Source organism: Pyxicephalus adspersus, chromosome 11 (genome assembly GCF_032062135.1).
Source record: "Pyxicephalus adspersus chromosome 11, UCB_Pads_2.0, whole genome shotgun sequence".
Classification (NCBI taxonomy): domain Eukaryota; kingdom Metazoa; phylum Chordata; class Amphibia; order Anura; family Pyxicephalidae; genus Pyxicephalus; species Pyxicephalus adspersus.
The window spans coordinates 43,900,586-43,972,674 of record NC_092868.1 but is presented as its reverse complement, the minus strand read 5'-3'; the positions used below and the strand labels follow the sequence as shown (position 1 = coordinate 43,972,674).

The following is a 72,089-nucleotide window of genomic DNA, read 5'->3' as shown; positions in this document are numbered from 1 at the left end:
AAACAAAGGGAATGTGAGTATAAGCTGATGGTGGGGGTGTTGTTCCTGCTGTTTTGCCCTCATTTTAAAAACACATAGGAATCTATACATGAAGCAGTGAATCTAATATTCACAAACCATTTCCGGGTGGAGAATCAGTCACTGCAATTTAACCCATAAACCTAGAAGATTGTACACCAGAGGATGTTTGGTGAATGTCAGATTCAGTGCCCTATAAAAAGACCCCATATTGTATAGTGCTTAATCATGGAAAAGTCAACTGAGCGCCCAACCTTTAGGAAGGTATACGCACCAATCTGGGCTGTTGTTGCCTACTGAGCAATCAGTCACAGGCCCATGCATCCAGGTTGAAGGGAAGGCCATGGAGTTTTCTGTCGAGGTAAGATCTGAAACCCTACCGACATCATAGATGTGGCAACAGAGCAGAGAACCGTAAGTATATCTTAGTGGAAGGGTGGAGACAGGAGACCCTGACACTTTGCACTGAGTTTGTAAAGTCACAGCGTTTAAAGTAATGCTGTAAAAAATAGGAAGACACCAAAGATATAGCACATAGATGCAGGTTCTATATCTCTTTGCTTTTACCATAGTGTCTGCACCTGTGTTTTTCAACGAGGGTTTTGTAGAACCTCCTCCAGTGGTTGTCAGAGGTTCCTTGCGCAGTTTTGACCTCTCAGGTCAGTTTAACATATTCCATTTATTTTTTTCACTATCTGTAGGGGTGTCAGCCTTACAGATACAGCCTTCTGTGCTTATACAGTAGTAGGGGATCCCTGAAGACTTGAAAGTTATTTCAAGGGGTTCACTCCATGTTAAAAAGGTGGAGAAACTCTGGTCCATATGGTTAGACCTAAACTTGAATGGGTGGACTTTGGCTTTTTGGGAGTGGCAATTGGAAATAGACCCTTTAGAAAAAGTTTTATCTTTTGACTTTCCTCCAAAGAATAGCAGTAAGTTTCCTGGTATGAACGTGTACTTAGGCTTTTCTGTGACTACAGGTGCTGTATATCTGCAATGAAGGCACAGCTGCCTCCAATTGATCATCCCAAGGGATTTGGAGAGGGTTTTGGTGAAGTTACTAAACTGCTACTGTTGTCCTTGCTGGAGGCTCTGCCATGAGGAAGCAAAACTCTGTCTCGATCAACACAGTAATATAGACAATACTGTGATATAATACAATACTATGATATAGACAATACTATGATATCGTACAATACTGTGATATCGTACAATACTATGATATAAACAATACTGTGATATCGTACAATACTATGATATAAACAATACTGTGATATAGAAAATACTGTGATATAGATAATACTGTGATATAGACAATACTATGATATAGACAATACTGTGATATAGACAATACTATGATATAGACAATACTGTGATATAAAAAATACTGTAATACAGACAATACTGTGATATCGTACAATACTATGATATAGACAATATTGTGAAGCACAGACTATACAGGCTTTTCTTTGACCCGTGTTCACATGGCTCATCACAAATGACTATACCAATTCAGGGACAAGACTAGTATAAATAAATTGTGTTCTCTGCGAAGCTCAACAGAATTTGTTGGCACTCTATAAATGAGTCAAATATAGAACAGTTATAATGATGTGCATGGTGCAGTATATCATGACAACCAATCAAGTTTCACCTTAGTATGGTCAGAACGCCATATGATTCATTCTGATTGGTGGCTTTGGATCACTTACAAAACGCGTTAGCTTAACTTCACTAAACATTAGCGCATACAGCAATTTCAAAACAGAGTTATTTGTTAATTCCTTGGATTAAAAACAGTATTTTTGAGTTCTCATGAAGTTGCTTTAGTAGCTGAGGTTTATTTACCGCGTGGGATACTCTTTCTCATTGTATTATCAGTTTTGGCACTACATATAAGGCACGGTCATTGCACAAAAATTGTTCATTTGTAATATCGCCAGCTTCTGACTGCCATTAGTATGTTCTATGAAGTGTTTATGAGAGGACAGGAAAATCAGGCCATTTGAAGTTGGCTATTAAGTAAAATATATCATAGGGCATATTTATATCATAGGGAAAAAAAAGTGCCAATGAGATCATAGCTTCATAGTTAGCTTTTTGTTTCAAATCAATAGATTTATGAAGGAGTGATTATTTTTACTGTAGAAAACAGTAATGGATCATCACATCATAAGTAACCTAAGCTGGCGATCAAAAGCTCCTTTCACGGATCACCACTTTTTTAAATTGCCAAGATTACCACTTATAAAATTGGTGCTCAAAGGACATACACATACATTGTGTTTTGGATACTTTTTTTGAACAATTTACCCCCACAAAATTTTAGGGTGTGACTCACACCTTGATAGGATTCTTGTGTATTGAATATTAATTGTAAAAGGCGATGTTTCTCAACCAGTGTTCCTCCAGGAGTTGCTAGAGGTTCCTTGAGCAATGAGCAATTTATTATTCTCCGGTCCAATTAACTTTTTGGCAATCTGTGACATTCTTCCCACTGGCCAGCAATGTAAGAGGGATTCTTCTTAGTGACCTCCACACTAATGTGAGCTATGGATATAGTAATTATAGCCGGGGTTCCCTGAAGACCTTTTTCAAAGAAACACGTATAGGGAGCATTGGCTAATTCCTCATTTCCTCCACCATCCACACTCACTATTTTTTGGTCATTTCCTAGAAAAATTGAGTTTGTATATAAATAATACCATTTTCTAGTAAACAGGACTTCTTTACCAATAGACCACATTGATTAGCAACTAAATTTTAGTTAAAGGTATGTCAATTCTAACAATGAACATTTCTTATTTGATTCCTTTATATCTGTTAAATACAATTGAAACTGTTTTGTTATATTGGTATAAAAATGCTGTTGATCCTTCCAGAAATATTACCAGTGGATGCATTCCTGTAGAGTCTGCATGTGCATCAGTTGCATTGTTTTAGGGTGCATCGGGCCTGTAGTCCTAATGCTCTTCTCCGTCTTCTTTGACAAAGCTGCTCCTCCACACATTCAGTATGACCTTCATCACCCTAGAATAGGATATGTGTTCTTGGCAAGGGAACATTTAGGGAAAAAGCCTGGAAGAAGGAAATTAATGAATCCACCACATCTAAGGGCCGGTAATCTGAAATTCATTACATTTTGGCTCTTAGGTTTAGATACCCAATAAACAGATATAACATGCAAAGCAAAGGTTTTTAGTAAAACAATAAGCATGGGTAAAAGAAAAGAATTGACATTCATTATTAAACAGTATTTATATAGTGCCAACATATTACGCAGCGCTGTACAAAGTCCATAGTCATGTCACTAGCTGTCCCTTAAAGGGGGCTCACAATCCAATATCCCTACTATAGTCATGTGTCATTAATACAGTCTAAGGTCAATGTGGGTGGAAACCAATTAATCTAACTGCATGTTTTTGGAATGTTAAAGGAGACCTGAGTACCCAGAAGAAAGCCACGCTAAACCAGGGAGAACCTGAAAACTCCATGCAGATAGTGTCCTGGCCAAGATTCGAACCTGGGACCCAGTGCTGCAAAGGCCAAAGTGCTAACCATCGAGCCACTATGCTGCCCATTTAGAAATAAAAAAATCCCAATTTGAGACCCTTCCATTAGGTCCTATCTTGTTGGACTAATTCAAATTTCAAAATAATAATTCAAAATTACAAAGGAGACAAATGTTGGAACTCCATCCCAGATCCTGAATAATCTCCTAGCAACATCGCACATAAGACATGACCAAAACTGAGAGACAGATTCCAATACCTTCTGTATAACTTTCACGTCATGACATTCACTCTGACATCCGACAAGATTTTACCAATTAACCTGAACTGTCTCCCAGATCTCCCGGCCCTGTGGGGTTAATTGGTTTTGCATAACCCATTGTGGCCGGCGGTGGCTGGCTAATATCCAGTCTCGGTGGGCTGGATGTGCTAGGAATGGATATTCCACACTGCTATGGGAACTGCTATTTTAGTCTTTTCATGTAATAAAATCCTAGAATATGTGCCATTTGTATAGTCTCAGCAATATTCTGAGCCGGCAGCTCAATTTGTATTCAAAGCAACCAACGTGTCTGTCACTGCTTGGTGCACTACGGGTCTGAAATCCTCAGGGAACTTTGCAGCTGTCAAATTGACTTCCATCACTTCTTCCTGAGCTGAGAGACAAATTATCCTGCCTGCCGTCTGACTAGACTCAAAAAGATCGAACCAGCAATTTCGCACTGATAGAACTCCCAGTTCCAATTCAAATGACGGCCTCAGTCTGTGTAGAAGTGAAGGCCTGGGAATATATTTACTTTCTCTTTAGAGGCATTTAGCAGGTAGGAGGACATGTTAAACAGACGCAGGCGACGGTTGAAATAATAAAGAGGAGGGCAGGGATGAGCAGTCATTTCTCTGCAGATGGATTAATTTAATGGAAAGAGACCTTGCGATGCAGAAAATAGAGGCATTGTGCATTATATACTTTGAATAAAAAAAAAAAGCCTGGCTGTAAATACTTTTTCTGCAAAGAAAAATGTACATCAAACATGCAATTTCTGTAGTTATAATCATTTGTCCATTTAGGCATTCCGATTCCCGGTTATCCAATATAAAGCTACTGATATACTTATCTTCCTAATGGCACTGCATTTGAGCTGGTGGCAGTGCAAGCCAAGGTGTTCAATTATCTAAATATTACCATCAGAATCCTCAGCAACATCAACCAACCATCCTAAGGTGTGAGTGAGAGGTTGCACTGCTCCGAATCTAGCTGGCCGAGGCCCTCCATTTGTACCTTGCTCTTTGTTGATTACCCCAGACCTTTAAGAAATGAAGAGGGGGCTCAGGAAGTTTTCTTAGCATGGGGCCTGGACATTTCCGAAAGCAGCCCTGCATGCTTTAACACATCGGTTGCCAACCAGTGGTCCGGTCCGTGAGAAATATCTGGTGGTCCGTGGCTCTGGACCTCCAAAGAGAAGGGGCCCACTGGGATTGCGCACCAACCAGAGCTGTGGACCATGTCCCCGGTATGAATCACAGGCTCAGGAGAGTGGACGGGTTCTGGCATCATGACGTCGCTAAAGGGGAAGTTTCTTTCCATTTGAGTGACACCTGGCTCCCCGTGCAAGTACAGTCCGAAGTTGGTAAATTTACTGCTTCGTCTGCCTGAAAAGGTTGGCGACCACTACTTTAACACATTGGACCTGATTTTTTAAACCTCTCTAAGACTGGAGAAGATAGACTATCATGGGAGAATCTGGGTGATTCAGCAAACTTGAATGGATTTCCTAAAACCATTAGCTATTAGTTGGCAAATGTTTTCAGTCTTGGACCGGATCCATTTAAGAATTGCTGGATCATCAAGCTTCACCCATGATAGACTATCTTCTCCATTCACAGAGAGCTTTAATAAATAAAGCTCAATACACCAAGACAGAGAGGTGTGAGTGGGCCCTAAATGCTAAATAATATACTTTGACCCTTCCCCATGATATTCCGTCATTTTTTTTAGTCTGGCTATTCCAAGTTCAGTTATAAACATTAATTATATTAATTATATATTAAAAAGTGGCAGAGGTTCTGCTCCCCAACCTCACTAACACCCCTCCCACTGTACAAAAATGAAAACACTTGACAGAAGTTGGGCTTTGACAGAAAAACAACACATTTAGCCATTAAACTGATTTTCAACTAATTTTCTATATATTATATTTTCCCTTTTCAAAGGCTACAGGCTTAGACAATTCAACCCATACACAATATGAAAACAATGTAATCTTATAAAAAACATTCTAAGGAATCAATTTCTTAACATTTTACAATTAAGCACAGTGAGTACTCCAGATGTTATCTCCTACTGTCAGGTTAATTCATACGGAAGAGATAAAAATACATTAATTATATAAGAAAATTCATTTAAATTACTAATAAACTTCAGATTGCTGGGCTAGTTTGTCCACAGTGAGCATTCTAATTAAGATTTGATTAATGTGTAATAGCAGTAACAAAGCCGGTAACTGATTATGAGCAACAATACCACTTCTGTGACATTCTTTTATAAAAATTAGTTTTCATCCAATGGTTATTGAGAATTATTAAGCTTTGGAAGGTGTTAAGGAATGTAAGGGTGATTCTTATGGCTGTCATATAAACACCTTGCTGTTTAATTACATCCTTGCCTCTTGTCATTTTTTTCCTCCATCAACAATTTTTCTGCTCATTTCTCCTCTGTAATGTAGTCCCTGACCCGGCCATGATTTGGACAAATAGAGCTATTGATTGCCTTTGATTGATCCTTGTTAAACACCGAGAAAATCAATGGAACGTTTATAACAGACACTCTGAGCAAAGAGCCAGGGGCAGGAATTCCTTTAAACACAGACAAATGAATCTATTAGAAGCAAATTATGAATTTAAGATTGTGGCTGATGGAATGAAGTGTAACCGAAGCTCCTGAAATTTAACTTAATAAATCAGTGGGGTTTTTTTTACTGGTAAAAATGTTAATTGTCTAGATTACCAAAACTGTTCAGTTTAGAAGCAAAATGATTTTTTTAATGTAGAAATAATTGTTTAAACAGAATGTTGTTATGGTATGGAAACACCACATCCCAAAAATTATTTGAACAATACAACTAACCTACGTGTAAAGTAAAGCAGGAAACTAGATTGTAATAGAATGAAGAAGTGATGGCAAATGTGCAGGGTATTAGACATCATCTACTTCAATTGCCCCTGGAAAAGGGAGTAAAGGGTAGAGATAGGGTCATAAACAATTGTGTTGCTGCAGATTTGGGAAGGAATGGGTGGGCCAGGCAATCCAACCTATTTCCAGGTCAGAAACTGAGGATGGCTCTGCAGCACCTGGCCATTTATTTCAAAAAAGGCACCTGTCTCTAATAAAGTGAGGGGGGGTTGCAGCAGGAGGACAGGTAGCTCAGGTAGACAAGCTGTGTGTTACCTGTAAATTGGGAGAGCCCAAAAGGTCTGCAGGACCGAAAACTTTACAGAGTGTCATAAAGAGAGCCAGGAGGCTAAATTTGTGATCATTTTCTGAAGGACTGTAATGTTGCTGATCCCCTGTGAGGGAAATTGTTGTATGTTTATGTTCTGTTTATATGAATAGAATAAATAAAAATGGGCAGAGCACCCTTAAATTTGAAATACCTCTATGCAGGCACAATTAGGTCAAATAAATCAAATCAATGTATATGCCGATAGTATATCACAGTAGCATGGAATTCCAGTAGTGTTGCTTGTGCCTGGATTGGCTTTCGACATGTTTCATGCAAAGTAAGGAGGTGAAAAACAAATAAACATTGAAAAAGGAGAAGCTCGGCATAAACCAAACTTAAGATTGTTTCCAAACACAGGTCAAACAACATGCACAGAGCACCAGGTGCTTACATTTCTGGTAAACAGCTGCTGCTAGAGACAGGTGTATCATCCTAAGTATGGATTACCATGAGTATCATAGAGCAAATGCCTCTGGCCTCCGGTGTCTGCAAACTGCAATGTATCAATGTAACATTCACCAGAAACTGCACCCCAATGTGTAATAACTGTATAATAGCCACAAATGCACAACACCCATACCATGATTTGTCATGCACTACAATGGAAAAAAGGGTGTGTCAGTTTTAATTTCTTGTCATGCATTGGTGGCACATTCATAAATAAGTAGGCTGCTTTAATACAACACACAATAAAGAATTTACACCCCTCTTATCCAAGTTGATTAAAGGTGACATTAGTATCTTACCTATAAGGAGATTCCTTGCAGAAATACCATAGCCCAACTTCAGTCCCATGCCACCATATTGTTTATGCCATTAGCAGCTGGCTATCTCTTCAATTTTTTTTTGCAGCCAGGCCTCTAATACCAAGGTGCCAGATATAGTACATTGTCATATTTTATAGTATGAATGAAACATTGAGATTTGTTATCCAAAGTTTGAGAAGACAAACCTTTTACACCTAGACAAAGAATAAAAAAGTAGTAGGGGGCTGTTGGTAAAAATAAAAAAATTCTGTAAGTAAGTTCTGTAAGTAGTTTTTGTCACAATAGGCCACTTTAAAGTACAATGTAACATGCAGAAAGTCATGTGCGGTATTGCACTCCAACAGAACACAATGTAAGTGTGAATCTGCTCATTAGGTAAATACTGACATAGTAAGCCCAAGAACTAGAATGCAGCCTGTGGACTGGAGAACGCCTTCTCACCACTTGTGTTTTGACAAGATCCCTTTAAAATGTTACGCCTCACCCTGTTTGAAATATTTTCAAACTATTCTTTGCAAACAATTCAAAGAGACTTAACAATTTACAATTGCAAAAGAAGATTTATGCAACACATTTGAATTCATTGTGAGAATATAAACCATCCCTCACAAGCAACTCTCTATTCATAGCAGGCAAAGGACCACACAGGATATCTAATTAACAAAATATCAGGAAGAACGCTAAAACCACAATCTTAACCTTCCAGAATGGGTTGTCTCTCCACCCACGTGTACAGATGTTAAAACAGTAGAGATGAGGGGTCAGCAGAATTCATGCTTATGGTATCTCTGGGGATAGCTTGTGAACCTCCAACCAATATGCACAGCAGCTTACTGAATTTACTTAAAGGAAACCTGACTTGGAGGAACATCTCAAAATGCTGGTTCCTTGGCTAACATAGGTACTTTCTGAATGATTGACATGAGCAGACATACTGTATTTGGATCAGACAAGTCCATAAAAAATCATTGCCAGGTCATATTTGTTCCAAATCAGGTAAATAAAAAGTTTTAAAACAACTGGGTCTGCATGATAGTTGTGGAACTAGCATCTTTAGAAGAGGAGGTTACCAAAGGCACATAACTCGGCTTGGTGGCCAGAAACCCTGAGCACGGCAGATTGGACACATCTCCCTTTTTGTCCCTTTCTGCAACAATGACCTGCCTGTTCCACTTTAATGTAGATCCACTTTTTTTTTTTAATTTTCAATCTTCTCAGTCATTGAAAGGTGTAACGTACAATTATACCTACATTTTCAAAGGGCCACATATAAGTAATATAAACTGTTTTGACAAAAATATGAATTCCAACTTAGAATTCCAACTCAGACTGGCATTTCTTTTCTGTACCAACCGGAATTGTCCCCACTCTCAGTACTGAGCACTTCGAGCGGATGAAAGACCAGCACATGCAAGGTCATAAAAGATGTACCCTGGGAAAAGTAGAATGCATCCAAGCCAAAAAAGAAGAGATACATGATTCATATAGCAACATTGTGGTGCACAGAGTTATGAGACACTTGATTCAATACTGGAGGCTTGCCCAGATGATGGGCATAGAAGGACATCTACTCTGCCCTCTCTTCCAAACAGTCAACAGAAAGATACCTATCAGAGAAGTTCCTCATGTTCCTACTCTTGAAAGTGAAGTTTACCATACAATAAAATGTGGGGATATTCAAAAATAACAGACTGGTGATCCAGGGAACATCTGATTGCCTCATGGAATCCGGAAGTATTGTTTTCCCCTGTTGGAGCAAATTGTACCAGGTTTTTTTTTTTTGCCTTCCTCCGGACTAACTATGTCCATAGGGTTTAATATCTGGGATATGTTTATTTCCCTAGTGGGTGAACATTATTGACTAATGTCTTTTTTTCAGCCTGACCTACTATGTTACTATGTAACAACTGTATTATTATAAAAGGAAGCTACAGTGCACAGATGTATCAGCTGAAGAAAAGTTCTAAAAAGTAAAGGAAAACATTTCAACCGTATCTGCACCTTGCAATGTTCTCTTTGACACCGGAATCCTAGAACAAATAAAAGGCTGGCTGAAGATCGGAATGCTAGTGTTAGGAGACGATTATCTGGCCGGTGATCATGTGCAGAAAGCCACTACAGTTCAGTGTGCCCAATTTTTTCCCTTTTACATTGTTGCTTGCAGAGGAGAATTGAATAATTAGCTGTCCATCTTCTGCTCTTCAGCTTTCAGCATCTCCAGTTTCCCTTTATTTGTCAGTGTTCTCCCAGCATCCCCTGCTATGAGACTGTGTGCAGCTGAAATGTATTTTAAAATATGTGCTACAGCCAATACGTGCTTTAGTTCCTAGCTTGAACTTGCCATTCCATTAGCTACTGGTTCCTTACAGCTTTCAGCTCCCAGGCACCACTTGCCTGTTGTATTGTTAAGCCTGGCCAACCTGCTGTGGGGGTTATTATCTGTTGGATTACCTGTTGCTAACTCTGCCTCTTTTCTAAACCTACTATTGTTTGCTACCTGGACTGACCTGTTGCCTATCTTAACCCTTGGATACCTTGTTTGGTGAACTGACAACCTGTGTTTGACCCATAGCACTGTTTCCCGGACTTGCCTCGGCTAGACTCTCCTGTTCTGTGTTGTCTGTTGATCACCTGTTAACTGACCCCGGACTGTCTGACTTCATATTGTGTCCCCTGTCCTGCTTTTGTGAACTCATGGTCAGTTCTTTCAATAGGTTATCCTTTGGGCACAGAAGTCCTGGGGGCAACTGTGTGCTGGGACAGCACACCTAGCCTTTTGAGGATCAGCGGGGGCTCGCTATAGATGAAGAGCGTGGCATTAGATTGAGGGCTTGGCACCTAGTGAACACTGGTGCGGGACCTGAGCCTTACAGCTAGTAGTATAAAATATTGACTCATGTAGTCAAACAATGCGCTCTTTGCTTAAAAGAAAAAAATGTAACAACATTGACATGTTGTCCAATTAAATCTCAGACTCCATAAAAAAGAACACATTTTCTCACATTCATTGATGACTACCTATATTTATGTTCCACCTGTTATGAGAAAAAATGATCCAGATTATCTGTAACAATCTCGGACCCAAGTAGGCAACAAATTTGGTAAAATGTCTAAAATATTTAGCAAAGATAATGAAACACAGCACACAATTAGTAAATCACAAGCCATAAAGAAGAAGCATGGAATGTTGTTCCTGACTTTTGTACCATACAATCCAAAACAATATGAGGTTGAAGAAAGAATGAACCACTTTTTTTTCTGCAAAAGTGGTGAAAGCATACTTTTTGATGCGGATATGTGCCAACACCATACTGGGGAAAGACAATTATAACAGCCTGTTATTTTCAAAACCGCTTACCTGGAAAAGCAACAAAGAAAACTTCATCTGAGCTATGTAATGGAAGGAAGCCTGGACTGAAACACAACAGAATCTTAAGAAGCAAAGCATAGGTTTCTAAAGAAAAGCTTCCTAAAGAGGAACACTGTGCTAAGGAAGGAATATTACAGTTATTGTCAAAATGAGTTCTGCATCCAGACACCAATAAGCTAACCATAAGCAGTGATGTAAATAGTAATTCAAACACCTTCTGTCCAATGTCTCATGAAATAACACAGCCAGTACTGAGTAAAACCCTGAACAAGAAAAGCCATCAGTACAGCAGGAAAAATAGAACATCACTGAATTGAATTTGGAATTAATGACTTCTACTCCCAAAATAGTAAATCAGAACCACCTACAAGCTCACTCAGAATATCTGCAAGGTAGGGCATTCCATTTGTCATTTAGAGTTTATACAGTACTATGCCACTGAGCCAGGTCAGGGCAAGAAGCTAACTATATGAGGAGAAAATGTGGATAATCATCTGAGGTTGTATTTTCCTAATTTTAATGCCTGCCAAGGGCCAGGTGATTTTTATTATTTATGATGTCCTGATATGCAAAACCTGGGAATTTAAAGTATGGATGCACTTTCTTTTTCTCATAGCTGTACAATTCTAGATCAGAGGACGTGAACCACTGGTGGTCATCAAGAAAATGTTGATGGTCCACGGGGTTCAGAAGAAGGATGCACCAGCCGGTGGGGCGCACAAGCCAGAAGAGCGGACCATGCCCCCCCGGATTGCAGGCTCAGGGTGATGGGCGCCCACTCTCCCATCGCAGGCTTGGACCTTCAGTGGTAAAGTGGACGGGTTCTGGAATCATGACGTCACTGTGGGGTATTTTCTTCCCCTTTGAGTGACACAAGGCTCCCCGCGCATGTGCGGTCCGGAGTCAGTAAATTTAGTGGTCTGTGAACTCCAAAAGGTTGGCAATGACTGTTCTAGATAATACTTGCAGTTATGTACATATAATCATCAGTCAGCAAAATAAAACAAGTTAGCCATATAGGGAAAAACAAGCCACAATAGTGATTAAATCTCAATCTTTAGCTATATTGCAGCAAACTTCTATTAGGATTGCTGTTATCTGAAATCAGAATATGTAATAAAAAAAATATCATGGGATCAGTTATTTCGTGTTGTATGTAAATATACAGAATCAGTTAAAAGAAGGAAATTGTGTACAATACTAGCTTAGGACATGCATAGAGAATGTTGAATTAAATAATTTTTTATCATTACCATCTAAATATTATTTAGCTTATGTTCAGCTTCAAGCATAGCGAGGTAGCAAAGCAAAAATCACTTGTGAATTCCTAAATGTAGTCATATGTCTATGAATTAGCTCATAGATAGGCTAATGGTCATTAAGGAAAGTTCCTACCACGATATGACCACCAGGCAATGAGAACGCTCACCCCACATTAATAAATGTGCTCATTGTTTGCAATCATTAGGAGTGGCAGTGATCCCTTTGTTAATGTACACAGTAGGTAGAGGCTGACCATTGCATACTAAAAACAAGCCAATAGGAGTAGAAAAAAATGGTGCTTTTAGAACAGAACAAACTTTTGGATGGAATCTGAATGGTAACATTTTCAGACTCACCTACCCATCTTCTTCTGTCTCCTAAAACACTCACTATTTACCATCACTCTATATCTCCCCTTCCTATTGTGTGTTACTTCCCCCACCTTCTAGATTGTAAGCTCTTCGGGGCAGGGTCCCTTCCTCCTCCTGTGTCATTGTCTGTATTAGTCTGTCATTTGCTACCCCTATTTTATGTACAGTGCTGCGTAATATGTTGGGGCTATATAAATCCTGTTTATTATTATTAATAAAAATAATAATAATAATAATAATGCAGAAAGTGTTAGGGTTTCACTCAATTTGAATATACGGAATAAAATCTGCTGCAGGTATGTGCAATACGTCTAGATAATTGTACAGTATACCTGTTAGAATGATTTTTTTTAACTTTAAGTGACAGAGACCCCTTAAGGCAAAAGCTTCCGAGCTATGGTCATTAGCGACTAGTCATTAGTGCAGCTTTCCATTTACATTGAGACAGATACTGTCTGATAGGTAGATTAGCATGTCACAGCCACTATCCAGCACTAATAAGCAGGAAGCAGAGCATGCATATGTAATGAGCAAATCGGCTGTGTATATATAAAATATATTAGGAATATACAGGATAGATAGATAGATAGATAGATAGATAGATAGATAGATAGATAGATAGATAGATAGATAGATTACCTAAAGGGGCTCTTCTCTTTGTCTTTGTATTTATGGACAAGAAGAAACCATGCACCAGGATTCATCAAAGCTTCCCAAAACTGGAGAAAATAGACTATCATGGGAGGATCTGGGTGATCCAAGAAACCTGAAATGGATTTGCTATTAGTTGGCAAATGTTTTCAATCCTGGGCTAGATTCATTCCAAGTTTTCCAGATCATACAGGTTTTCCTATGATAGTCTATGTTCTTCAGTCTATAAAGCTTTAATAAAGCAGGCCCAATATGCCTAAACCCCACTACAGTATACTTAAAAAAAAAACAGTTCCTAATATCTCCAAAATGGCACCAGACACTAATTTCCTACCCACCATCAACTTCTTTTGCACATGATTCTTCCTCTCTTAATTTTTATTACATGATCCACAGATACCAAAAGATAAGTCAATTTAATTACCACTCAATGGACAATTACTGTTTGCAATTCATATTTTTGCTGATGATAACTTTCGAAAAAAAACCTAAATGCTTAAAAAAACATTAGGTGTTCTATTTATAAATCAGAGAATCAGCCATTTCCCAACCATTCTGTAGTAAAGAATTATTCATTCCCATTGGAAACATATGAATTTAGATGATTCTCAATTAGAGAATGTTGATGAATGTCAGATTCACTGTTCTCATATTCCTTTGGAATTTTTTTTTTCTTTTTGTCAGCTGAATTTCCTCTTTAAATTTTAATTCACAAAAAATAGATGCACATTAATAATTCATTACTAAGAATCGCCCACTAGATTTATTACGCCCAGCATGGAGTATAGATATCGTCTCGCAGATATACTTTTAATTCAATTATAATTATTAGTCTTCAAGCAGCTTTAAGGACAGCCCGTAATGTGCTAGACCCATGCTCCGTGAACGCTATCAGACTCTTTTATAATTGAAGCTCATTCCTGGCAAGGATTTGTGTTAATGGGTCTCTGAGTCTGTCTGACTGGCTGGGAAATAGATAAATCAGGGCAAGCATAGGCCTGGAGTGCTGGCGAGGGAACCTATTCTCAGTCCATGGTAGAGACAGCTGGGACGCGATAGACATACTCAAGTACAATACCCATTAAAAAATAAAACAGAAGAGGGGGAAATAAAGGGGAGTCATAGAAAGATTATGGTGCTGAAGGAGATTCCAAGTGCACCTACTGAACATAGTAACTGCTAATTAGCGACAGAGGAGCCCTGTAGAGGAGTTTGTCCTTCATAACATATTCTGCCGCAGTGGAATGTCCGCATAGTGCTGCAGTCTGTTAACTCCTTGCATAGCAAATCTTTTTTTTTAAGAAAGAATCCACTGAGTGCTAAAATAGTTAACACACCTAGTGATATTTAAAATGTACTATTGTAAAGAGAACCTGTAACCAGACTAGGGATATTCAAGTAGTAATTTATAGCTAACAAGCAATGAATGGGCTTTACAATAACCCCACACTGACCACTATAGCTGCAGGCACTGTGGAGCAATTTATCCTTAAATGACACAGCCAAAACACTGATGTCCAATGAGCTCAGCTCAACAAGCTTCGCCTCTCTTTTATTTATGATATTGTAAGGTTAAATAATATAAAGTAAAGGTTTCCTTTATAAGCTAGGAATGCTCCATCTTCTTAGGTTTGAGACCCCAGTACCGTGCTATTGGAGCTACACCTAGAAAAAAAATATTTTCTTAAAAGAGATCGTTCTTGAGGAAAGCTTCCCAAGTTTTTCTGGACCATTTAAAACCTATTGCATACACAACAAACATTAAAAGCAAAACTCCTGGCTTAGTGATTATTTTATTGAATGAATGTGTAACCTTTGCACTTCTACTAAGGCACAAATTATTTTTGGTTTGTACTTTAAAATCAATACAGTGTTATTATTATGTGATAGTACAGCTCAAGTTGTACTTCCAGCCAGCTCCAGATATGAGTGCTATAGTTCTTATTCATTCCCTGCTAGTGTGGTTTTCACACCTCCTTTCTCCTTGGTCATTTATAGAATACAATAGAATATTTTCCTGCACTATAAGGCTCCTAGAATATAGCCTGGAAAGATTGTTCAAGATTTTTAGTACAGTCTGAAAAAAACATTACATCTTACGACCTGAAAGTTTAATTTAATCCCCAATCAGAGCTATTTTGACCTCAGATCAGAACTGGTTCTGATATCCCACATGCAGGAATAAAATGCCTGTAGTCATAATCATCTGCACTGGCATGACCGTCTTCCACAACAGGGTGCAGAAAACATCTGAAATGGCGTCAAGATATCCCTCTAAGGACAGAGCTTGGAGCTTAACTATATTTTCAGAAAGTTCTTGGGAACAATGTGATTGTTAATCAAGTGAAATCACAACAATCACATCCAGTTATCCAATTATTGCTAAAAAATGTGCCTGTTTATCTCACATTGTGACTTTTAACCAAGTGAAATCACAGCCATATTTTTAGTTGCACACAAGTAATTCGCCTGTTTTATTTCCACTATTGGAGGTACATAGATTAAACTTGTACGGAATGGATTTAGACAGCCCCATGTTGTCACTCTATCACTCTAGATACCATTTCTAGCAAAACCTTTTTCAAAAAAATCCAAAAATTTAACTTAAGAATGTATTAATACAGTTGGATTTCTTGACCTATCCAACTGATTTAATATGATACAGATTTTTTTCCATTACTCCTATACGGCGCAACTTTTATCCCGGGCAAATACAGGAATCTGAGAAGACACGAGACATCTAAGTCACACACACAAGGGAAAAAATGTTAATTTTTAAACTATGCAAGAATGTACCTTTTTCTTTGGAAAGTCCACATTTCCACAGTAATCATAGAGCACAGATGGTTAATGATATATCCTGACCTATAAGTGTGTATAATTCCCCCTAGAATCCGGCTGTCTACGTAAGTTGTAAGAGGTAAACAAAACAAGCTCTGTAAAGCATTGTAGGTCACAGCAGCATTCAAGGTTGACTCCTAGTTTGTTTACTACAAGCAGTGCTTACAGACTCCAGTGAGTCATCTCTTGTATTCATTTAGAAATAGGAGTGTATTTACCATTCTGCACTCACATCCACTTGTTCGGTCCTCTTCAGATAATCAGTACTTCAAACTGAAATATTTCTATTAAATGGAATTGACTCGACTCGACTCGATCTATTCTGTTATATCTTTACTAAAACAAAACAAGAAAAAATAGCAAATGAATTGACATGCCACAAATATTAATAAAACACAGGTATATGTATTTCTGCATTCAGTAATAATCTTCTTACTATTCATGAACATAAAGAGAGCATAGAAAATAGAAATGAACATATAAATTCACAAGCAACCATTCTGATTTTTTTTCTACCTGCACCTAAAGGGTTGCAAAATAAAATAAATGAAAAGAGCAGTTCTGGCTGCAATATTAACTTCATTCCAGGGCTGACACTCCCCCATCAGCACCACCATCACCATCTACACAATAACTCTTCATCATGACAAGTAGGGTTGAGCGAGAGAGATTTTAAAACTCGATCTTGGGGCAAATTCGGTCGTTCTCAACCGAAATTGTAAGCGAGAACGGACAGGGTAAATTTGCCAATCGAGATGAAATTTTCCTTAAAAAGAAAAAGTCCCGTGGGCAAGCGTCATTCAGGATTTTCCTTTCCATAGCCAATCAGAGAGCACTAGAGGTTTTGAATGGGGAGACTTGTCCCCATTTACCCTCTAGTGCTGGGGATCACACACAGGAGGATTCCCAGAGCTGCATGAATGAATGCAGCCCTGGGAATCCTCCTGTAATGATTTCCTGGAACTTCTGATGGGTCTGCAAAATTGGTTCGCCGAAATTTTGCAGACCCATCAGACGTCCGAATTTTTGCGAGAATGCCAGGAGCTCATCCCTAATGACAAGATGTACTAAAGCCAAAAGACAGAGAAAAGAATTAGACTGCAGGGCATCATGCTGTCATCATGTCAGCACCACTCTCTGCATCATCCAAGAATACCTACTGCGGGGATAAAATGAAGGACTCAGTGGGCATGACTTATTAAAGCTCCTCAAGTCATTTGGCAAATGTTTTCAGACTTAGACCAGATCCATTCCTGTTTTGCTGGATCACCCAGGTTCTTCTATGATAGTCTATCTTCTCCAGCCTTGGAGATCTTTATTAAATCAGTTCCAGTGTGTAGCATGACCATCTAGAAGACTTCTAAAGTAGGTAACTTAAAAAACAGCACAACATACTGCTGGTCCAAAAGAGTAAAGGGACCTTTGGAGCAGGAGGTGCTTCTAACCTCTGCTTCCCAACAGTGCTGTAATGCCAGCCTTGCTTGCCGATATTGGATGAACTGTGCAGTGTAGACTTTGAAAAGCTTTTGTTTCAATGCACCATCATTTTACTTTAATTACCCAGCTGGGCTTCTTGCAGAAATGACTATGACAAAGAACTAGGGTGGCACTCTAAACCAGTATTTCTCAATCAGGGTTCCTCCAGAAGTTGCTAAGGTTTCTTGAGCAATGGACAATTTTTGCCTCTCAGGTGAGTTTAACTAACACCAATGATCTTTTTGGCTGTGGCATTCTTCCCAATGGCCAGCAAGGAGCATTCTGTCCACTGACCACCACTTTATAGACTATATACTGTTAGCTATGGATATTGTAATTATGAAAGGGGTCCCTAAAGACCTGAAAGTTGCTTGAAGGTGTCCCCCCCATGTAAAAAAGGTCAAGAAACACTGCTCTAGACATACACGGTCTGAGTTTTAGCACAGCATACGAAAGCATTAACTAGATTTTATTTATTATGGGAATAAGTTCACTCATCTGTGTGCAAGAATATGGCTGGTAAATTTTAGATATTTCATCTATTCTATAAAAAATATTATTAGATCATTGGATTTCCACGGTACTCTCTATTTTTTAACCAAAATGATAGCACTTATTTTTACTCTGCAAGCACAGGAGACATGATACCGATGATGAGCCAATGTGTACCAGCTGCCTATAACTTGCTTGTGTATTGGGAAGATGCTGTGTGACTGACACCTACACACGAGCAGTGAGCTCAGAGCAATTAATCCTCAGCTGAATATATCTGTGTTGTCACGTGGTGTTTTGGGGAAAAATTGTATTATTTAAAGCACTGACTGATCCCAGACTCTCGACTTAGAACACAAGATGCTGCTATTTCAAAAAGCCCGAGGGAATTTCTGAGGCTTGGGGTACTTTATAATAAGGCCTATTACTGGAGGGGAGGAGAATGGTGCTCGGAGGCAGCTAGTGGTGGGGTTAAATAATTGATTTCATTGAAGACCAACAGCCTTATGATCTGACTCCCTGGAGACAGCTGCGCAGCTAGCTGATAATTAGGGAAAGTGATTTCCTACTTGGATAGCCGTCAGTTGAGCTCCAGACTCCAATACTCTGTGGCTCTTTTCACGATGCAAAGCGAAGGGAAAAAATCTGACACAGTGAAAGCACGATTCACTGGATAAAGACATCGATTTCAGGAATCGGGACGTCCCATTATGCTGTGTAATGAGTGCAATCAACAGTAGTAACCTCTGACCTCTGAATTTCCCTACTAAATAAAATAATGATACATATTATTTTACTCCTAGACTCTGTTATAATGGTTGTACTATATTACCAGCATGGGCTGGGATCTTCCACTAGCTGGCTTTACACCTTGCTATCTGCTTGAAGCTTATTTAGATCCATGAATAATAAATATATTACAATAGCTTGAGTGGAATTTTTATTTAAAATATAATTTTGGAAGGGCTAAAAGAGACAGAACATTAATTACATATTTAGATGTATGGACGATTTTTAGCGCTCCAGTTTGGATAAAGCTTGATTATGATGGACAGCTTGATTCACCTATAATTATAGTTTGTTTTCTATACTATTGGTACACCACGGTAGCGCTTATGGAAAGCAAATTTAACAGGAATTGAACTCAAAACTCAAGATTTGCTAATATACTGAGAACATAAATGCGTCAATTGTCCCTAAGCAATACCATGAAAAAATAAGTCTTTGTCTTATACGCCTCCTGAAAAATAGCAAAGCACTGGTAAGCACCAAATGTGACCACCGTCCTACACTAGTATGTGACAATGCCGAATCTAACCACCGTCCTACACTGGTATGTGACAATGCCCAATGTAACCACTGTCCTACACTGGTATGTGACAATGCCCAATGTAACCACTGTCCTACACTGGTATGTATGTGACAATGCCCAATGTAACCACTGTCCTACACTGGTATGTGACAATGCCCAATGTAACCACTGTCCTACACTGGTATGTGACAATGCCCAATCTAACCACCATCCTACACAGGTACGCGACAATGCTCAATATAACCACTGCCCTACACTGGTAAGCGACAATGTCCAATCTAACCACCGCCCTACACTGGTATGTGACAATGCCCAATCTAACCACTGTCCAGCACTGGTACGTTACAATGCCCAATCTAACCACTGTCCAGCACTGGTACGTTACAATGACAATGCCCAATCTAACCACTGTCCAGCACTGGTACGTTACAATGCCCAATCTAACCACTGTCCAGCACTGGTACGTTACAATGGTACGTGATGGTGCCCAATGTGATCACTGTCCTGCAATAGCATGTGACAGTCCCCTAAGTGATGACTGTCCTGCACTGGTATGTAACTGTGCCCAATCTGACTGTGGTGCCATTCTCCTTGTTAGCCTACCTCCTTGAAACGGACTGTCTCCAAACAAAGACATAATACCTAACAAGGCATGGAAAGGCAGTAATGGGAAAAGATCAGTTACAGGGACCAGTGGCAATACAGGTGACTAGCTCTGTGCACAAGGTTTTGGATAAAATACAGTTTACTATTATCCATTTAAACACAGGCCAGTCTATTTTTAAGAGATTAAAAAAAAATGTATGCACAGAAGACCTAGAAGGCTAAAAAGGTTTCTTTCCCATTTGAAAGTTGTGGTCCAGGACAAGACAACAAACTTTGCTTTGTTAGGAAATGAATTGCGCTGATGAGCATAAATGTTTTGCATTGACAATTTGCCCAATCTGACCAGCCAGTTTACAAATCTCACAAACATTTTTTGACTGAACCAGAACCCCCCCCCCCCCCCCCCCCCCCCCCTTCCCCACTTACTCTCAATTCATCTACTTAATACTGAAGATAGAAGGGGCCCCAATTACAAACAGCAACCTAATGATAAAGGGTAGGGATAAGTAAGTAAGTTTGGCTTTGTTATTTCTTCTTTGTTATTGAAAAGACAACATTGTACCAACATCCTATGAGTTTTGATAAAGGTATAAAAAAAAAAAATACTCTTAATTTAGTTTATCTTTGTTCTAATCTCCTCTAGCTTTTTAGGCTATTCCTGTCTACTTGTATCTGTTCTAATGTCATCTCAAAGTTAATACTTTAGACCAGCTGATGCTGATAGTAACTAATGATGGGCGAACTTGCCCATGTTACATTTAGTGCTCCATTGGTTAAAAGCTGGTTCTCTACTAGGTATGGAAACTGAATGTCAAGGAAAGGAGGGGCAGTGATACCACATATACCAGGCTGATAGGTATCTGGTTGGCCATGAAAAAAGTTTTGGTGGCAGTTTATGTGCCCTACCTGGCACATACCAGACCTCAATGCTCCCCAATTGTGTGGTGACAATATACTTAAGGGACAGGACCTCGATCCAAATTTTGGTGAGCTGTCGGTGTAGGGTTTTATTGGAATTTGGAGGCCCCCTTTTAAAATCACCCTGAGGAATGCATCTATTATTTGTAAATTTCTCAAGTAATATATGCAGAATAGATGCCACATCCCCTATATCTCTTTGTATAAAAGAAAAACAATAAATGGAACTTTCAAGGAATCAATGGACCTGAATTATTCAAGCTCTCCCAGGCTGGAGAGGATACACTTTTATCAGTGAAGCTGGGTGATCCAGCAAACCTAAAATAGTTTTCTTCAAAGTCATTTCTTATTTGTTAACAAATGTTTTAAATCCTTGACCAGATTAATTCCAGGTTTGCTGGATCACTCAGCTTCACTGATGAAAGTGTATCCCTGAAAAGATTGAATAAATCAGGCCCAATGAATCAACTATTAGTTTAAAAAATACACCATAAAATAATTAATTTATAAATTAAAAACAATTAAGAATTGTTCAACATGATATCAACATTGTACTATCTTAATCATATTTGACGCGTTTCGTAGAAAACATTCGCTTCTTCAGGGTTTTGATGAGATCTTTAAATTTTCACATTAAGTAAAGATAAACCACTTCACCACAACTCATTTTTTACAGAGAACCTCATTATTTAAACTTAATTGTAGCAATAAAATTCATGTTTGTGTGAATAGATGATCCCCTCAAAACATAACATGGCAGCAACAGATAATCATTTTGGAGCGATGAAGTATTTAAACCACCCCCTCACGCTGGGGAATGAATACAGGGGTATGTAATGATACAGACTCCAAGAAAATGAAATAAAAATACACACATATTAAGTACTTTTTATTGAAAAATAACCTTATTCCTGTCCCTGTGAAGAAGAGCATAAAGCACATCAGCCATACTTGAAAAATCATGTCCATCACAACAATCACCCAAACTTGTTCACTCCCATTGCTAAAATGACATATTTAATGAATTAATGAGTCACCTAATTGCACTGTCTTGTAACTCATTCAAAAGAATGTCATTTGATAGATTCTAGTAATATCAACAAAGCGGTCAGAAATGTACTAAAATAGCACAGGCCAGTGTTCTGTTTACTCAGTTGTTCTTACTGTTTACTTAGTGAACATACCCCTTAGTTTGCAAACGCAGCAAAAGGCTAACATTCAAGTTCATGTGAACACAAGCAAATCTTCAATAGAAAAAATGGTTGACCATGCTTGTGCCATGTTAACATTAGTGCTTGCAGTCTCTACCCAAGGTGTTATGTCTGGTGGGCAAAGCAGGGGCATAATTAAGAGTTCTAACCTTATGATGGCCAATGTTTGAACAAAGACCTACATAGCATGATATTTAATATTTAATTATAAAAGTTGCACATTTAAAACTGAAACTTGTATGTGATTTCAACTTAAGGTTTAGATTTACTTTTCTGTTTTTCACACACCCGAACTCATAACAATTAACATAACTATGGATCATTCTCTGGCAGGTGAGTCGGGGACTTTTTCTCACGTGTTGAACCTAATCTGACCAGTCCAATATCTGGTCTTGGAACCAAATGCCCAGACTATCCAAAGTCCCATGGATGTTTTAATACAATTACCACATACATAAGCATGGTCATCATACAAATGGACCTTTCACCCTGTTCAAATGGCCTATGTTACCTTTAATTGGGTTAAACAACTCCACTATTATCAGATTCGGTCTAAAGCCGAAAAATCTTACCTATATCCATTATAAGCAGATTTAGTCCACAAGTTTCCATAAAGCAGATGTATATAACGGTTTCCTCCTATGGTGAGAAAATGCTAAAAATAATTGGCTGTTTTTTCCAGCCGCATCAGGGGTCCTTTTCTGAGTGAAGTTGTACTTTACTGATGACCCTTGAAAAAATAAACTAAGTTGATTTTTTCATTTTCATTCACATAGTTCAAGCAAACTGTCCCAAAGGATTAGTGAAAACACTAAGCAGATCAGATCTGGATGGGGAAAGAGATTTCAATGTTAATAGGCTAAAGTTGCCTAAGACATGTTTCTACTGGGATCGAAATGAACGTTTAACTCCAAGTTGGAGCCTGCCCAGGTGCACGATATTCATTTTTCCTGAAGCTATGAAAAATAATAAATAACATTTATGGATCCCTCTAGGGCTCTTCATAATCATCTCGCCTTCCTTACTTCCACTCATTTCATGAAAAGGAAAAAAATAGCTATGAAACTTTTTTTATGCATATCTAGCTATACTTTCAGTTCCCATGATGATGCAAGTTGAAACTCAAATTGATGGATGATTTATAAACAAGCTACAATGGATTATTTTCTAGTAGCATTCTAGATTTTAATTGAGAAAATACCTGCCTTCTGAGACATACCATTAAATTACTACATGGTATTTATAGTAAAGTAAAGATTTACTTGCTTCTGTTCCACTTTTCTCTGTACCCACCCCCAATTCACTGTGGAAGGCAAACCCAACACATACGCTTGTACTACTGAACAGCTGGTGGTTACATTCTTGTACTCTCAAGGTAATCACTGCCAAGACACGCTCCTAATTAAATATGATTTTCACGTTTATTTTCTATTTCATTTCACAAGGGGTAATATCTAACATACCAATACATGAAGTCAAGCTGTCACTAGGCCTACATGTGTCAAAGCGCTAAATAAGCCATGACTTTGAGGGAAAAGTATTAGAATATGCCAGCCTAGCCCTATTTTCCCTTATTTTTTGGGATTAGACCAATTGCCCAACTGCCCAATAAACTTTTTTATGAGCAGCAGGCCAGCAGGGTCAGGGAATACCACTTATGTCATAATTTACCCATTTTGGCCACAAATGGTTGGATTTTATGTCTCTTGGAAACTTAAGCCATGCCAACAAATATTGCTGGCTGGCTACTCTGACATGCAACATATACTGTAATATATGCCTATGAATGTATAAGAGCATTTCTTAGCATTCTTTAGCAATATGTATATATAAATTATATTCACATTAATTGTATTGGCATTTCAATTGATTACTTTTTGAATGTTAGCAGTAATATCCTAGCAGCCATATTTAGTGCTCTGGGTTTATACTTGAGGTAATGTAGTTTTCCTGTCTTTTTGTTCAGGTAAAAGTAGATATATTTATTTTTGGTTTATATTCAAGTATATACTGTATAACAGGCCACACTCTTTGGCTTGCAAGCTAATTTTAAAATGACCAAGTCAAAGTGATCTACTAACAATAAAAACTTGGACTTAATAACTCCTGTGGGTGGTAGAGTTTATTTTGAAAGGCAGGGCTCCGCGATCTACTCACGTTGGCTTTGCGATCTACCGGTAGATCGCGATCCACCTGTTGGGCACCCCTGCTGTATAATATATATTACTTCAATACCATTACTTGGTTAGTCTAATGAGTACCCAAAGCGTGTGCCCCAGCAAAACAACAAATTACTTAGTGAGATAGTCCTGTGTAAGCTTTAATTACAGCAATTCAAAGCTTACAAATATGGCAGACTCAATGGAGCATCTTGGTACTTTTCTGCTTGTTTCACAAATGAAAGAAGATGATATACATGTCACAATCTATAACTATCTGACCTATGTGGTTTGAAACACCCAGGATTCTCCTAAACGTAGGCTTAGTCTTCAAATGCTTCAGGCATGCTTCAAACAACAACTTTTGCACAGCTTCAAATATAGTTTGCTTGAATCAAAGGTTTCCATTGAGAACTGGGCAGTCTCCATGGATGCTCCAGCTTTGCTTTGCTTCGATTCCACTGCACATGCCACACAATATTTTAGGCAAAGCATGCAAGTTGTCCATCCAAAATGCTTTGGGCTTGTGTGAATTCATTGGTAATGAATTCCATCTCATTTTGCTTTTTCTGCACCCTGTTGCCAGAAACCTATAGAGACTACTCTGATACTCATTGTTCAGAAAATAATGCCCACAAAACCTGGCATTGTATAAATATTCCTTTAAAAATTCTAACGTTGCATAGTAAGCTCATTTTATTGTGCATGTAATGCTTTCATCTACATAAATAACAGAAAATGAACACATTTTTCTCCCCGATCTGAATAATTACATAACATAAATCATGTTACATAAATAGTTCACACCCAGTAAATTGTATTTAAAAAAAAAAGTCTAAGTTGGAATATAATCACTCAGCACTAACTCCTCAAGGCATCATTATTTGAACCACAGAGTTACCAGCAACCTTTTTTTAAAGTCTTTTTGAGACTGTGTGAAAAAGCAGGTTGAGGCAATAAAGGCGGCTTTACAAAGCAAAAACTAAAATACCCAAAGAATAGAATTTCTTAAGCAAAGAGCCACAGGAATGGTGTCGTGCCTTTCTAAAAACTTTTCATGGCAGACCACGGAGTGCGGGGCCAGCCTCTCAGGGGATCTATTGCACTGCGGTTTTCCTATATGCACATTTGTCGACTAGGAATCAAAGATAGAACAAAGCCTAATTTTAGATCCACCAGCTGTCAGCATATAGTGATTATTGCCAGCGTTCTATTTTTATGTGCATTTATTGTACATCAGTATAATTCCTATATTATAGATTTTCTATATATATACACAGCACAAATGGCTTAAAATCTGTGTTTTTGAATATGAATATTATAAGTGTGCTACCATAAATTGATAGTATCTAATGATCTGATATTGTGCATTCCATATTATATATATTGGAATCCATGCATAAACTGTCAAATAAGAAACGCGGAAGCTTCTATTAATACAAAACATTTATCTAAATGTAACAAGGTTAAATTAACTAGCTCATTAGGATTTATTAACAAAACCAGATTTTCTTACAATATTCACCATCAGTCCAGAGATTTGCCCCATTGAACTTTTTGATCTGCCACTAGATGTGCTTAGTCTGAAAGCAAGCATTAAAGCGTACATAAACTTAGAATTTTCATTTTACATAAAAGCGTAGACAACCCTTTAATGTAAAGTGAAAATTCTGTTGTTTTTTTTTTTTAAAAGGGTGTAGCACAGCCCCCTAATTTTCGATCGGCTCCTAATTCTGGATGAATGGGAGCGCAAATCCTCCTGGGATACCTACGTCACGCATTCCAGGAAGCTCTTGGCTGCTCCTTCTGTGCATGCCCGAGCATCTCGGGCATGCGCAGAAGGAGCCTTTTTCGTGAATAGGCTATAAAGTTGCGAAACTCATGCGCAATGAGATCGGCAAGTTTTTTCCAACCTGCATCACCCGATCTCGCGCCTGGGTCGGGTGACGTAGGAAGAAGAATGCGGAAAAAGAGGCGAAAATAGTGACGTCCGGAGCACCAGCCCGAAGACTCCAGATTAATCGGACTGCCCCGCAGAATTGAGCAAATCAGCAAAGGTATTTTGAGTTAAGTTCCTCTTTAATTAACTTCTTCTGACCCCAGGTTGCCAAAGACCCATCCTTGCCTGTACTGGACATTGAAAGTAGAACAGTCACAGTTATAAGTTTACCCCTCTCTGGTACTTTTCTTTCCTATCGGAGTGTGTCTTGTCAGCATATAAATTGGCTCGTTGTAGAGCTTTTAACTCCTAAGCTATGTACATGCACTCGTTGATTTTTTTAATCATTTGTCTCAAGCAAAAATCCAGTAGGCCCCCAACATTATTTAGTGATCCTGCACAAAGGATCACCAAAAAACCAAGTAGGGATGACCAATGTCATATCCTATGGAGGACACACCAGTGTGGTGAGCTGCTTTGTGTCTTGAACTACATTGCACTGCACCATGTGTAACCTAGCCTTTCCTTTTTTGGTTTTTCTTGTTCTATCTGGCTTATCAGAACATGCCAAGAAAGTAAGCCATACGTATATGACACAAAAAGAATACTTATTTCTGCAAATTTAAGCTTTCGGGTCCCAAAACAGATTATGTTCATGCATTTCAGCAGGTAATCACACAAACATATATTAAAGTGTGTTTTTGTATGGTAAAAAGAAATGGCATTAGGCAACCAATTAATTTTATATAAACTGTCCACACACTGTAGCTCATATTATACCAGACATGCACTTTTAATAATGCACCACAACATAGGTTTTTCAACACAGGTTGTGCATTATGGTTTGCTAAAACACATAAAGTGCATTATAGTGTGTTGTATAGGGGCATTGGGTTGGGTTCATTGAAATGAATTGAACAGCAACACAACTCAATGTACAGTATATGACCATGCCCTTCTGCACAGAATGTGGTGAATGGGCACAGAATTCTAAGCAGAAAGCACAACCAAACATGTCATGTAAAGTGAACATTTCTGCATATTCAAGGTTTTGCACACAACCTAGGATACTGAAGGTTTAGAAACCAACACAAACACTTTTAGATACCATAAGGTCCCTGTGTTTCAGCACTGTTGCTGCCTTAGAAACTGTTTTGGGCATGTCATTCATCACCTTGGTTTTCCTAACAGGACATTTTTCTTCTATTTACTATAGATTACAACATTGAAATACCTGCAAGTGAAATTCCTTTTCTGTGTGTTCTTTTTTTCTGTAAGAGGGTTAGGTTTACTTTCAATATTCTCCAAATCACTTAACCCGTGCTTGCACTTACAGCTTTTCTAGGATTTATGGAATTGAATGTGCAAGCCATTGCTTCCAAAATAAACACCACCACACCTGGGCTATTCACAAATGAGGTTATTCGGATATTAAAATCCCCCTGGTTTTTGTCTATTTTGGCAGCTGTGGGTGAATGGGTCTTCGCTTTCACATGTAAAATCCTGCCGTTCTATGAGCAAAGTGTGAGATACTTTCACCAAATGAGCTCACTTACAAGAGGAATGGGGATTAGTCATCTGCTCACACATGCCTGAAATTGCTCTAGACCATTTACAATAAATTGTTTCAATCTCTCCCACCTCTAAGAAAATGAGGAAAAATGGCCATAAGTAGACCGAGATAGCTTTGAAACATATCATATTGGTGTGTAATTGTAGAGCTGAGCTCAAGGGTGGCATTGAATCGCTAGCATTTTACAAGCTTTGTTAGTTAGCGACCCCACCAAACTCACATATGGCTATTGCAAATTGTAGTATTTTTCTCTAGGATTGCATGTTCTCAACCAGTACGTGCCCCTTTACCGGGGTTTTTACACTAGGCCAGCTTTTTTAACCTTTTTGTACTCTAGAGGAACAATTTAAATGATTTCCAGGTTTTGGGAAATTCTTGGTAAATACAATTCGTTGGTTGTCAGCGTGATCAATGGCCAATACTTTGCTTAGTGCTGAGCTCAAAACATATTCTTACATGAAGGTCTGAATGGCACCAAAAAGACATAAAGATAAAATAATCTTTGGTGTCATGCTGCTAGCTCTGAAAAGTGGTGTTGGTTTAAGAACTATGCAGGCACCAGCAAATGGGAGGTCAACCATTCACACCCCAAGGAACTCCCATCAACTTTTGTAGTAACCCCTGGGTTCTTTGGAGGAGAATGGCTGCTCTAGGCTTTCACCTTGGCTGCCCAAAGAGAAAGTATAGCAGATGTGTGCTCAACAGCGCTGCTGATGTAAAAATATGTCTCCTTAGACAACTATAACCCTTCTATGAAAATATTGGCCCCAGTTCTCTGAGTTTTGATTGTGCTCTTACCTTGTCAGTCTTCTAAATTCTGATATTTATCTGTCTGCCATCAAGAATGCTTGATTGGTTCTTTCTTCACTGGCCATGACCTAACCTGTGCCTCAATGACCCTCTTCCCCAACCAAGGTATCTTACTTTTCCTCTTTTCCATTCTTTCTTCAAGCAGTAGGACTATCCCAGTATTTGCTTTTAACAATAAATATTCCATTATTGCTAACTGCTAATATGACACTGACAACTCTGGTAAAATGTAGGACATTTAAAGTTGATGCTTGCTTTGGTAAAGATATCCCCTAGTAAGATCACCAATTCAATATGTATTTGTCAGGTGGTTGGCTGGCTAGACATCATTTGTGCAAAAAGGCTGAAAATGCAGTAATAATAATATATATTTATACTCACAATGTGCAATTTTTTTGCACAATTTAGTATATATTGGTATGAGGACACATGTGAGAAGTTTAGCCTGATTCATAGACATTCAAAACAAAGTAACATGTGTCTGTACAAATATATACTTAGTAACACCCCACAATGATATTAGTCACTCAAAATAGCCTCTTCGGACCCTCTATTCAACAAAAAGTTTATGTACCCCCTGGGTATAAGGGAGCCTGTGACTTGAGGCCTTTAGGATATTGGCAATGCCATGACATCCCCTAAGGCAGGGGTATCAAACTATGGCCCAGGGGCCAAATCTAGCCCCCAACATCCTTTTCTTTGGCCCCCAAAGGAATCCTAAATATGAACTGCAGCTGGCCCGCCGCTGCATTGAAATAGCGCCGATACTACAATTCCCGGCATCACTCACATCTATAGACCAGCGGGCTCTGTGTGGCCCCACATTGGACTGTTTTATAGACACAAACAATGCCAGGAATTTTAGTAGTGGTGCTATTTCAATGAAGAGGGAGTTTCAGTGGCGGGCCACTAATAAGATTTAGCTCTGCATTGGCCGCATCTGGCATTTCCAGCACTCCCCCTCAGTACTTTTCCTTGCTACTCCAATGCATAGGCTTGAATATTTGGATTTTCATAGAAGAATTTTGTTATTATTATTGTTAGCCTGTCCAAAAAAGTTACCATTGAAATTTAACTCAAAAGGCTACAAATAAAGAGGAATAAGATTTTTTATTAAATAAAATAAAAATACAATTTTTATACCTCTTTCTATATTATAGGCTTGTTCCAGAATGTGAAGCAAAACCTCTTTGTTTCCATATGAAAAGGTTTTATATCTAATGAGATGGAAAAATTTCCTGAATTTTTTCAATAAATTTCAAGGTTGGCCCGGGACTTTGTCTAGGTTTTTATTTTGGCCCTCTGTATATTTGAGTTTGACACCCCTTCCCTACGGTTTGGCAGCAATGGACAGTGAAGTTTATATTGGTCCACAGTGGGAAGGGTGTATGCCTAGGTAGATATACATACATGGGGGTAAGGGGGAATGGTCACCCAAAAGCAATATTTCTTTAGAATGATTACATTTATAATAAGAGAACAACTTTTTTTCTAAAAGGACTATCTTCTAATTGAAGTATATGATAAATAGAACTGTAGACACTCCTGTTACCCATCACACAGCATTTAATACATAACGTCTTTCCAATTTCCAATTTAATAGAAAATTATTGTCCAAGGGAGGAAGTAAAATGGATGAAGCATACAAAATTAAGTGCATCTTTCAATGGGGAGCAGGAAATCTGGAGCATAACTAAAATAATTTATGACTTCAGTTATCATCTTGATCCCTCCTTCCTCCACATTGTGCATAAACAGCAGCTACTTTCCTATACCTGTTACAAAAATGCAATTTCTTCCAGTAGAAAGGATGATGATGAGTTATCAGCAAGCGCTGCTGTCAAGCAATGACCTGACTCTGATGTGTTAAACGACAGGAGTCTGCAGTACCGAGCCAGAGCGCAGCAACGCACAATCCATCAACATGATAGATATTTGTCTAAGGACAGGCCCTTCTGCTTGTCAAACACTGCATGAAACATTGTAACTCTATGCTAGAACTGTCTGTTATCTTTATGGAGCTGATTATGAAGAACACAGCTAAACACTGTTACTCTTGGCTCCTGCGGTATGTACAGCATGTGACAATGCTAACTTTCAAAAATGTTGCATGATACTGATACTGCCAGAAAGGTGGAACAGGCCTCCATGTATTTACTTGCATGGCCTGAACCCAAAGATGAAATGACCCCAAAAAAATCTAGATTTGAAAAAAATTTTTAAAATAAAGTGTAATGGTGCCAATCCTTTAAAGCCAGTATTTCTGTTTTTATTATTATTATTATTATTATTATTATTATTATTATTATTATTAAGGTCTCAGGTTCAAATCTTAGCCAGGGCACTTTCTGCATGGTGATTGCCTGTTCTCCACCTCCGGGTACTCCGGTTACCTTCCACTTTCTAACACATGCCGTTAGGTTAACTGGCTTCCTCAAAATTGGCCTTAGACTGTATTAAAGACATATGACTATGGTGGGGACATTAGATTGTGAGCTTGAGAGACAGCTAGTCACATGACTATGAACTTTGTACAGCGCTGCCTAATATGTTAGTGCTAATAATTATAGTTAGTGCTAATAAATATTACTGGCTAATAATTATTGTGAAATATGATATACTGCAGTGGGGTTGATTAAAGGAGTTTAGGATGTTCTCTTACCAAGGTGATTTATCACCTTACTAGGGGAAACTCACTTAGCTTAGTAAATGCGGTACAATGTGGCAAAAAATATCCAGTTGTGTCCAGGAAAAGAGATTCACCTTATACATTAAACATGCAGAGTAATAATTCACTTTGCTAAGCGAACAATCTAAACTCCTTTAGTAAATCAACCCATTTGTACATTGTACCCTATATATATCCAATTGTACATTGTACCCCATATATATCCAATTGAACATTGTACCCCATATATATGCTCTCAGCCCTGGGAATCCAGAGATGATACATTTCTGCCAAAACCAAAAACAAATGAAAAGTCTCCAGTTGTGGGTATAGTAAGTGTGGAAAGGGTTTTTCTGAAGACCTGAAAACTATTTCAATGGTTCCCCCATGTTAAAAAAAAAGTTCAGACACTGATCTAGATTATGAAAATGGTAAATGTTTGCCAATATTTTCCAATTGTTTTCAAAATTTTTGACAAATATAAAAAAACTTTTTGCTTTCCACAGTTATGATAACTATTGTTGTTTTGTGTTCAGCAGTTTTCTAATTACTATTCTTTATGTTTTAGTATGTAAATTGTTCTAGTTTTTAGTGTTACTGATTGGACCCATATCCAATTGCTCTTTTTATTACAATTTCCCACTGTATTTATTTTAACATACCCTAGGTGTCATCATAATAGCCCCTTTATGTCATTATTCGTGTGCATCACTGCAGACAGTGTTGATGCTATATGACACAATAACAATTTATAAATAGATACATAAACTGATATAATTGTTGCAGTGCAAAACAACAGGCATGTTCTCTTCAAAGGCATTATTAAATTATCTGCATTGTAATTATAACCAAACCTAAAACCATAGCTCATAATCTCCATAGTAACTCCAAGTGGAAATCCGACATATTTAAAACGCACGGCATGTAGAATGTTTCTACAGACAAATTGCTGACAGTTTAGGGGTGAAAATAATATCGGAAAACGTTCTGTGAAAGGTTATGTGTACTTTTAATTGGGAACAGTTAAGTGATGTGAGGATCAGTGTACACAAAATCATTTGCTATGTTCTGTAAAGCTGCAACTAACAGTTTAATCCTTTTCTATGTGCCGGTATCATTTGCCAGGAGCCAGAATTAGCATTGGAAAGTATCGTTTCATTAAAGTAACCCTGTCACCAGCCTGGGCACCTTCAAACTAAACATAGGATGTAAAATTACACAAGCAGAAGGTTACCTGTAGTGAGAACCACATCAAGTGATCAGAAGACGTAGTGGAGGGATAAGCAAAATTGAGGAGTTTTATTTCCAAATACGGTTTATACCTGAGTATAAGCCACACTCAGGGCAGAAAAAAAAGTCTCCTACTTTGTCCCTGCATGCCTGCGGCGTCCTCCAACCGATCCGGCAGCTGCGTCCAGCGATTTCCGTCCCCTGGTTACAATGTAATCAGGCTGCGGTGGAAATACGCTGGGGGTATGCCGAAGGTATGGCGGCTACATGCCAAATTCAAAAGTGCGAATGGTAGTAAATACATGGTGCATATCTGCACCATGTGCACATCTGCACGTTATAGTGCAATCTGATTGTCATACAACTGTAAGGAACTTACCCGTCCTGCGAGCCCACAGCGTCCCTGGGGATCCCAGCCGCAGAGGGAGACGCCGCTGCAGCAGGCAGCATGGCCGAGGCTGCTGCCCTGCTCTCAGCGTGTCTCTCTCTGCAGGCGGAGGGATCCATCCTGGCCAAACTACTGTTCAGCCAGGCAGCATCCCTTGCATCTCTATGGACGTGGTTACAGAAACTTCTGTTCTCAGCACTCCTTTGGATGTGCAAAGTAGTGCACGACCAGGGGTGCTGTGGGAAGAGGTGCGCATGCTACCATGCGTGCCTCTTGTACACCCCGAGGGCATGGCACTCGGCTGCCTCGCCACGGGGCGGGACATAGTTAGTTTCAATTTCCTGCGGCCAATCGGCTGCAGGGGATTCAGTTACCCTCCAATCAAATGGCGCCAGGTGGTGCAAGGTCATTGGTCACTCTGGCCATTTAAGGAGAACCTGTCCTGACCACCATTGCCCGCTATAAGCCTCTGTGAACACAGTGTGCTTGGGTGCGTCCTTGTGTTGGTTTATGCTAATCCCGTTTGTCATTTCCATAGCGACCTGGTCTGAAACCTGACTCTTGCCTGAACTCTGCCTGCCCTGACCTCGGATTGTTAGTGACCGTTCTTGTCTCCTGCCTGCCCTGACCTCGGATTGTTCCTGACCTGCCTTTGCCTTACCCTCCTGTACTATGCTTATCGGACTTAACCCTTGTCTTGTTTTATGACAATATTAAAACGTGATAAAAGGATATCTGGAGTTGGTTGTGGTTTGTGTGCCCAGGCACATTACAACAACATTGTATGACATCAGATTCCTACTGTTTGACCCTACAGCCCTGCCTGCACTACACTGACACTACTACAGTAGCTGAATGCAGTACCGCTTTGTACCGCTTTCAGCCACTTTTTCCAGACAGAATCATACCGCCAGGGAGTTTAAAAAGAATTTAGTGGTTAGGTATGGTAAGTAGCATACCTAGCTAACCACTAATTACTCACTATGGTATTTGTTTACCGTATTATGGCTGTAGTTGATCTGGTAATATAAAGCCCCTTGCCAGTAGCTGCAGCATTTCCCACCCTCGGCTTATACTCGAGTCAATCAATTTTTCCTGTTTTCCAAGGTAAAATTAAAGTACTTCGGCTTATACTTGGATTGACTTATACTCCAGTATATATGGTAAGCAAAAGACAGGAGGCAATGCTAAAGGAGCATTAGAAGGTCAACTTCAGCCTTACTTTCAGTCTTAAGCTGTTGGACCCCTTTCAAACTTGTAGTAAACTTCAGAGGGTTACTACATACTCATCCATGTTCCCAAATGCTTCAATTCAACCAGATGTGGGCAGTTGGGAACCTTTTTATGCACGTGTTTGCATTGCAATTTTGTCTGGGGTTGCAGCAAAGTTCCTGGAAGCAACATGTTGCTCCTGGCTCTGTGGGTGCACTGCACCACTGCTGCAAATGCAAGGGCAACACATGCAAACATGTTGGACTGTGGGGTGGCTTACTGCTCCTGGGCACACAGCAGCTGTTTTATATGCACCCTGGAGGGGCTAACACAATGGTTTTAGACCCTAAGTCTGAAAGAGCAAGTAGGTTTCCTTTCCTGTACTGAAATTCACTGCATACATTGTCAGATAAGTTAAAATGGAACTAAACCTAATATTAAAAAAGTAATTTAAAGTAAGTGGGAAGATTTTTTAATGAAGAGGGGACAGACTATATCTATTCTGCAGTAAAGTAAACTATTTGTTTGCATTTTTTTAACTAGACTTACCTCTTCTTGCTGGCACTCATGCCCTGGCATCTTCACCTGCTCCTCTTCCAAGTTCGTAATTTTTGTAGTTTTGGACTGGGCATGTCAGAATGACGTAATTCTTCTGCACATCTATAGGAATTGATTCCTAGCAGCCAATTAGGATGTGATCATTCAATAAACTCTGCACGCACTGCTTAATGTACCTTATAGAGAAGGTTGGAAACAGGCAAGTACGTTTTTTTTTCTTTTTGCAGAAAAGATATACCCTGTCCCTTCTCTAAATTAAGAACCTCCCTGCTTAAAAAAATTTAGTTTAACTTTTTTCACATTTTTTAATTCCACTTTAAGATAGTAAGTCAAGTAGCACTCCCCTTATTTCCTGGCTGGAAGATGTCTAGCATGACCTGGTCCTTTCCTGCCTAGCCTAAATGCCTCTAACCTGGTCCTTTCAGTTATAAAATTTAATCTTGGAGGCTTAGCACAATATGTTGCTGTTACCGATTATGACTTTTTGCGATTTAAGTTAGTCCCCTTCCTCAAAGAAATATACAAGGCCACTTTAGGGTTTAGGGCTCCCGAGAGAATGACTGATGATGCCATGATCTCTCAATATTGCATGGAAAAGAAGTGACCCAGTGATGGTGTCACTGGGACAAAAATGGGGTATGTCATAAAAATGGAAAGGAAACAATCAAGGAAAGAAAAAGTAAGCAGAATAAACTTCCTATTGTACCCAAAACGTACCCTAAACATAGCTTGTTTTGTTTTATAAGGGTACAAAAATGTAAAATAAAAAAAATCCTTTCAACTTTGACAGATCCTCTCTTTTATGGAGGCTTTGAAGGCAAGACTGGACCATGTCAATTTCAACCTTTACAAAAATAACTTCCACCATCTGTTTTCATATATTGGTTATTTTTGCTATGATGAAGGTATTCTTTAGCTGGGTTGAGCAATGCACTACCATGTGGTTTTAGCATCACTGGGAGATTATTTAAATCACAGGTCTGCCTTAACACAACACATGTTAATATGAAACATAAAAGAACCCTAACTGTAACCTCCTAGGAGGTCTCATGTCTTAAAGGGGCAACTTACAGTGTCTCCTTGCAGAGTATTTTCAGGAAAGATGGTATTTTTCTATTTGATTGATGCCCCGTCATGAAGGATCCCCATGGGCTTAATGGCATTCTGCAGCTTCTGTATTGTCTTCCCCTTTTAGACGGCTGCCTGCAGCTCACCCACATACTACAACTAAAATACTCCATACAAGAGGACAACACTTTATCTTCCCCTGCTGGATCACTTGCTGCTGGTCATTTACTTCTACTAAGACAGAGATGTCATAATCATTGTGTATATGAAGGTCCTGGAATAAACATTTCAAGCTTCTATCACACCGTTCACTCCACTCGGACATCTGGAAAAACCAGCAGTACGTTCAAATTTAGATCGGTCTCACTATCAAATCACTTACAAGTAGTAATTCCGTATTACATGGCTTTTATTGCGGTAAAAAGCCCCAGCAATAATACTAAGCCTCCCCTAACCCCTGAGGAAGCCCGGTACGGGCGAAACGCGTTGGGTGGGACACCTTACCGCCATCGCTAACCTACTATGATATTAAACTATATTGATATTTTTTTTGCGAAACTATTGGTTTTATGTTAGCCTAGGATTCATTTATAGAGACACAGCTCTTAATCTTTTAAATTATGTTGTTGGAACAATAACATTTTGTGTTTTTAAATTTAACTCTGGTTGCCCTTCAAAAGCCTGGCTTTACCTCCCTTCTCTTATTCTCTTCCTCCCACAGATACACGATATGTAATCACAGGCTGGGCAAATAGGAGTCCACTCCTCTTCAATTATCAATTGGGGCTTTTCTTTCAGGTGGAACAAACTAACAAACTATTGCAAGACAGGGAGACATGCAGGACTGGGTTATATTTTGTTATCAAAATTCTTACAGGTAAATGGGAGAACATCCATCAACTAATAAGAAAGTTCTCTGTAAAAATAAATCAGTTTTAATTGTACAATAATTCCAATGGGTTTTAGGGCACCTATGATCCAAATCAGAGGTGTCTAATACTAATCCATAATTTATTGACTCTATCAGGAGACAGAGGTCAGAGGATTGACCAAGGAGAGTACATTTTTCATAGTACAGATGTGTAAGGCCCTGGTCAGCACCAGTATTCACCAGACAGCAGTCCCCCAATCTAACACCGCACTCTTCACCTATAGTAAGCCCCCACTCAACCTCGGGACACTGGTGTTTCCCAACACTCGGTTGCCCCCAGGTCTTACTGTGCAAGGAATGGTGTCTGGGGAAGGCTGGAAAAGGACCAGGAGCCCACAGATAAAGCAATAGCAAGAGTCCAAAGTCCAAAATATGGAGCAGAGGTCATACGCAGCTGATCCGTCCACCAAACGAACAAGGGCAAAACACAAGCCGGGTCGGGGTCACAGGCAAAAGGTCAGTTCAGGCTCCGTACAAACGATAGGTCAGGAACAGGCAAGGTCAGCAATAGTAAATAACACGAAATTCACTCCGGCACAGATTAGCCCAGCTAAACGCTACAGGCAGTTGAGCACTGGGAGCAGAAAGTCTAGGACAGGAGCACTAATCAGCTCCATAAATCCCCTTCAGCCACGCACAGTCTTAAAGTGTGTGCTGGGGACGTCGAGAAGTACATTTTAAACTGCACTGCTAAAGGGAAGTAGAAGATACTGCTATTTCCTTGCTGCTGCCGCTGGACAGGATAAATGAGAAGAGATACTGTGGGGGCGCACAGCACAGGATTGCTCACCCCTCCAGCGTCGCCTAACAAGATATTATAAAATTGCAGTCTCAATTATTATTGGACATGTTTCGCACAAGTGTGCTTCTTCAGGAAAAATGAAACTGTTAATAAATGTGTGCTTCTCTTGGTAAAAACAAAAACAATGATATGATGTAAGATACATACAATACACAGCGGGCCACATTCACATTGGCTGATGGTTGTCAGGGTCACTTTTTTGTGCCTCCTCACTGTGTACCTAAATGTAGGAAAACATGGTTCGTGTTTAACACAAACCAGACACAACATAGTAAACACTGAACACTTAGATGATCAAATCTAATATGACTGTAGGAATGTTCCAACATTACAGTATACACTGAGCCTGATTAACTAAAGCTCTCCAAGACTGGAGAAAATAGAATATCATGGGAGAACCTGGGTGATCCTGCAGACCCTGGAATACATTTCCTAAAACTCTTTTGCTATTAGTTGGTAAATTATTTTATTACTGGACCAGATCCATACCTTGTTTGCTGGATCACCCAGGTTCACCTATGATAGTCTGTCATTCCCAGTCTTGCAGAACATAAATAAATCAGTTTCAATGTGCACAGGGGAGTTGATTTACTAAAGGAATTTAAGATGGTCACATGGAAAATGATTTCTTCCCTTGCAAGGGATATTTCATTAGCTCAGAAAATAAGATGAGGGTTTGCTGACCCAAATCATCCAACCGTGTGCAAGGAAAATTCCTATTTTTTAAAAACTTCCTTGCACATAATTGGGTATTTTTTGAGAAGTGAACCATCAATACATTGACTAAGATAAGTGATTATCCCTTGTAAGATATGAAATCACCATGGCAGGTAAGTAGCCTAAATTCCATTAGAAAAATAACTCAAGTATCTAATTTTTGTCCTCCTTTAATTCTGGGTTGTTGATATTTCTGAACACAGTGAATGCTTTCTAGGTGAGGACTGTGGATAAACTTATAACTGTCATTTGCTAAAATAACCATAAATCATAGATGAAAGTAATACTAATATTATTACTATGTGAAAATATTTATCTATTTAATTATTTGTCCCCATATGATCGGCACACCAATTTCTCCCAAAGCATACCCAATCACACGCAAGGGGAAAAATGTTTTTCTTACATTCTACATGTTGATTAATCAAATATTTGCCTTTTAAGTACAAACCTTGAGATCTTCTTTAAACCATAAAAGAGTATTACATAAATCTTTCTATCTGTGAATCGAGCAGGTATTAAAAGCTTCATTACGGCTGCAATTCACAGGAAATAAAAGAACAAGAACGACTCCCCTGAATGGAATGCAACATAATTATAGATAATTAAAAAGTTATTAAAAATTATTTACACTGTCATTTATTTATAAAACATCAATAATCTACAAAAGAGCTACAATTAGGCCATGATACTTTCCAATTATAACACAGTAAAGTGGCAACAGGTCTGACACTGGTGTGCAGGAAATGATAGCGCAATTCTTCCACACAGAACATTGTACTAATTCCAGTTAATGTAGAGAGCAGGATCCGCTCCGTAATTTAAACATAACACAAAGAAACTGGACAAATGGTTTTGAATTTAATATGTTTAAACGCTATATTAGAAAAAATAAAAAAGATGTTATAGAACAGTTCATTAATATCACCAGCTTAAAGCCATTCTAATATCAACCAGTAAAATCTCACATAATATTTGCCAGGATTATCTGGTATTTAAAAAATATCTGGTAATACTGAAATATAAATTAATTTTAAGACATTTTCTGTTTTAGAGAATTCTGGATTATCATAGGCTGTGGGTAGGAAAAGGTCCTACCACCACCATATCCTAAATTGGATAGTTTTGATTTGACCAATAGAAAAAGGGTTGTAAATTTCTAGACATTATAAACCAATATAAATTTCATTAAAGTAACCAAGATCTATTTTTTACAATATTAAAAATAAAGGGTATGAAAAAAATATATCACAATATCACAAATACAATGGAATTGTTATTTTACTGATAATACCTTATCAATTGATAATTGATTACTGATAATGTCACATCGATTTAGGCCTTTTATACACATAAACAGCATATGTTTAGCAGTCATTGGGCCTGATTTATTAAAGCTCTCAAAGGCTGGAGAGAATACACTTTCATCAGTGAAACTGGGTGATCCAGCAAACATGGAATGGATTTCTTCAAAGTCATTTGCTATGTGCTAGCAAATGTTTTGAATCCTGGACCAGGTTTACTGGATCACCCACGTTAACTGATGAAGGTGTATCCTCTCCAGCCTTGGTTAGCTTTAATAAATCAGGGCCATTCCATCAATGCAGCCTTATTTTGACACAAACTGAAGGTAAATATTCTGTCCCAGTTCCTTGTTTGTGTTGTCACGTGTGCTTCTAGTGGGGACTGCAAGCTGCTGTGTATATGATCACCTTCTGGAATCTTCCACTGGTGTTACCATTGGAAAGCTTGCACAGAGAGTTATGCAGCTCAATATTATGACCAAGCACATAGAAAGGAAATTAATATAAAGACACTGGACGTGATCAGTAATGTTGAGATGCAACATAGCAATAATAAGGGTAAAACGACTTTCTTAAAAAAAAAAAAAGTAAGGTAAAGTAATGATTTTTTTTTTAATATAATTTTAATATCTAGTTAAATAATTTAAGTAATAAGTATACGTTCATAAATATAAGAACTTAGGTTTGAATATTGTTTGTAACATTATATAATAATACTCAATGCATTGATTCAAAACCAACACACAATGAGCCTAATTCATGTGGCTTGGTCCGCTGGGAACGGATCTTTTTTAGAATATTTTCTGCAACTCTTGAAGCTTTGCGATTGGATAATCGGAGCCACATAGCTGAAAATTAAATATATTTAAAATATGTATTTAATAAATATTTTTATTTTACAACTTTGAAAATTAAGTCTTTGTCCTTTAAATGATATTTATGTATACCGGTCATTTTACAGATTATATTGCAGTTTTGTACAATGCAAAAAGCGTAATAACTATGAATTACCATGGTTGTCAACTTTCTCTTCTTACCCACAATTTTTTGTTAAAAAAGATTAGTATAGGCTTTTGCTCAATGACATTAGGTGATAACATATACCTGATTTATTGAAGCATTTCATATGTTTTGGTGTCCAGTGCCACTGATACAGAAAGATGGAAATTATGCAAAGAATAAGTGATGAGTGCCCACCTTCCATGGGTCATTTACTGTACCAAACAGAAAGAGAAGGCAATCTTTCCAAATGGAGCAAAAACAGCAACCATAACAAAGGAATTTTTAACCTTTATCTACACTATATTAAAAAAGAAAAAAAAAAGCTATACATATACACCACATAAACTAGCAGAGCTGGACCTTGTTAATGAAGACATGATCATTCATCATTTTTGGAAAAATGTATTGCTGATTTTGGATTAATCAGGATCATTAACATGTATTGTTTTTTTAATTATGGGAAGATGATTGTTTGCTAATTCTATGATAGACAATATTGTAATCATTTTTTTCCTGCCCATCAGACTATCAACAATATATTCCACATGCAAGCACTTCAGCTGCAATATCATTGTTGTAATGCTCTGCTGTAAATGGAAGCCGGATGAGCATCAGGCACCACAACATTGTCTGACATGCTTCAGTAACCCAGGTGTGTGTTGTCATTCAAAGCTGGCTGGATTGTCTTTGAAATATGTGCGCTTCACACAGACATATCATTACCATCTGCAGAAGTACTTGTTCATCTGTAATCCTCTTCAAACCACTTGATACAAAGCCCCTGACGCCAAAAAGACACAAGAATTTTCTTCTTATGAAAGCACGGAATAATTTGTTGTACCTTTTGTGGTTTGATTTATGTTTTGGTTCCACGGATGTATAATTTGCTCCGACATTCGTTCATTTCAGGGAAACACCAAATAACCCAAGTCTCGAGTGCCCTTGATTTTTAGACACTTACAAGGACTACTGCCTAGTTTATAATCATTTATATATATATATATATATTTCTCTAGCCAATCTTTAGGTTTATTCATAATGATTTGGAATTATGGAAATGAATTCTTAATCTTGAGTGGAAAAAAAATTCTAAAAAGATATTAAATTGTATTTCTAGCCATAATTAAAACATTTTTTTTTTAAAAAAACCATACCTGTTACCCAAAAGCAGTTACATTCCTATATATAAAACTTTCAAATAGGGTAAACTTTACCATTAAATGGTGGCCACAGAACCTCATGGGTTTTCCTCAATAATGCAGGGGCGTGGCCTTATAGATGTAGGTTGGCAGTGGCATGACATGTTGATAGGATGTTCAATAGTGTAACCTGTTGTGGTTGGACAGTGAATCAAATACAATGAATGTAGGTGGTGCCAGCTAGGCTGCCTATGGGACTACAGGCATGGGTTCCTTATGTTCCCATCAGAACACAGACTGACCATGGCAGCATAGATTGGCTTTCACTGTAGTTAAAATTGAAAATGAAGGGGACAGGTTAGAATACTAGCGTAATTCTCAACTTTTTCAGAAAATGGTACATTTATATTAGTTACTATTGACAAAGAGATGCATTGGTAAAATTTAATTTCAAAGGTTTACATACATTTTTATGGACAATTGCATTTTTCAAAAATAAATGCTATTTTCACTATTATTTCTTTCTTTTTCACATTTCTCCTGGAGCCAATTTGCAACCAGTACTCTAGTGATAGCTGTACGGCATTTCTCAGATGGTAACTCCACATACAACACCAAATGTTATAAGATTTATACAAATTGCAGACTGGTGGGACTGGCTGGGTGCTGTACATGGTTTCCTGAACACAAGATGTTTCCCAGATTTGACTCTGTGCCTTAATGGCCACAAAAGTGACAAAATAGCTGTGGAAGAAAAAGTTAGGTGACAACGTAGAAGCACAGTTAGTAGACAGAGCATTATCATCCTATGCCAAGAAGCCCGAACAATTCTCTTTATGGCATGAATTCCAGGTACTATTTTGATAAAAGCAGATTTAAATATTTGATATAACATTCAAAATGATATTAATTAATTAAAGTTTACAGTATATGATGAGTATACATATTAACACAAATGATCTAATATACATATCCTTTAACTCACACTAGTGGGAATAATTGTGAATTAGTGCCTGTATAAGTGTTAAAAAGTTCTAACACTGAAAAATTCTTTTAACCCTCAAATATTTAGTTTTATTAACAAAGTCTATATGTGCCATACTTCCTCCAGCTGCTTGTAAAATATTTATTAAGCGTGGCTGACCTCTTTAAAATATTGCCCAGACAATCTGCAGAACAATGGTCGCCTCTTCTATTAGAATCCAGCACATTGTGCATAATACTGACACGTATGTCCCTTATTTCCGTCATACATGTTTTATAGCCTAATGCAATGGTGTATGATGCCAAGACCAGGAATATATTCCATGCAAAAGCAAATAAATCACAGACATGGATCACCACTTTAAAAAAAAATGTAATTGATTTGTCCTTTATTCTTATGCAAATCTATGCGATAGATGTCAAAGATTCCGAATTGTCCATATATAATCTGAGAGGCAATCCACACTGCAAACCGCACACTGACCTATGGCCAATCAAAGCCCAAATAAACATTTGGTTTAAATCATCCAAATACTTTCCAGGTGTATCAAAACAAAGAATGGGCAAAGTTCTAGACTTTCTACACATAAGTAGATCCTCTGCCAATTTTGTGCTTGGCCAGGCAAGTTTCTGAACAGCACTCAAGTTCAAAAAGGATGTACAAAGCACAACACAGCATATGTACAGTGATCTTCCCTATTAATCGCAGGGTGGGGATAGGGTAAACCAATGGTCGCCAACCTTTTTGGACCACTAAACTTACCGGCTCCGGAGCCGGGTGTCACTCAAAGGGGTAGAAACTTCCCCCATAGTGATGTCATGATGCCAAGATGTAAGATGGCTCATGATCATCTGTAGGAAGAGAAGAAAGACGTAGATAGCAACGCCCTGCAATGGAACAGGGACGGGAGTATCGTGGGTTTAGTTCTGCTTTACAAGCATACAGAAGAAATGGCAGCCTGGTGTCTGGCACTTGTAGTGATTATTTATTTTATCCTGGGCACCTTACCAGTGCAGACTTTAAACTTTTAACAAAGGTTACCTAGGGGTGGAGGAAACCTGTGTTTTTAATACTGACCATTTCCATTTTGACGTTTTAAAGCAGATTTGAAAAATAATTACTTTAATACAGCTTGATATATTTATTGACATATTATAGGATACTTCTTTGAGTTTATGGCACACACTTACCTTTTTAGAAACACTTTGCAGCATACTTCCATCGCTGACTCTTCCTCAGTCCATGGCGATCTTCTACAGTAATGGGTGGCCAGCGATGCAATTCCTGCGCGTACGCTGGAGTTACATTGTCCTTGACAACTGGGTTCATTTGTGGCAGTGGTGTGCATAGAGCCAGGCTCTACATGTGCCATGCAGAAAAAGAAAACCAGCAGAAGGGAAAATGTTTTCTTTTTTGCCAAAATCCCTACCACTTGGTCACTTTAAATGTATTTTTTAATTCTAGAAGTATAAGAACCAGGATTTGATACTGGAGTAGCCTCTTGCAACCCCTGTACAACAAAAGTGAGATTGGGGAAAGGAGAAGCTAAACAAGAAGCCAATTAATTCTGCTGCAGTATCTATGTGCTAATAGGGAACATTCTGATAAGAGTAGTGATCATAGCTACATAGGAGGAGCTCCTTAGGCTGATATCTTTCTGTCCTAATACGGCCTGGAAGATGGACAAAAGTTGTGGGTGAGGTCTCCTGTCATGTCAGATATGGCTGTGTTCTGTAATATAGCTCTATAAATCTGCATGGACAGAAATACAGAAGATGTTCATTGGCAGGTAAGATCGCTCCATTATATGCATTACATCTGCATAATGTGCTGTTTTCTGGAGTTCAGCTTTAAACAACAGCCTCTGTATGTTATATCATCATGACTCTAAAACTATCTGATCCACCACCATAACCCAAAAAAAAGTATATATATATATATATATATATATATATATATATCATGTATGTGTAAAACAATATGAAAAAAATACTTTATGCTTCTACATTTTCAGCACAGTGAACCACAATATCTTCGCCATGAAAGCTCTGGTGATATAACTGACATGAAATCAATGTATCTGACATATAAGTGATGTAATTAGCAGACATAATACGTCTACACAAAGTGGCTTCCACTACTGAGCACCAAATGGACATCCAAAAAAAGTTTTTTTCAAGATTGTGCCCCTGCATATTCACACAATTAGTGTAGCCTCATTACTTCACCCCAAATGTAATTATCCCAGTCTCTAGAGCTGAAATACTCTGCAAAGCATATGACTAGACAGATGTCACTTGGTATCTATACATATGCAATGCTCTGCAATTCTCCAGAAACATAAGACTCAATCTGAATGATAGTCAGATAAAAGAAGTGGCAATTAAATCAGTTATACATTTCATTAAACAGATGATGAAAGGTTCATTGTAACAAAATCTTTCATGATATCAGTGTTCTCCGTGCTCCTTAAGAGTGAGCAGAATGATAGCATAATCAGCATGCTGCTGCTTCCTAATCATCCAATCAGTAGGCTAGGTAGATGCAGGGATGGGGGGTGTTAATAGTGCCTAGCCAGGAAAATTAGAGTTTGTTGCCAAAGTATTGACTGGCATTACCAAAATGCTAAGAGCATAACTACTCTTACTATGCCCATTCCCCAATACCCCCACTCCAAATCTTAGACACATCATATGCTAAATTCCGACTGAAGACATTCTGTGCAACCACCTTTAGAGGTAGACTTGACAGTAATATTGGTGTTGGAGATTTGGGGGTGAATTTGGCCAATAGCTGGACATACGCTTCAAATATTTTCCCAAGTTCATTGTTTCCTGTGTATCCTTAGAAGTCTGAGAATACCATTGTCCTGGGGCTAGAGTTGCCCCTTAACAGTTCCTCCAAAAAATATTATTACAATAGTTATTGTTGGCACTGTTTTGAATAAACTCTTTGAAAAGCACGCTTTGGTGGCGCAGTGCCATTTAGCGAGGTGTTTAATTGGGGGCCTCATTTGGGTCTCCTGACCTGAGAAGAAAGAACTTCGCAGTGAGTGGTGATGCAAGAGTCACGGCCGCCTCTGCCTATTTTGTAATTGATTAATACACCGTGAATAAAATCACTTTATTATTTAATGATCCCAGCATCCATAGTACACTGTCCGCATTCCTTACCCAGTGTGCTCCGCTGTAACCAAGGCAGTACCGGGGCCAGAGGAATTTGCAGTCGCCAAGGGGCCTCTGCTCCGAATCCTTGCCCTTATTGTGTGCGATCAGTCAGTAATCATCATCATTAGCCCCATACTGGGTTATAGAATGGGAATCACGTAGACATCTCATCATTCACTTATGTATTATACAGTGCACATCCCTTTGTTTCTCCATTTATGTGCTTACATTTACAGAGACAATCCCACTGTGGATAATTGATGCCCAGCAAGTCAATTACAAGCATTTGTTGCCTGCAACCGGCTTGCCTTAGGCGACCCGGTAGAAGTGAGCTGCCGGCCCATGACGGATCCTCCATTCTGCATCGTCTGCACAGCAAGGTGCTGCTCTCGAGGTACCTGATGGCCTACTTTTCTCTGCATCTTCAGGAAAAACTACTATCTAGAAAATGCTTTTTTTTATTGGAAAAACAGAATATTTGCCTTGAATTATTGAAACATTTTGAATTCTATGTGCTAGGTCATTGATCATTCAATCTATTTTGTACTGGACTGAACAGTAGGTAACTGTTACACAGATTTTACTTGATGTATTACAGAAACTTAGACTGTTCAGCAGAATGAATGATCCCCTTGCAAGGGATTTCTTCACATTGCCAATGTAGGAGGGGGTGCTGAGAAGTTCCTGGCTTTGCCCCGTTCCAGATGAAATAGAAAAATGAGTGTGGGGGCATATGACAGCCTAATATCTTAGTATGTAACTGTGCAAATATCAGGTCTTTGCAATTCTTAAAACTGTTTTCTCTCTGAGATACTGGGGTTTCTGTTTATTTTACTATTTCATCATTGCATTATCTTAATATGTTTGTGCATTTGTCTTGTGTATTCACACTGAGATGTCACAAACACTGGGGAGAAGTGCCCTTCCTACAGCACTGTCAGAACCTGGATATCTCCTTTCAAGACTAGGCATTTCACCGATGAAGGTGAGCCCCGCAGTGGGCGCCCTCCTAACTTCAACTGACCCAGCAACCTGAGCTGATTATTGAGGACCGGTGAATATCCGCAAAAAAGATAGCCCAGATATTTGACATCTCAGGGGAGCGTGTTGGGTTTGTTATCACCACTATCCTAGACAAGCGCAAGCTTTCAGCGAAGTGGGTGCCGAAATGTTTGAACAATGATCAGCAGAAGGAACGAGTTAAAGCATCCAAAGCCGTTTTGGCCCATTTTGAAGCTGCACAGGACTTTTTGGCTAGGTTAGTGACTGAGGATGAAACCTGGCTCCACATCTATGATCCTGAAACCAAGTGACAGTCAAAGGAATGGCGCCACACTGGGTCCCCGCTGCCGAAGCAGTTCCAAACCGAGAAATCGGACAAAAAAGTCATGGAGCCCATTTTCTGGGACAAAGACGGTATTCTGTTGGTGGACTACCTACCTCAGGGCTCTAGTACCACTGGACAGTATTATGATAACCTCCTGGACCAGCTGAAGGAGGCAATTAAGCTGAAACACCGTTGAAAGTTGACCAAAGGGATCCTTTTGTTGCAGGACAATGCACTTGCACACACGTCCAACGCTGTAGCTGCCAAATTGAACACCTTGGGTTTCCAATTGGTCCACCATCCCGCTACTCACCTGACCTGGCCCCCGTTTTGAGGATGTTTCTGACGTCAAAGATGCTGCTGAGAGCTGGTTTGCGGCCCAACCAAAGGACTTTTATTTAAACGGTCCAGAAAAGTTGCAACTACGCTGTACCAAGTGCATCAGTCTCAGGGGGGAATATGTTGAATAAATGTGTTATTTCATTTATTTCTGGGCAGAGCCTGGAACTTCTCAGCACCCCCTCATACATATGTCAGATGATGAGATGTACAGTCCTGCCATGGCGAACTGATGGACGACCACTGTGCATTCCTTTGGAGGAGAACACAGAGAGCTGCCACTCACTCAATTCTCCACTCTCTCATACATTTATCTGTCACTGGAAATGATCACATGACATGTGATCTGACTTTTATCTTCTGCATTCATGCAATAAACTTAGGTTACCTCTGTGACCACAGCCATTGATTGGACAATGCAAGAATAATGCTCATTTCATGGTCAATAATGCTCAGTTCATGGCACTGCTTGGTTTGCACTCTTCTTTTCCTGTTATCATGGTTCCTATTCATTTTTTACATGTAGTGTATATGATTGGTTCCTTGTACTGACACCTTTCCAGCCTGAGTGCTGCTCTATAAGGGATTATTATGGACTCAATCCAAGTTATATTCGGGATTTTAAACTGGCTGAACCTAGAAATTATATCATTTTTTAATAAAGACAACTGCATTTTACATCAACCTGGAGTTCAGCTTTAAACATTAAAGCAAGTTGCAATGGATACAGACAGATTTCCAATTAGGTAAAGGTAGCACTGTACTGTTTTAAAACTGTTTAACCCTTTGTATTAGGACAGTTTGCACTGATTTTAAAACACACCTCTATCCATGTCTAAGATGTGAGCATGTGAGGTGTTATAAAATGTTTCCAATACAATGATAAATAATGTAAAATGCAGCTTCTGGCTTGGGGGCAGGCAGACACACAGATTGCAGAATGAAATACAGTACAATGCTAATCCTTTGATTAATAATTTGCAGATAGATGGATTCACACTGGATAGGTTCCTCAGTTACCATGCAGCTGCCTTCATAAATCTCCAGGACCACTGCCACCATCTCAAGATTGTTTTCGGACTGCAACATATACCATGTGAATATATTTTTGCTACGTGACTTCTATTGAAACATCACAGACACAACAAAGTGTTTTAAATATTTGGCCTCATGGCTGTTACTGTTGCCGTTTCATTTTCTGTTGTGCTGTGGTCAAAAAAATTCTCACTTATGTCTGAGAATTAAAATATTTTTCACTTACTAATCAAACACATTTCAGTGTCACCAAGTCCCCATTACGTATGTTAGATATTTCTTCCCCCCTGGCACTAATTCTTCAACACTATTACAATTTTTTTCTTGAGCTATTCCATTCCATGGTGTCAATAACATTTATCAACTTCCCACTCTTCAGTGTATCCCTAAAGACATCCTTTCCATTACCCAAGCAGAGTATGGTAAAAGGGGTCCCCATTTACTCCAACGTGACAATGCAACCGGGTTGTCCTTCAAGGTATATTCATGTACCGCCACCATACTGCCCCATTGAAGCCTTTGCTTAATTGCTCCAATAGAGTTGGTTTTTTGAGTATAGGGAAAGTTACTGACCACTGATCCAAAACACCAAAACACCATGTAGATGATGTGATCCAACCATGTAAGCTCCAACACTGGACCTTACTATTGGGTGGATTTGTGCAATGAGGAGGCAGTGCAGATGGATGGGTATACCTGGCTGGGGAATAGGGTATTGCCACTTCTCCTTGAATAGGAAGGTGACAGTGTCTATTTATGCATCTGCATCATGAAATCACTTTTCCTCTTCTTTTAGACACTAATATCATAAAATGCCTGGATTATCTGGGAAGGGCAAAAACTTCAGCATGGTGGTTCAGTGGTTAGCACTCTTGCCTTTGCAGTGCCGGATCCCAGGTTCGAATCTCGTCCAGGCACTATCGGCATGGAGTTTGTAGGTTCTTCCAGTGTTTGCGTGGGTTTCCTCTGGGTGCTCCTGATTCCTCCCATATTACAAAACATGCAGTTAGGTTGATTGGCTTCCCCAAAATTGACCCTGTATTAATGACCTATGACTGAGGTAGGGACATTAGATTGTGAGCTCTTTTGAGGGACAGCTAGTGACGAGACTATGGACTTTGTACAGCGCTGCATAATATGTCTAAGCTAAATAAATACAGTGTAATAATAATAATAAATATATTCCCCATGTAAAAAAGGCAATCTCCTGAAAGACTCAACACTTTTCAGCTGGATTGACACTTTTATTATCACTTCACATATTTTCTGTTCTTTCACCATTTGTATCAAGTCACTATCAATTTATGGATCACTGATTTATATGTAATTTTATTTAACTTTATCATTTATCGATTGTCAGCATTTGCTACTTTAAAAGTGGCAATCAGCTCCCACAATAAAAAATCTTCTTATTGCTGCTTTAAGAAAAAGTGGTGATCAATTACTCCATGTGGATTAGGCTACATATGGTATGGTGATCAAAGCACTGATCATCGTCATGTAAATATGTCATTAAATTGGTGACAAAAATTGCACACATGGAGAATGAAGAACTAGCAATAAAATTACCTGATCAATATTTCCTTTTAAATTGTCCCCCAAGTATTGGCTCCCACTTCAAGGGTATCGCAGAAAGCTTAAACCAGGGCAATTTTGAATATTTCTCTTAACAATGGGAAAGGACAATGATGGCTGAAGGGAGTTTTGATTGGATGGGACGTGGATTATTGTGGCAGCATATAAACCCCCTATTTGAATGAATGCTTTATCATCAGGATTTATACCATCTCCACTGCTGAGAGCTTCACGTTCCATCTCTGATCCATTCTCACCACATCTTTCCCGTGGCATTCCCCTACATTACTGTGACCAAAGTTGTACACTAAAAAATATAAAGTGATAAGACATGTTAAATGGTGTTTCTCCTGATAAAGCAGTTATGCAAAATGTGTTAATAACACTTATTGATGTTATGCAAAATTCATGTCAAACTTGGTCACGTATGCAATTTTATATTTTTATTTGTGTACCAAAAAAGTCCCATTAATCTGTGTTTGAAGTTGATTTTGAATATTTATACCAATTTCATATAAAATACATTTATTTTTCTAAAGGGTTTCACTGCATCAGATTATGTTTTATTCTTCTAAAATTCAGATTTAGTATCATTACAGCTCTATATTTTTTTTCATTTGGTGTTTTCGCTATGTAAATTAATAATAATATTGAACATTTTGATGATTCTTCAATCTAAATCGCATTCTCCTTGTTTCTCTGCTGAGTAAATAAAAAGTATATGTTCATGGGGCTGTGCCAGCTTCTTCCAACAAATCTCCGTCTCTGGCCCCATGCATGAGTCTTTTTTTGGATCCGAGTGGCACACATTCACACCTCCTCAGACGTGACCGTGTGACTAATTACAGGCAAACCTTATGAAACAGACGCAGGCTCATTATATATGGTCATATAGAAAAATATGTGGGAACATATAACCTTCCCAATAGCGAAACATCTTATTTCTCTCATTATTTTCTGTGCAAATGTTCAGTCTGGAATATTTACGCTAGCAAACTATTCAGTTTTTCCTGGCAGCCGTCGCCATGGTTGTTCCACACAGGAATACAATTAATTACAACTTGTGTTCGTCTGAGGCGGATTCTAGGGTTTCTGTATTATTAGCATGGTGATTTTTCAGGCTGGGTAAAGAATGTAATTGTGACTTGTTACGTAAAATGTACATCCTGCTTGACAGGAGAAAGCCCTCGCAACTGTTCACCAATGATATTATTTAGATATTTTTAAATTTCAATTGTTTTAACCCATTTGCAGCTGGGGCAGCACGTGGATCATCCACAGAGTAAAAGAATGGTTGTGTACAATGGGGGAAAAAAAGAGAAAAAAAGAATACACAGATTGTAAAGTGCTTATTTTTTTTCATTTTATTTTATTTCCGATATTAAAAGCTCATCACACATTCACTGTGAGATCACCAGCAACAATGTAGTGCAAGGCCATACCTGACCAAATTCAAATTGAATGAATAGCTTAGACATGTCCTTATAATGCTTTTTGTTAAATTTTATACTAGGAAAACTGTATTAGATTCATGATCAATCAGACAAACAATCAATATTTCCCTGATTAAAAATTGTTCAGGGCTTATTGTTTGTAATGCTGTCATTACTCGATATCAAACAGATGTCAGGATTGTACAGTTCAATTAGATTCACAAATTTAGGGCTGTTGATCCCTCTATATTTTCATCTATACCTAGCATGAAGTTGATTGTACCAGGATGAGATTTAAAGAGAAGATAATATTGCTTCCTTCAGAACAACTTGACAACCTCTCCTTAAAGCTCACCCCATGTCCTACTTACACTCAGCTGCAGAAAAAATCCTGGTGCTTCTGGGAATAGGTTAGGTATGTGACCTCCTTTAGGTATGCAGAAACCAATCACCAAGCCATAAACCTGGGAGGGCATTATGAATTTGTTTGTAAGCTCTGAAACTATCCGACACGGAGATTACACAAGTTTGACTTCTTCAGGGGCAGATGAGCTATCGCAATAAACATTACACACATTTTTTTTTAAACATTATTTATTTAAGGGTTTTGGGGTAGAAAATTATTACAATATGAAAATCAATATGCAAGCAATGGTACAGTTTTTGTATATAAACATGAACACACAAAAAATGTGCTCAACCTATAATCAAAATTGATAAAAACCTGGAATAATGTGGGGTTGGTTCGGGAGAAAGGAGGGTAGTGGAGAGGAAACAAAGGGGTAGGATATAGGGGGAAGGGGTATTTGGTAACAGTTGCCTCTATGAGGCAGGGTACAGACCCATGTTCATAGGGTTTGCATGTAAAAGAGGACATGTATGGGAGAGAAGTACGGAAGCATACAGAAACAAATATCTAACATACATAATGGGGACTCGGTGTGAGCTATCCATCCAGTTTGGGTGTCTCAAGCGATCCTGCCCACTACAAGGATTTATTTGTCCTCTGGCTGTGTCGGAGTAGGGTGGTTTTTTATATTCCTGAGAGGAGGTGAATTCAGACCAGTAATACCAGGTATTAAAAAATTGCTCGTCCCTCCAACATAAGGTGAGGTCTTCCATTCTGTAGATTTTGTGGACCCGTCGAAACCACAGCCACACCGGAGGGGGGTTCAGTCTTCTGCCAGAATGCTGCCACAAAAGATGTGGCCACTACTATCATATGTCTAATCACTGAACGTTTGTACACTTTCGGGGAGAAGGAGTTGTGCTGGAGGTGGAAGGAAGCTGGGTCATCTGGGATATAATTGTAAGTAATTTGTTGAATGACCGAGTGCACCGTATCCCGGGAAATTCTGCAAAAGTGGGCATTACTAGAAGATGTGGAGCAAGGTACCCATTGCCATCTGACACCTCCAGCAGTTTCCTGACGCATTGGGGAAGTACTGGTGGAGTTTTGTTGGGGTGAGGTACCATCTGGAGACTATTTTGAAGCTCCATTCCTGGAATATGCAACTGATGGAGGCCTTGTGTGTCCAAAACAGCATCCTTTTCCTCTTAGTCATTCTAAATGTAACCCTTAAATCTGATTCCCAAGCCAATAAATATGGGGGGGCGTATAGTCTGGGGGCGAGTCTTGAAGGAGTGTATACACCAGAGAATGTCTTATACCTCCTTCACAGATCTCCTCGAAAGGTGTCCGTGACCTGCAGAACCTAGGTAGAGTGAACAAAAAAAATGAGAAAGTTGTGTCGATCTCCATATGTCTAATCCCAGAGGCTGAGAGCTTATGCCAGCCCTGTCCATCCACTCCCAAGTTTTAGAAATTGGTGGGCTCTACAAATGTTGGAAGACAGGAGCCTAAGAAAACCTTGGATCTGGGGGGAAGGATGGGTTGCCTGGGATCGGGAAAAGAAGTGACAGTGAGGGCGAGAGCTCCTATTTGCCTAAGTATCTAAGACATATGTCTCATATGTTTTTTAAATAAGTGTAACAACCATTCCCTCTTGGTCAATAGACATCAGATCCTAATGACCTAGCCTTACACCTGATGCAATTATCCCATTGTTTTAGAGTCAAGAATAATATACTTTACAGAAGCTGTGTTTATAAAACAGGCAGTCTGAACTCAAACATTCCTTGGTGGGAATTAATTACTGCTATTGAAGCACATGGACCTGGAAGATTCCCACCAGGGAATGTTTGAGGGAATGTCAGAATCACTGTTTAATAAACAGGAGGCCCTAGGAGGAGTCCTCAAAGTTTTTGAACATAATCATAGAAAATGTTACATCATTGTTTGTATACCACATATCAAGATCTGAGGTCAACCAGTGGAGGACACTAGACGATAATCATAAACAAATACAACTAAACCAGAATAATTGTAAAAGGGGGACAACTGACATTCAAATGTATGTAAATTGACCTAATTTTTATAATGTATATAATTACAGGTGAAGATAGTTTGATTTTTGTTGAAAATAAGATTTTGAAAAGTTCAAACTAATTAAGGAAATGGTACATATGCTGTCTTAGACAGAACTCTGAGGTGTGACAAGTTACTACATAGTAAAAAGGTTTAATTACATGTACAAACTGTACTGCACTGTGATGTGATTTAACAATGTGTGTGATTGCTTTCATGAAGAACCAGCTAAGCAGAATATGAAAAATGCTGAGCAGACAAAAATTGCTTGTCAAGGACGATATCCAGCCAAGCCTAGCTGGTTACTACACTGTTGGATACTGATTATGTCTCAATAAAGAGAAAGCTAACAGAAAATAAATGAAAGGTAGGGAAAAGTAGCACGAGTTGTACATGTCCTCAATAAAAATCTTTATTAGAATATGTTCGAGGAAAGCCAACACGTTTCGGGGACTCAGTAATCCTATTGTAGGGCTTTTTTGTTGTTCCTGCCAATCCTGCCCATTTTTGAAAATTAAGATTCCAGCGGGGAGAACGGAAGACCACAATAGGGACAAACCTGGACACTGCAGTACAGAAGTCACTACAGTGCCTTTCCTTACAGATATAAGAAGGCTTTGGTGGTGAAAAGAATCAATTTGTTGGCTGAACATCCATTCTGGGGATATAATGTTACCCAAACTATCGGCTAATAACTGTGAAGGCTTCACCCGCTTAAACTAAGGGGCATATTTATAAACCAATGACTGTGACATTCACCAAACATTCACAACAGGTGGTTTAATCACTTTAGTTGAAATTATATGTACCAGTAAAATACACCGCCACTGAATGTTTGGTGAGTCTCCCACAGTTACTATTTTTTACATATACCTTTTAGGCTACAGGGTGAAAAAAAAAGGAGAAAGCTGCCGACGGATTATCTGCCTGTATAACTGCACAGGGCAAATACCACTGCATTGGGCCCAGATCACATCTGTAAAACAAGATTACATTTTTCCCACAAATTATATCTTGTGAGTATCTGTGTGAACATTTCCTCTGATGTAATAATGTTTCTATGATTATGTACCTTTAATTACCAGTTCCTAGCGTAACATTCACAATATAGAATGAACAGGAATATACTGGAGGAATTTTCCATGTGTACTACCTCTGTCAACACTCAATTAGCAGCACCCAGAAGGTGCAGAAAAGATAACAGAGGGTTACTAGCTGTCAGCTGCCTATGCAAAAAGCAAAATACACTGTAAGCAAAGTTCATCCTTGTATCTTGTCACTAATATGCTCCAATGTGTAAAGTATATAACTTTGCACACTTTTTTTATATTAAATACCCAACTGCACTCAGGGATGTTGACAATATATATATATATCTATATATATATATATATATATATATATCTTACAGTGTAGGGTTTAAAGTATAAATAATAACATAGATTTATTATAATACATAACATGACAATCACATTATATTTGTAAAAAATATGTTTGGCCATCTGTGTTTCATTGGAAAGATTTTCCATTGCTTCTTCACTGGTAGACATAACAGGAAGTGAGAGAAAATACAAATGGAAATCCTCTGTTAGACGTGTCACTGTAAAACATTGAAAGATTCCCTTTCCATTCTTGCTTTGGGAAACATTTTGGACAGAGGTCACCAGGACAAACAGAGGGCTAGTCTGTCAATGAAGACAAATAATGTGAATTCATATATTTTTGTGCCATGACAAAACAAAATTTAACTAGTCTATGAAAGATAATAAAAACAATAATATTATTAATAAATATAAATAATGAAGCAAACATTTAATTAAAAAAAAATAACACTTGCCTTTTCTTCTCGAATCCCTCCGTAATCCACATCTAGTAGGTCCTTTGCTGCCCTGGCTTCCTTCTTCTTTGTGGTGCGGACTGATCAATGGGAGCAGCCATCTTCTTCCTTCTTCTTCTGGCTTCTGCTGATGTCTCTTGATCTTGCACTGCTCAGGCGCGAGATTAGGTTCAGTGTCTTACTGAAAGCGTAAAAAAAAAAGTGTCATTCCCACTGCCCATGCACATTTTTTCATAATATAAAAACATTAATCATCCTTAGTATAATGGTAAAAACCTTGTGATAGGTCCACTTTAAGCTTCTGTCCAGCTTCTCTGCAGTATTTTTTCTGCCACTAGATGTCCTCAGTCACCCTACTTCCTGTAAGCCTCCTCCTTGACCTGCCCCAGCTTTTGATGGGCCAATGAGTTCTTCTCCAATCAGCATGCTTTAGGTTGTGCACTAATTTTTCTACTTCCTGCGTTGCTTCTTCCTCTTTCCCTCTGGCCCTTTCATTGGAAACGATTTTAACCAACTTCTGCCCTATAAATTATTTTAGCTGGACATAAATTTTAAAAGTAGTTCCCCTTTTTGCCTTTTTTGAAGATTTCTTTTTAATATAAAAAGGAAGCCCAACTTTAAATGCACACATATAATATGACTTTCACTGTCTATCTTCCTACATAATACCATTGCTACAATATTGCTAGAAATCTACAATATTTCTTTGTCCTTAAGGATATAACTTTGCTGTCCTCCTGCCTTGTTCTGTCACCCTATAGGTATATGGCACAAGATATATATAGATTCACTTAGCACAAATTACATTAGAGCCAGCAATTCCCAGGTGGTGAAAGCTGTAGACTGTTCGCTAATTGAGGAGAGGCCTGCAGCTGTTAATTCAGATAGTACCTGGAGGTATCTCTGTGGCAACAAGAAAAATATTGTCATTTTTCTAAGGATTAAAGAGGACTCGGAGTCGGGGGATGCTGGAAGTTAACTAATTTGCAATGCGGGTTCTTGGTCCCGTTCAAACAGTTTGAACTAAACATGTCCAATGAGAAAGAAGACGTAACCAGAAAACTAAATGGTAATGGAAAAGATTAAGATGTTGACATTACCGTAAGTTGAAGAAGCCTTAGAGATGTAGAGGCTTTATGAGGAAGAAGCTTTATCTGACAGCTTTTTTTTGCATTCTTTAAGGCTATTGAGAAGCTTACTGTATTTTATCTGGATCCGGGATCTGTGCAACTCCAGAGTTCCTCCAGAGGTTACTAGGGGTTCCTTGAGCAATGAGCAAATTGGACCTCTTAGGTCACTTTAGCTGACACCAATGATCAATTTGGCAAATCTGCAAAGGTAACATTCTTCCCAATGGCCTGCAATGTAAGAAGTATTCTTCCTACTGACCACCATGCTAATGAACTGTGAGTGTTGGATATAGTATTTATAGTAGGGGTTCCTTGACGACCTGAAAGTTATTTCAAGGGTACCCCATGTTAAAAAAGTTGAGAATGGTTTGTTACAGTCCTTCAGTCTTCTGCTCATTTTTTCTGCATGGAATGTACAGAACATGTACTAGTTTCCCCTGGTGTAAAGAGAGGAGGTAAGGATTCGTACACGCTAGCAGTTTCTACTTACTGATCCAAGTTCCAGTCTTATAAAGCCATTGAATCTAAAATAATTGGCAGATGATAGATCATAAGTGTCCAATTTTTGAGCTTTCGTGTAGATAGATCAAACATGTTGATAAATATCAAAAGTCATGTCATGTGTATAAACAAGGTGGTAGGTGAGCCCCAGGGAGAGTGGTAAGGGGGATTCAGAGATAGGTTAGTAGAATGCCCTGGCATTGTGCCCATTCCAACCAAAGTGGGCCCATTTTCAGTGAAGGCTTTGTTTTCACTATATACTTTATGCTAAAAAAAATCTGTGTGCAAATATAAAACAAGTTTATTAAAAGAACAAAGTGAAATCATAAGAGATTTTTTTTTAATTCATTAATGAGAAAAAAAAGAAGATCTGGACTTTCATTAAACTTTCATAATTTTTTCAGCATGCCCTAAAGGTAATTAAAGTGGCAATGTAATAAGCAGCAAGCCTGTAATGAAATTTGTATTTGAAGTTTACATGCTCCAGAGTTATTCCTGAAAATGAAAACATTTTAATGAGTCTGGGGTGAAACAGAATGTGAGTGTTAAATGGTACTTATAGGGTCAAAGGGCATGAAAGGTCAGGGAAAATTATTCCAGGCATAACATTTCAATTTTACACAAAAAATACTTTTCAACGTTTCTTTTTAAATCTCATTAAGTCTGCCCGTGAAGTATGTGTGCATCACTAAAAAAAAAACATCTAAAATCAGCTTTATTTGCTGCTACCTATATTCTTCATTGGGTAATTTATAAGTAATATGAATCATTAAGGATATTCCTCATGAGTTATGCTATAGCAAATATGATAGTTAAATTGGCATCTGCAGGAAATATCACGTTTCTGAATAGTTTATGCATTAGAACAATAATCGCGTTGCAGGTTCCGGATGTTCTTCACACATTTGGGGCACTTTTAAGTGTGCAATAGCCATGCATAGAGATGATGACCCTCTGAAAAATTGATTTTGTGTAACATATTTTACTTTACATTTATTAATACCCAATAAAATAACGGAATTAGAAGAAATATGCATGCAGGAATGTGTGGCAACTGCACGCTTTTTGTTTCTCGTTATTATGTTTGTCTAAAGGAATCTATCCATCTATATCTATCTATCTATCTATCTATCTATCTTGCAGTCAATAGAGAAAATGCCAATTATTTACTGGGTGCAGGGTTGCCATTGACCAGGGAGTGTTATGGTCTTTCACTATCACCAAACTCTATTCAAAAAATGTAAAAAAGCCTCAGTCTATGCTGCTAGTAGGAAATACTGAGGCTGCTGCTTCTAACTGAAAAGTGGCCAACCACCTAAAGGGAAACTAAACTAAAAAAAACTCACTTATCTTTACTTCTGCAGATCCCTCAATTCCTTTGGAGCTTCTCTGGTTAGGTTCCGTGCTGTCCTGTAATCCTTCTTCGTCCCAGCACTACCATTTTCCTTGCTCTTCTTTCTTCTTTGGGCTATGTCACCCAATCTTGCACTACACAGGTGTGAGATCAGGTGATGTAGTCTGCTGTAAATGCTGAAAAAAGAATGCTGATCTTACTGCACACCCATGAGAGCTGCATTTTTTTCCCTATTTGGGAAAAAGCCCCTCTGCATGCCCGAAGTAGCAGCCGGAAGCCTCCTGGGATGTGTGAAGTAGGTACGTGGGGAGGGGCTTTAAAAAAAGTTATAATTTTTACCTTACATAAAAGGGTTGTCTACCTAATTTTGCCTAATTTCAGTGATTTACCGAAGGATCTAGCAGCCTACCGACTACCCCAAGAGGGTCTGGGCACCCCCAGACAATTATCCAACGCCCTCTAAAGGTCCTAAAGTTGGGGAGACAAAACTCCTCCTGCTTCCTGTTACTTGATACCTTCTGTAATTATAATATGATACATAACCTATACCTAACTCAGAAACAGACACAGCGCCCCCTTTTTTTTTTCTTCATTCTGGTAAACCACCACTGCACAAATGTTTAAAATTCTCTAAAGAGCATAACTGGTTATCGACAAATAAGGTGAAACGCGTCAGTTCATGGGGATTCTGATAAATGAGATTACACATCTCCTGCGTGTTCAAGCATTCTTTTATATGTGTATATTAAATGGAAATATTGTAACATGCCTGTACAAAACAGTATATTGTAATTTGAAAAACATAGGTTTGTACATTTTTTTAATCACCCAATAAATTATTGTATTTTTATGCCAAAAAAACTGCTTTCCTGACCCTCACCTGAAGTTCAAACTTATTTGATTTTTCTAAACTTTTTAGTTGTTGGAGGGTGTTAGCCCTCTGTACTTCATAGCCATAAAGGTGTAGAGGTGACTTGGTCAGTAAAGCATCTGGGCTCTCAGGCAGGGCTATACAATAATATATATATAATAATATATTATTATGAGAAATATTGAATAAAAATTCAAGTATTTTAACATTTTAAATTCATATTCCAGTTATGCATTTAGCTGGATTTCCACTTTATTATTATCTTTCCTTGATAACAGAATTGTGCTTGAAATAAGGTAAAATATGTAATGTCTCAAAGGAAATACTTATCTCCTTTCATATAACAGGCTCAAGTCACAAGTTCAAGGAGGCAGAGAAAAGGTCAGATATTAGTCAGCTCTGCCTGGTACCCCTTATTTTCTGCTATACAGATCATCACTTGTTTACTTTCTTCTGCTTTTCTGTGGTTTTCTTCTACAAAGCTATCATTGTTGTTGGGAAGATATTATAAAATGTCCGGTATGTAGACTGGGCAAAGCATATCAGACTGGACTCATATTGACCAGATCAAATTTGTTATGGTAACCAAAAATGCTTTTGTTACTTTTCTGATATCTACTTCCAAATGAAAGAAAAAGGTATTTTTGGTATTTCTAAACAACAAGGCACAGATCATACTTTGTGAGGGTAGACTATGAAGAGATTGGAAGATATGAGGCTTTCACTGAGTTTTCGGGCATACGATAACAAGCAATAACAAATGTATACACAACATGCTGAGTTTATTTTTTACTTTTTAATGACATAGGAAAGGGTTAAAACTACATTTGGTGTTTTTACAAACTGTGTAGACACAATATGAAGTGGGAGGAAATCCTCTTTTAGACAGTTTATCAGGAAAACTGCCCGGACACTAAGCTGTTTCCTATTGCAACTCTAAGTGTTCCTTCATTGGCATATTCTTAGGGCTCAGTGATTGTGTTGTTCTTACTTAAGTGATGTAATTTGTTCCTAGCAAGAAAATATTATGAATATGCACAACTTTTATGGTGAGAAAAAAAAAACAAGGATAATAATATAGATCGCCGAATCCAACCAGGAATGCAGCAAATGCAGAACAATAAATCCAAGTAGGAACTTGGCAAATTAGATCAATTAGGCCCACCAGGAAATACAGTGAATGCAGACTGGGGAATCCAACCAGGAATCCAGCATATGCAGATCAGAGAATTAAATCAGGGATCCAGAAAATGCAGAATCATTCCAACTAGGAATCCAGCAAATGTGAACCTAGCTTCACATATGGACACAAGTCAAGTGGATGTGTTGTTTATGGCTGTCTAATTCAAACATTATCTACTGGTCTAGATGCAATTGACAGAGACAATCTACGCATGCTGTCAATACTCCTGAAGAAGCCGTATCTGGCGAAACGCGTCGAGTATATCCAACAACATGCTTTGATGATCAAACATTGTATATGGTGAACAATATATAAGTTGATAGCTGTTATATGTCTAGTGAAAAAATCACTTTGTCTGTGGTTGAACCCCAAGGATAATAAGGTGGTTCAAACCAACCTTTGAATACTGTTTATTGTATTAAGTAATCATATGACTTCAATGATTATACCTGACCACTAGTTATATACAGTGGTATTTTTAATGTACAAACCCTATTACAAATTTTGTTAATGTATGTTGAATACATCGTTTGTACCGAAAAACCCTGCTTAAATCTCTGTCTTTGTTGTTTTTTGATCTATGGCTGTCTAAGTCTTGTCCCCAATGGATGCTTCTGCTGTGATAGACGCCATGTCAATGAAGGAAGGAGGTATCAGGGGAGGAAGAGACAAGACACTAAGCAGTTATTCTGCCTAAAAGAATAATTCCTAAAGAATAATTCTCACTGTCAGAAATGGTGCTGCATATCTTCTGATGGCACATGCTACACTAGAGATAGTTTCTACATCAGGTTCAACAAATTTTTTGTATTTATTTAATTGAAGGTATTAATTCCTAGAAAGAAGATAATATAAGATCTGAATAACTTTTCATGGTGAAAATGAAGAAAATAATATACACCACCCAATCCAACCTGGAATCCAGCAAATGCAGATCAATTAATCCAACCAGGAATCCAGCGAATTCTGACTAATTATTCCAACCAAGGACTTGACCAATTTAGTTTAATGAGTCCAACCAACAATCCAGAAATTGTAGATCAAGTAATCAAACCAGAAATCCAGCAAATACAGATCAATGAATCCAACCAGAAATCCAGCAAATGCAGATCAATGAATCCAACCAGTAACACAACAAATGGAGATCAATGAATCCAAACAGGAATTCAACAAATTCAGAGCACTGAATCCAACATGAATCCAACAAATGTAGTTCAATGAATCCAACCAGGAACACATCAAATGCAGATCATTGTTTATGGCTATGAAAGTGTTGTCCCCCATGGAAGTTTCTGCTTTGACAGACTGGATATCAATGGAGGAAGAACGTATCTGAGGGTCCAGACACTGAACAGTTAGTGCACCTGCAGGGAAGCATCTAAAGAATCATTTATATCTTCATTGCAGAAATAGTGCTGCATGTTCCCTGGTGCCACCTACTAGACTAGAGATGGATTCTCCCCCAGGCTCAACAAATCCTGTTAGATAAAGGACCACTGCCATAAAAATGTATTCTGATAACTCTATGTAAAAAACATATAATTATAACAGTATCCAAGATTCAGTATTTGACTTCTTTTATTTTTTTCAATGCCCTTATTTGTTTTCAGACCAAGCTGTCTTAGACAAGTTACAGAGGTTGTAACAAATTATAACATTGCCAGGGGTGTATGAGCAACTACAGCTGCATTTTAAATAAGAACAATTCCATTTAACTTGAATTCTCTCCATTAAGCTGCGTACATGCTAGATGAATGTCACTTGAGGGAAATGGCTATGCTCGCCTTGGGCAAAAATCTAGCATTTGTACAGCAGTCCCCTAACCTAAAACATTCTTTCATCCCTCCTAGCAGATAGATGAATGGTCAAGAAATGTCATTTTCCTATGAAGGAGAGCACAGCGGGGTGCAACTTGCTCATCCTTTTCTCTTTCCTTTTTCGTACAACAGAACAGATCTATGTGTGTGTAGCACTCTGTCAATTACCTGTTACTGGAAACACTCACAAAGCATAATTTCCAGTGACAGAAATCTGATGTCTGCCTGACATCTGTATGGGGCTTTACTGTTATAACCAAGAATTTAGCTCAGCTTCCTTCCTTTATTCTGTACAGAGAGCTCAATAAAATAACGAAAACCACAAAATAAAAATTGCTCAATGCACATAATAGCTGCTGCTCATATGGCAATAAAAAAAACAATAACTTTTATCTTATATTCAGATTACAAAATCATGATAAAGTCATAAAAAAACTAAAACAAATACTGGAGTTCTCAGTTATATTGGGTAATAACAATGGCTGCCCCTATAGATAATAAGTGCAGGGAGGGAGGAATAGAAGAGGAGGAAGAAAGGGAGGCTTTTAAAGGCACTAACTTTAGTCTGATAAAATTCTTTACTTTATTTCGTAGTTTCCTATATACATTAATACCTAATGTGAAATCAGTTTATATACAAATACATAGTGTACAATATTCTAAAACAATTAAATACGGTCATCTCAAAACTATTTTCTAATACACACAATTTCATTAGGAAATCTTTTTTTCAGATCACATAACAAGTCTCATTCCGACACGTTTCGCCTAGATTGGCTTCATCAGGGGATATCAGAGCTTATTATACCCAAACTACAGTGTTCAAACAAAAGGAAAAAAAACATGACTTTAATGATTTGTTATGTACTTGAGCCATCAATTCATTAATCAATCAAGCTATATATAAATGGTTTACTGCCCCTATAGATACAAATGAGTGCTAAGAATAGGCAAGAACAGACTTGTGGTATTCTTTCCAGATAGAATGTGGAAAAAAAACTAAAAAGTGAAAAGTAAAGCAACCTCCTCATTTAAGCACTGTCAGTCTGAAGTATATTGAATTTTTATTTTTCTGCGTTATTTATTCATTAAGTTGTATGCAGATTTTTACTGTTTATGGAATTTGCCTCTTCTCCCTCCTGATCTTTCCTATTGTTACTTCATAATGTGAAAGATCAATACTGGGCTTTGGATGGGGATTAGAAATAAACAAATAATTTGAATTTATTTGTAATTGCTTTTTATTTGTATCAAGCTTTGACACGCAGCTATGAGAAGAAGCTAACCTGTTTATGCCATTTTTAGTATATGATTAGTTTATATTGTCCAAGTTCTTGACTAGTTGACTTTAATTTTTATTTTCTGTAAATTTGACTGGTTGCTGGTTAAGCAGAGGAGTTGTGGTTGTGCTCTATAGAATATAGCAGGAAGCAGCACGTTAGGAAGTGAGGTTGAGAGATGTTAATATAGTGGTTTGCAAAATTTCCAAGATGTCTCATCAAACATTTATAAAACCCTTTAAGTACACAGCAGGACTGATCAGCCATGCAGTACACATCAGCATAGTTATGTTTTTATATCTATGTCTGTTCTGTGATAACTGTCATTTCATAAAGTGAACGATGGCAGTGTTCAGCTGTGAAATTAGCAGGCAGGAGGATGGTTCTCTGCTTGAAAATTCTTTGTCCTATTTTCTGGAATAAATTTCAATAAATGACAAAAACGTTTTTTTTTTTTTTTTAAATCAATGTTTAGCATCAGTCAATCTAAAATACTTGTTTCATTTTTAAATTGCTCAGTGGTTGCGTATGGCAAATCCATTCATTACACTTTAGTTCTCAAGTCCACCTCAATGATGTGGTCATTAGTGTTAGTCTTCGAATTCGGGTTGTCCTTATATTCGACTGGAATTTGGATAGACCCGACCCAAAAAACACGGTATCCGACGGCAAAAATTGGAGGAAAAAAATGTGTTTTAAAGTAGTTTATTGAATGTTTTTTTAACTAACTTTTTTTTTACAGGTTTTCCCACAATGACATTATGATTCCCTGGCTGTGCCGCCGTGGGACTCCTCATGTCATTGCAGGATCTCCAGGCACTATAGGTGATGAATGGGGACCTGTCCCCATTCATCACCTGTAGTGCCCTGTGTTCTTGGATAGAGAATAGTACAGCTGTGCTACTACTATGTGTCCCCATTCATCACCTATAGTTCTTGGATACAGAAACTCTATCCAAGAACACATACAACTAGTAAGGGGATGCAAGAGCAATCTGATTGCTTCTGCAGCCCTTAAAGGACCCCAAAAAAACCCCCGATTTCTTGCACCAATGACTTCAAAGGTGTTCGAATTCGGCATTTGATCACCCAGGTGATTTCTCACTATTCTATCAAATAGCTGTCGAATGAAAATACTTCATGTATATGTGCCACATCCCCATGATTTTAAATTTCAACAAAGACCAAAAGCAAACAAAATAGGACTTTTAGGGAGCAATTTAGCTCGACATTTTTTTTTTTAATTTTAGCAAACATTTATACTTAAATAAGCAATATGTCAACGCAACACAATCATTTTAAAAGTTTTCATACATAGCAACACATAAAATCATTTTGTCCATGGCATGAGGACAACACAAATTTTCTGCTAAGTCAGCTTCTTCCGCTGTACACTTCCTTTCTAAAGGGGATAGAAAGTGGTTGTAAGGCTACTGCTAACTAGGAAAAAATGTAATTTTAATGCATTATAGAGGAACTAAACTAAAAAGAAAAAAATCACACTTACCTGCAGGTGGCTCGATGGCGCTGGTCCGTTCCATGTCATCCTGGAATTCCCCTTCGTCCCAGCACAGAGGAAGCATCGGGTGCCACCATCTCCGATCTTCACTTCGGTCTTCTTTCGTCATCGATCAGGTGACGTAAGCGATGTGAAGGGGAAAAAAAGAGAGCCGATTTCACTGCAAATGCATGAGTTCAGCATCTTTTTCCCATAGGAGGAAAAATGCCCCTTCTGCGTATGCCAGAGAACAGGTCATGTGCAGAAGGAACAGCCAGAGCCTCCTGGGATTATGAGCCGCGGCAATCAAGACTTAAAGGGACAGTGCTGCACCTTTTTTTTTTAAACACCAATATTTTTACCTTACATAGAAGGGTTGTCCACCCTTCTATGTAAAGTAAAAATGTTGAGTTTAGGTACGCTTTAAGTAAATATTAATATAACAAAATTTATAAAACGCTTTACAGCACTCATCAAGGCACCATCTTCAAGCACCAAGGACAGTGCTTGTAGCTAATAGACACAAATAGGATTAAAAAAAATAAAATAAAAGTGAAATCACAGCAATTATTTCCACTTACAAACAGGCTTTTTGTTTCTCATTGTTGCTAATAGTATTCATCAGTTTTCCTCATACTTTGTTCTCAAGGTGAAATCACAGCAATTATTTCCAGTTACACACAGGCATTTTTTTCTCATTGTGGTGTAAAAATTAGCATTTTTTTTTCTTTTCTTCCCTTTTTTCTTTGCAGCACAATTAAAGGTGAATGGAACAGAATGATGGATTCAAACTGACCCCATGCTGTTCAAGATTCCTAAAATTAGCCAAAGAAACCATCAACAATAGGCAATTAAAGCTTTTTAAAAAAAAACAATTCAGAATTGGACTCCTTGACTGGCATGGGTCGAACTCAGGTTTTTCCAGTTCTAAGCACCTCAAGTAACACAAGAAAGACAGAAGATAAGTTAAATCCAAGATTCCAGGTAATAGAAGTTCTATTTTTTATCAGCTCTATCCAAAAAAAAAATATTTAGACATGAATTTTATCGGTTGTCAAGATTAGGGGATCAACAAATTTGTAGTTTTGTGTTACTTTGTGCTTTTGGAATATAGACACAGGCCCTGATTTATTAAAGCTCTCAAAGGCTGGAGAGGATACACTTTTATCAGTGAAGCTGGGTGATCCGGTAAACCTGGAATAGATTTCTTTTAGTTCCAGATTGCAAATTAATTTGCTATTTCCCAGCAAATGTTTTGAATCCTGGACCAAATCCATTTGCTGGATCACCCAGCTTCACTGATGAAAGTGTATCTTCTCCAGCCTTGGAGAGCTTTATTAAATCAGGCCCACAGTATTAGGCAATGCCAAGGAACAACAGTGTGCAATGGGCAATAAAATCAGCCCCAGTACTTTCAGCAATGTATGGGTCTTACATTTAAACCGGCTGCACATGGTGATTGCGCTAAGAGTGGAAAAAGTGTATGTGGACTTTCTGTTTTATATACCAGCCTCCATAGCTGTGTGTACTCTGGTAGGAGCTTCACTGAAATTGCATAAAGGTAGGTGGGCCACAGGCAGTGAACTGCTCATTACAGTCTATAGCTGTATGCTGTATTTATATAGATTATAGTCCATCATATAGTTCTCCGATGGGCCAAACTCAACCTGTGTTCATGCCACGTGACAATTTTTTATGTGTCACAGAAACCATAAACTATTCATGTGTGCCGTAGGTTCTATACCTCCTGTCGGTATTTAGTGTTTTTTATTGGCTCTGGAAGATGAAACTTTCTATTTCAACTGATGACAACCTAAACTCTGGCTTTCCCCTCATCTTCTATTCTGGTAATTATGGTTACCAAGAGAAATAGAGGGACGAGTTTCCCTAGCAAGGACACAAATAGTATTAGGAGCCCAAAAGAAGTTCTTACTCGTTCTATCCTAACCTATTTATAGATAGGGTAGAAAGGAGTTGGGACCTCCAATTCTGGCTGCAGATATTTTACCTTTTAAAATGTTTGACTCCTGGCTAAATTACTGTATTCCTGTGCAGGTCTGGATATGAAGAGTTCCCTGTTTCCAATTGTATTGTACAACGCACCTTGCCACTGTAAATAAAGTAACAACGTACGTGAAAATCGAATGTGTCTAGAGCAAGCACACACTTGTTTGTGTTGTGTTATGGTTCTGTTTACCATTCTGCCAGATGGCTTCCTTTTCACTCACTTTGCAACTTCACATATTTTTTTCATTAGCCGTCTGCAAAGAGATTAACAGCCACATTCAATACTCAATGCAGGAAGCCTTAAAATTCTAAAAAGCTGAGTATTTATTAAAGTAATTAGTGTGTTCTTTACTTTTTTAGTGCTCAAGATGAGCAAAAACTAAGTCATGTTTGAATTCCCCCACATCCTAGATTGTAAGCTTCTTGGGGCAGGGTCCTCCCCTCCTGTGTCACTGTCTGTATTCATCTGTCATTTGCAACCCCTATTTATTGTACAGCACTGTGTAATATGTTGGTCCTAATTAAATCCTGTTAAATAATAATAATATTAATATTAATAATAATAATAATAATAATAATGTTTCACTCCCATGTGTTTCCGCCATGTAAATACCGTAGAGCCTATTGTACATTATTTTAAGTCAATTAGTAAGCCTACTATATATCTATCTGGATCAGTGTGTCTCAATCAGGGTTTTTTGGGCCCCTAGGACTCCCCTAGAGGTTGCTAGAGCTTCCATAAGCAACGAGCAATTTGTGCCTCTCAGGTCACCGCTGACACAAATATTCTTATTTTGGCTATCTGTAAGGCTGACATCCTTACAAGTAAGGCATTTCTTTTGCATTCTTCCACATACAGTTTAACTGGGGCATAACTATGAATCATGGGGCTCACAGCAAAATTTGGAAAGCATTGCCCAGTGTTCCTCTGGGGTGCATGGTAGGGGCGTCAATTTTACAAAATCTACAGCCATGCATATATATAATAATATTGAAAAAAAGTAGTACATGCATTAAAATGCACCTAAGTTCACTTATATAGGAGCACCCCTATCCCCTAAATGTAAAAACACAATATAGGAAATAAAAGACAAAAGAAATGATAAATAAATTCCTACCTCGAACCCCAGTATTTTTGCATAGACGTTTGTGGCATAAATTCCTGCTGCCGCCTGGGAAACCTATATGCTTTCCAACTTGTTTCCAATAGAAAACCAATCCAGTATAGTACAAGAGGGAAATCAAGCACCCAACTTTCCCAAGAGAAAGCATAGAAGCACAATGACTTCAACAGTGGACAAAAGTTGGGTAAGTAGTTTTGTTTTTAGATCTTTGTCATTTATTGTTTGCATTTGGGAAATGGTTAGGACAGAAAAGCAGTTCCTGTTTCTAAACATGTGAATATGCTATATAATATATGTTCAATAATTCTATATTTAAATTTTAAATATAAACTATATTATGATATCAATAAATATAAAATAGCATATAAATTAAATAATATAATTGTAAATATAAATATAAATTATTGCTTATTGTCTTAATGTGTTTTAATTTGTATTTCTGTATTATTTGTACAAAAAAATATATATATATGCTGATTCCACTTGAGTATATAGCTGTCTGATGTAATATATTTATAAAAACATTTGTGATGCCATGTGTAATGTACGTAAATGGTGAAGCTCACATAAGCTGTGTAATGTATTAGATAAATAGATGTTCCCAAGCAGATTCCACAGTTCTTTATCTTCATCTGTCTGATCTTGTCCATTATAGCTTAAGTGATTAACCAAACTGCAGTCTCTTAATAAGCAGCAAGGGCTCTGCACAGAGGACAGTAACACGTATTAACCTTTGCGTCCTAACAGGGCTTTTATCAATTGAATAGCCAAGTGCACAGTCACGGATTGCTGCATACGGTGATAGCCTGTCATCTCAATGATACAAGGCTGGCTGTGGCAATCATCACTTACAGGGGTAAATTGGGCCCACACTGCCGAGCGTGCTACTAAGAACATTCCACCACATATATTCTGCCTTTAATATCCCCCATGTCTATATTATAAATTGGCTTATATTGTTCTCCTTGCCTATAGTGCATAATGTCTTATGTTATGGAAGGCCTCTCTAATCAGGCAGCTTTCTACATTGATGTAAGTTTATTTATTTTTCTTTACTCCTGGACACTGTATAAAAATGTGGACGAAATATAAAAGCAATAAAAAAAAAAATCAAAATAAGAACCCTGTGTCAAATATTCATTTTTCTTTCTACTACACATTTAGATATTTGCTATTTATTTTGTGGATTTTTTTATTGATTCAAAAACTTTTATTCATAACAAATATTTGGGCTAAATGTTGAAATATTTTGAGCAAGGCATTTTTTAAATAATAATTAATGTTAAATATTATATTCAAATCAAAACCACTTTTGGGGGTCTGTTTATAAAGCAGCAAATCAAACTTTCCTGCTGTTGAATCTTTCAGGTCTATGTGTTTTTGTAGCAGTAAATTATTCTCCACCAGGGGAATGTTTCAGTGAATGTCAGATTTGCTGCTTAATAAATAGACCCCTTACTGTTATAACGTATTTTTTTGGATTAGGCATAATGGTAAAATCATCCATAATTCAGATCAATTATCAAACAAGTCAATGGTACATTGAGGAAGGTCCACAGTAATTCCTCAATAGCCACGCAGGATATAAATCCACTTTGTGTGCACTAAATGTAATTTCTAACAGTTATTATCTTGTAAATGTAGCAGGAACATCATTACTGTACTGCACAGGTGTGGGAGGGACCAAAGAGACCCACCCACTATAGAAGGGGGCGGGTACAAGACCGGTCACCCTGCACAAAGAGAAAGAGAGACAATGACTAGTTTTTATTACATGAAACTCCTGATTAAAGATTTATAAAATTTATATTCATTTAAAGATTAAAAGTTTCATAATAGATCTAGAAGAAATACACAAAGCATGCCAAGATTTGAGAATATATGCCTTTTGTATTTATGCAATATTTGCTCATCACAAAGCTTTAATTAAAGAACAACTGGGCTTAGGTTGCTCAGAAAGGTAATATGAAGTATTTTATATATATATATATATATATATATATATATATATATATATATATATATATTATATGATCTTTAGTAATCATGTAAGTAAGTTTATTGTTAGGGTTTAAATATTTTTAATAATGTTTAAAAATTCTTCTGTGTTTTTGAATATTTAATATAACCATAGAAAAGGAAAATTACAATTTCTCCAGAATATGGCAGCTGGATTCTGATTGGTCATGTCAGTCAATGGCATTTTTTTACTTCCCTCCACATTGATAGAACCCCCATTACTTTTCAACAGTGCACGTAATTTCTATTTTTAAAGGGAACTATAAATGGGAAATGCTTTCCTGCCCCCCTGCCATGTTCAAACTGCACATTAAAGGCATCAATAGGTTTTTAAGAAATGTATTAAACTGCATTCAACTTAAACATTTATTTCTCAGCAAAGCTATTGGAGATTGATAAAGCGCCAATTAACATTTTATAGGTCAAAGGCTTGCAGCTGTGACATTATGGTCATGCTGCTTTCATTAAGGAATTTTACATGGGGCTGCTATTGTTCGAGGAAAATGTAAACCTATTTCTTAATCTTCCAAAACTGTTTCCTTGTGATTGGTCCCTCTGGGAGTTCAGGCGGTATTAGGAACTGTTCTCGTTGTATCATAGTTCATCTAGTTTTAAGAGGGGTTCTTCCAAGGTCTGTATTATTAGAAGATATGCAGAGAGAATTATAGATTGAATCTGGCTCTACATCAATTAAATCACCTGGATTTCTGCCAGACTGTATCATGCCGCAGTGCTGGGAGCCACATGGAAAGGTCTAATAAGGCTATTACTAGCTGGTCAGTGGTTAAAATGTTCTATTAATTATGCTAATAATAGCGTTTAGTAATAAAATAATAAAAAGGGAGTCAGGAGGACTATGCACTTCTTAATGACCATCAAGTTGATAAGAACACTTGTTACATACTACGGTTATAGAAAATATTCATTCTAATTACAATGCACGAGATTATCAGCTACTTCCACATGAGTCTAGATTTCAGAATGGAGCTGCAAACTCCCATAAGGCGTATCGTTGTTAAAATATAGGAGGCAGCTTATGTTTAAAGAGACCCCGTCATCAAACCATTTATTTCACCAACAATCTTCCCCATGAATCACATTTTCCTGCTAAAACCTAAAAAAATGTGAAATGCGGCAAGTAAGCATTTAAATTATTTGGTTTGTCAATGCTTTTATCATCAATTCTTTAGGTTGGTTAAGGGAATCTTTAAAAGGTCAGTACAAATAAAACAGATGTTTTCTTGATATAGCAGTCATTCTCAACCAGGGTTCTGTGGAATCCTAGGCTTCCTCCAGAGTTTGCTGGGGGTTCCCTGAGCTGTAGCTGACAATCCCGACCATGTGATGTCACCTGAATAGTTTGGGGTGTCT

At 38.1% G+C, this 72,089-nt stretch overlaps 1 long non-coding RNA gene across 5 annotated transcripts; it reads right to left on the bottom strand.

The window, feature by feature from the left end:
• Nucleotides 1-55,515: 55,515 nt before the first annotated feature.
• On the bottom strand, nucleotides 55,516-68,835 carry LOC140341075 (uncharacterized). 5 transcript variants are annotated; one of them, XR_011922801.1, is made up of 7 exons: nucleotides 68,694-68,835; nucleotides 67,766-67,829; nucleotides 67,577-67,678; nucleotides 66,150-66,383; nucleotides 65,578-65,688; nucleotides 56,211-59,095; nucleotides 55,516-56,115 (listed from the first exon to the last, which is right to left on the bottom strand). It is a non-coding gene; the product is annotated as an uncharacterized lncRNA (long non-coding RNA). The 5 variants fall into 5 exon arrangements; XR_011922804.1 differs by having other exon boundaries at nucleotides 58,912-59,095; XR_011922800.1 differs by having other exon boundaries at nucleotides 55,516-59,095.
• Between the last annotated feature and the right edge of the window lie 3,254 nt (nucleotides 68,836-72,089).